Genomic DNA, 72,089 nt, shown 5'->3' on the forward strand with positions numbered 1-72,089 from the left:
ATGGGTGAAGAAGAGGATCATTATAAGGAGGTAATGCAAGTTGATAATAATGAATAAGTAAAGTCAGTTAAATGAAGAATGTGTACTTCAAGTTATGTAAGAAAAAAAGAGAATAATAATAAATATATAGTAGTTTCAAAAAAAAAAGTAGTAGCGTAAACTTCGTTTGAATGACACAATGCAACTATTACAGGTTTACCATCTTCCATCGACTGCAAAGGGAACGAGTTCAGTTGGAACAGGAATTCTAGATAATCAAACTGCATTCGTTGAGGCATATGTTGCTGGCCTAAGAGTACTGTTCTTTATTGATTCTGGGGCACAAGTCAACACTATCACTGCAGAAGTATTTGATGCCATCTTACAGAATGAAAAAGCAGTACAAAACATGCATTCCCTGAGTTATGAGACGGATAAAATGTTACGTGGTTATGCATCACAAGGGAATATTGACGTTATTGCCACCTTTGCAGCTGAGTTGTTCGTTTCGGATGAAAGACCAGCTACAGTAGAACAGTTTTACGTAGTGCGTGAATCGAGATCTCTTCTGGGTTTCAACACAGCAATCAGATACAGTTTATTGGCTGTAGGCTTAAATGTACCGATCGAAGGTTCGCAGGAACAAGATTGGCGATGTGAATTCGTCACTATACATACAGTTCAAGGATCTAGCATAGCACAATTTCCAAAATTTAATATACCTGCAGTTGTATTAAATTACGATAATTCTGTTCCACCCTCAAGAAATGTTTACACGCACATTCCGGTTGCCTTCAAAGAATTAACTTTGCAAAAGCTTACTGAATTACGTGAGGCTGGTATCATTGAGAAGGTAACGATGGACATGGATAGAAGTTTTTGCTCATCTCTACTGGTGATCCCTAAAGGAAAATCCGACATTCGACTTGTAGTTGATTTACGCGGACCAAACAAATGTATTTATAGGACACCATTCAAGATGCCAACGTTTGAATCAATATTGTTGGAACTACACGGTGCCATGTATTTTTCCACAATTGATCTGACCAGTGCATTCTTTCATATTGTACTAGACGAAAAGTCGAGGCATCTAACGAATTTTTTTGCGGGAGATGCACTCTATAGATGTTGTCGTTTGCCTTTCGGGTTAACGAATGCACCAGATATTTTCCAAGAAGTTATGCAAACTATCGTACTGTCAGGATGTGAAGGAACGGTGAACTACTTAGACGATATCTTAGTATTTGGGCGAACTCAAGAGGAACACGATCAAAATTACCAAAAAGTTATGAAAAGGCTAAAGGAACACAACGTAAAAATAAATTACGATAAATGCTCTTATCGTCAGCAAGAAACTAAGTTTCTAGGATTTAAATTGTCTTCTAAGGGATGGCAAATTGATGAAGAGAAAATCGGTGCAATCAAAAGTTTTCGCATACCTGAAAACCAAGCGGAAGTAAAAAGTTTTCTGGGCCTTATTACATTTATCGAGCGGTTCATTCCCCAACGAGCAGATAAAACGCGTCACCTGCGTGAATTGGCTAACTCACAGCAATTTTATTGGAGCCAAGACCTCGAAGACGAATTTGATTACCTAAAGAGGAGAGCGTGGAATCATATCAAAACCCTAGGATATTTCAGTCGTAACGATAAAACGGAATTGTTCGTAGATGCCTCACCTCATGGACTCGGCGCCGTTTTAGTGCAATATGATGCTGATTCAAAGCCAAGGATAATTTCATGTGCATCAAAAACGTTGACGCAGGCAGAGAAAAAATACCCGCAGACTCAAAAAGAGGCTTTTGCAATGGTATGGGGGGTCGAGCGTTTTGCAGTATATCTTATGAGCATAACCTTTACAATCCGGACCGATGCAGAATCGAATGAGTTCATTTTTGGCGGACTACACAGAATAGGCAAGAGAGCAGTATCACGGGCGGAAGCATGGGCATTACGATTACAACCATATAACTTCAAGGTTGCTCGAGTTACAGGGGAAAAGAACTTAGCTGATGCGCTTTCCAGATTGGTGGAACAGTCACAAGATTGTGGACCATTCGAAGATTCTAAAGAAAAACATATGTTATATTTTTTGGATAATGGTCTCATGGAATTAACTTGGAACGATATTGAGATTGAAGCTGAACGCGATGATGAGCTAACCTCAGTCCAAGAAGCCATCAAGACTGGTTCCTGGGACAGAAACCTTAGAAGATACGAAGCTGAAGCTCGGAATTTGCGGGTTTTAGGTGCATTGGTATTCATGGGAGATCGTGTAATTTTGCCATTTGCTTTACGAAACCAAGCGCTCACTTCGGCGCATCAAGGGCACATGGGAGCTGCATCGATGAAAAAGATTTTGAGGAATTATTTCTGGTGGCCTGGAATGGCACAACAAGTAGAAGCGTTTGTCAAGAGTTGCGAAACTTGTTTTCGAATGTCAAAGAAAAATCCACCTATTCCATTAACTAGCCGTGAGACTCCGGAAGGTCCATGGGAAATTCTGCAAGTGGATTTCTTTTCTTTTAGAGATTATGGTGAATTTCTTGTAGTGGTGGACACATACTCACGGTTTTTGAATGTGATCGAAATGAAAAACACAGATGCCGATAGCACAAATCAGGCGCTGAGCAGAATTTTTGAGATATGGGGTTATCCGCTTGCTATTCATAGCGACAACGGCCCGCCGTTCCAAAGCGAAAAGTTCATCAACACGTGGGAAAACAAGGGCGTAAAAATTAAAAAATCAATTCCCTTGAGTGCCCAGTCAAATGGGGCCGTGGAACGCCAGAATAAGGGAATTAAAGACGCGTTGACTGCTGCAAAATTAGATAACGTGAATTGGAAATTAGCTCTAGAGGAATATGTGCATATGCACAATAAAGTTCGGCCTCTGTCACGACTAGGAGTCACGCCATTTGAACTGCTAGTTGGGTGGAAATATAGAGATATAGATATCCCGTTTTTGTGGGATGCAGTTCCTTCGGATCATTTGGATCGAATAGATATTCGTGAGAAAGATGCTTCGTCTAAATTGACAAGTAAACAGTATGCCGACACAGCAAGAGGAGCGAAAGAATCGAAGATCAAAATTGGCGACAAAGTTCTGTTAGCTCAAAATACAAAGCAAAAAGGGGACCCAACGTTTTTGGAAAATCGTTTTACTGTTGTTGCACGAGACGGTGCCAAAGTTATTGTGCAAAGTGATAGAGGCGTAAAATATGCCAGAAATGTTCAGGATGTAAAGCTAATTCCAGTTTTGTTGCACCAAAGAGATAAAGATGGTTTGGCGGAGGATGAGAGTAATTTGGATGGGTTTCAGCTGCAAGAAACAGCGGGGTGCTATCCGTATCTTAACGAACGGTGTTTGACAGTCCACTTAACGAAGGGCGCTATTTCAAAAAATGCAAGAAATAGCGCCCGTCTGACAGGTAGATTTGCTGCCAACCTTTGTCGAGATGTGCTGAGATGTTGGCAACAAAAACATGGCATCCATCGCAAGCCCCTGGCAAGAAACGGAGGCAGAAAATATCATTGACAGTGAAGATGTGCTTGGTAGACCAAAACGCTCAACAAAGAGGCCTTCGCGATTCAATGAAATGGTTTTGTATCACATATTTGATTAGAGAGTAGAGGAATAAGGCATTGTAGGATAAATATGGGAATAAACAAATAAAATAAAATTTAAAATATATGCGTTTGCTTAAAATACTACTTGAGTATCCCTATCATGCGTGGCAAGCTGCTTCACGCATAACAACCGAGTTTTCGTCTCATTCATAGTCTTTTTCAGCGAAATGCGTTACTTTTCCCCTCCGGAGCATTCTCTCTTCTGTTAGGGGAAGTAAGAAGATCACCAGCTATATAAGCTGACGTACAAGCCAGCTTCGTTGATTCGGAATTCTGATGCAGTACAGTACACATCTCTGGAGCCGCCACAAGCTGAGAGCCATTTGCTCATTAAATTCAACCGCTTGCACGACGCCGGGTAGAGTAGGCATAACGCGGCAACCGCCGCTAGCTGAGGACCATCTTTAGGGATAGCACTTGTTGCTGAGGACAAGCAGTTGCTCGCGTGACGCCGGACGGTGACGACAGGAAGAGGCTTGCCCCGACAGACGCAAAATGATGCAAAATTACGACAGTGTACACATACTATCATGAATAACTCAATAATTTTCCAAGCAATTTTAAGTTTTTATACATTTTTGGAAAGCTTAGAGGATAAGCTTTCAGGATATATATACATTCACTATGATTCTACAAAAGTTGGACGAGATTTTTTAAATTAAATATGAAATTTGTCTAAAAAATTAAAAAATTTCTCACTTCAGGGGTCCTTAAAGTGACCTTAATAATGACCCACATTCTTAAGCTCAACATCACTTGTTTTATATTCAATCCTAAAGGCCCCCATACACGTACGTACATGTTGACCGAAAATGTTGGTGAATTCATGTTCGTCCAACACTCTCGCTTGTGTGTGAGTGCCACGAACCAAACTGGCAGAAGAAAATGTTCGGCTCGGCGCTCGGTCGGAATGAACCTCCAACATTTTGTTCATTTCCAACCCAACATATGCGTACGTGTATGCCTTAAGACTTTGGTCAAAATTTCAGCCAAATCGGTCTATATTTGCAAATTTGAGACCATTTTTAAGAGTTGTAGAATTTGTTGCTTCTCATATATCACCCGCCTAATCTTACATCGTGTACAAGATGCTCAGTTGTGAGTTGTGAGCGAATTTGTTTATTCAGTCCGGGCTGGAACTGGATGAATTTTGTCTGTCAGATAGGAGCAAATGAACACAAAAAATTCATCCAGTTCCAATCCGGATTGAATAAACAAATTCGCTATTAGTATGAGATGGCATTTTCAAATTGTAAGTAATACACGATAAGTTAATAACAAGCCAAAGGTATTAATTATTTTTGGTAGTACATGCCCTATATATTACCAATTCGTAAAATAATTTCTTTTAAGTCGATCAAAAATATGCAAAAAAGCTTTGGATTCATCAAACTGACGAAATATGGATCCTCTACCCTATACTAGGCAATAATACCTTTCAAACAAAAGTAATGGCGAACAAATCGGTTTAGTCATCTCCAAGGCGATAGAAATGTTGCGCCCCGCACATACATACACACACACGCACGCACGCACGCACTCACACACACACACACGCGCGCGCACGCGCACACGCACGCACACACACACGCACACACACACGCACACACACACGCACACACACACACACACGCACACACACACGCACACACACACGCACACACACACACACACACACGCACACACACACACACACGCACACACACGCACGCACACACACACGCACACACACACACACACACACACACACACACACACACACACACACACACACACACGCACACACACACACACACACACACACACACACACACACACACACACACACACACACACACACACACACACACACACACACACACACACACACACACACACACACACACACACACACATATACACAGACATTGCTCAGTTCGTTGAACACTGTCGATTGGTATATGTGGCTCGGCCTAGGATCAATTTCGTGTTTTTCGACCAATTCCTAAATCTTTGTTATAGTATTAAGCGGGGTACGCTGCTGAAAAGAAAACGGCTCAAGAAAAAATCTTGCTATTTACCGAAGAAATTTTGACAACTCGAATATAAGCTCCACCTGTCATTTTTTCTTGTGGTAATAATTGCGCCGGATATTATTCCGTTCGGAAAAGTGACGTTTTAATTCACTTGCGTGTAAAACTTCGCCATCTGGACGTGAAATAATATTACTTATGAGGTGCGTACTGCTTAAGAAATCGATTTCTTGAGCATTTCTTGTCCTATCTTTTTACCCATTACTTTTCAGCAGCGTACCCCGCTTTACGAAGGTAAAAACAGGCACGAAGAAAGTAATCGATTTTTTACAGCGAGGTGCTATCCTTATCTTAACGAACGGTGTTTGACAGTCGACTTAACGAAGGGCGCTATTTGCAGGAAATGCAGGAAATAGCGCCCGTCTGACAGGTAAATTTGCTGCCAACCTTGTTGAGATGTGCTGAGGATGTTGGCAACAAAAACATGGCACCCATCGCAAGCCCCTGATTTTTTATGTGTAAAATCTGCCGGTGGCACCCTCCAGAAATAGTTTGCAAAACGCATAAAAAAATATGCATGCACCTTACCACAGAGAACAGGTTAACAGGCTCGAAGGAAGTAACCGATTTTTTGTGTGTAAAATCTGTCGGTGGCGCCCTCCAGAAATAGTTTGCCAAACGCATCAAAAAATATCCATGTACCTTTATCAATATTGGGTGCTTTGCCCAAAGTTAAACGCGGTCTAAAGGAAACACCGTGCCTGAAGCAAACACCGCGCTAGAACTGTTGCCAGAATGTCGTCAAAAGTAACTAAAACTTTGTGATTTCTCTGTAATTTCTTCCAATAATATCAAAATCGACCCGGCAACTATGAAAGAGCATTTCATTTATGAGTTGCGCGGTGGATAATTTTCAATGAAACTCACAATATTTCTTTGTGCTGGAGTTGCATAACAGCGATGGCAGCGACATCAAGATTTAGTTTACCACTTACTGCCCGAGGGGTGCTCTATTGAAGGATTACTCGTAGATTACATAAAAACCTTTTACACACTTTTTGTCAATTACCTGGTAGTCTGTTCTCTGTGCCTTTACCACAGAGGCACGTAGGGGAGTGTCGTAGTGGTTGGGCCACGTTTTGGAATTCGCCCATAACTTTCGTTTCAAAAGGAATTTTGGAAATCTAAATACATCGTTGCAAAGGTCTAAGAATAAGGTATATTTCCGGAAAGGCTTGAACTGATTGCTTGAAAAATAAAAAAGTTATATGCATTTACGTGAAGACAAAAAATGTTGTCATTGTCGGGCCATGTTGTACAGCTTGGGCCGCCGCAGAAAATCTAAGACATACGTATTGAAATTCTATATAGAGGCATGAAAAGAATGAATTCCGTGAACAACGGCTCATATATGTACAAATACCCTATTTTTAATTGCATTTTTGCTAAATTTTGGCGATCTTGTAAAATCAGTATTGCTACAATCGCCTTTTCCGAATTGTACAACTACAATGAAAAACCAACAAAAATCTAAGTTTTTATCGTATTAATTTTGCTTTATTTCATCACATTTTACGTGACTGACATTCTCTAGCGATTATTGCGCTTCTGCGCTTAAAATTACGTTAGCCCAACCATGCCCAAGCAGCACCATTTGTTGCATGAAGGGTTACGCAACTCTAATTGAAACATTCAAATATGGTAAAAGTTCGCATCAGTTACCTTTATCGAACTGTTATGTGATTGAAAAAGCGCAAGAGGTGGAGCCTATATGCAACCAATTGTTACACAGATGTTCTATGGAACATCAATGCGCGTTATCTACCCAAGTAACCAAAAGTTCGAATATTACTTGACAAGCGAACTCAAAAGTTCACAATTAGTTCATTTTCAGTTCCGTAGACCCTCCTTGCTGATTAGTAGTGTATATCAAGTGTACGTAGAACTAAATGCTTTAAGAAGTGCTGTAAGTACTTCATAGATACTTCAAAGCTTTTAGGATGCTACATGAAGTTTTGAAGTAACCTTAGTTGCTAACAAGTTCTGCTTGTATGCTTCTGGCCACGAAATGATTGTTATTATTTTTATGTTTACATTTTTAGTGATCAAACCAGCAAACATTTTCATTTCACTCTATCACTCAAATAAATTTATTCAGAGCACATGTCTAATCAGTAAATATAATAAATTAGAATGCAATGCTTTTCATTATTTTTCAACTATGCGCATATCAAAAACATATAGCTGTAGGCTCGGGTGTAGGTAAATATTTCACTATTACTTGATTGCCTGACTCCGAACTTTAATGTTCTATAATTAACTCACGCTGCACAAAGCTGCTGAATGTTCTAAAACGTATTTATTACTCAAGAATAACTTATTGGCAAAGTTCACATCACTTATATACGGCAAATATGACGCAGTGGATCGGGATAGGATTACAACTCGGAACGCCCGGGTTCAAACCCAACAGCAGGTGAATGCAACGAATATAGAAGTTAGGTAGAAGTATAAAAATAGAACATAGCAGTGCTGCTAAATATTAGCTTTTTCCTTATTTTTGACAGTTTATTTCGAAGCTGCTTAGTGTTCTATGCAGCGAACTCAAAACAACTTGAAAGTTCGGTTAATTACTTAAAAGTGAAGCTGCTTAACAAGTTATAGATCAATACAGCCTGAATTCGTTAATTGGGCCACGACTGCACTCCAGCTGATTCGCTAATTGGGCCGACTGACAGTTGTTAGAAAATTCTAAACTCGAAAATTCCATACAATTTTGACATTCAAGTTGTCACATAGCCCAATTAGCGAACGCCCAATTGACGAACCGCCCAATTAACGAACCACCAATTAACGAAACTTTGCTGTATACATAAAGCTGCTTAGCCCTCGTTAGACACCGTTATTCGAACTTTTGGTTACTTGGGTATCCATTCGCGACTACGATACTAAAAGAGATTTTAAGCCTGTTCGCACTCCCACGAAATCCTATGCCGCGTTGTCAAAACTTGCGCGAAAACATAAACAAAAATACTTCCTTCTCTTTTTTTCTCGCACAAAAACCAACCCGCTTAGGCGCGTCCGGCAGAAATCGAACAAAAATCTGGCAGCGAAAAACTTTTTCTGCCAGGCATTCTGCCATTCTGCCATTCTGAAATTAGAAATTCATATCTGCAAACTTCAGTTTTTGTTCGTATAGCCACACTAAACAAATTAAACAATCTGCATCTATAACTAATCACAAAAATGTTTGTTTTGTTTAGTGTGATACATTAATAACCAGACCTTTTTTCAGAAAATTGTTTCCAGTACCGGTGTTCTTTTGTGCGCTATTTATGCGCTTTATGTGTGTGTGCTTATGATAATGTAAATAAAAAGCTAGAAAAATAAATATAAATTTGGTTTAACGTAATTTGTATGATGACATTCTATCTTTAATAATGAAAAATAATACAAAAAAGGAAAATCAGCCGAACCGGTTCCTGCACCGGTTCTGTTCGAAATGACTGGCAGAAATCGAACAGAACTCGGACAGAAAAATCAAAACAAAACCGTTAGGCGAAATTTCTGCCCGAAACGGTTGTTGCATTTCTGCTAGTTTTCACGGGTGACGGCGGCCAGAAATCCGGCAGAATGCCTGGCAGAAAAAGTTTTTCGCTGCCAGATTTTTGTTCGATTTCTGCCGGACGCGCCTAAGCGGGGAGCAGCGCGTGTCATCTCTTGTCACTTGTTCTGACATATAGAGAGTAGAGCGAAAAACGAAGAAGATGAACCGGTTCTGAATGTCAAATTCAGCCGGCGCCATATTGGTTCTGTTCGATTTCTGCTAGGCATCCGACTTTTTCGTAAGCGGGAATGCGCGTTATCTAAATACAAGCAGGTATTCGCGACTACGATACTAAAAGAGATTTTATGCCTGTTCGCACTCACACGAAATCCTATGTCGCGTTGTCAAAACTTGCGACTACGATACTAAAAGAGATTTTAAGCCTGTTCGCACTCCCACGAAATCCTATGCCGCGTTGTCAAAACTTGCGTGAAAACAAAAACAAAAATACTTTCTTCTCTTTTTTCCTCGCACAAAAACCAAACAATTATGAGCAACTTCATCACGAGTTATGTTTAGCGGGAACCGGGATTTCCTCTCAGGGCTCCAAGACGAAAATTATTTATATTACCCAAGTAACAACGGTAGCTGAATTGCAAGAGCAATGGCTGTTTACGGGTTGGTTTAAGGCGATCAAAGCTGCATAAAGTAAGCACTTAAATGGTGTTTAAATAAGCGATGTTTAAGCTACTTTAAGTTTTTCAAACCAGTTCTCTCCCAAAAGTTGATAAACAAGCTTAATAGCGGATTTTTCTACTAAAAAATCTGCTACTAAACAGCCATAAACATCAAACCGTTTTACGGCTGCTTAAAGGTGTTAAAGTGTAGAGTGGAAGTTTTCATTAGGCTCACAGCTTTCAAACTACTGTAAGGTTGCTTAAAGGTGTTAAAGTGGCTTTACAAACTTCTTCTAAGTTTTCTTTCGACTCACAGCACACATACTGCCAGAGCGTAGAATTTCGCAATTCGGCTGACAGCAAAAGTTTGGCAGTTATCGGCATTATCGACTGCTTCACGCTAGGCGGGCTAGGCTTCAGGTGTAAAGCTATTCTTACTGTCTGTTCTGCAGATGCAAATGGGGCGGATCATACGGTGAGTGCTTATGGATCAAAAGACGGCGGGTTCAATTCCCGGAAAAAGACATGCATTTTTATAATTAGCTAGCTCCTTAATTATACGAATTAAAGTTATTCGAAATTAAAAATATCGCGTTCGAAATATGTTTACAGCAAAAAAAAGGCTGCGTTCCATTTTTTTAAATTTAAAAATAGATTTTTTTTTGCTGCATAAAGGTTGACGAAGCGTTGATTAAGCGACTGGCAAAGCAGATTGCAAAACTATTCTCGTTCTAAAAATAGAATTGACAGCATTGCGCAAATTGGCTATTTAAAAGCGCAAAACAGTTTCTATTAAGCTTCATTGCAGCTTCGAAAGCAGCCATCAATTAGCCTGAAGCTTGATAAAATCACCAGATTTAGATGTTTAAGAGCTGAAAAAAGGTTTTTATTTCTAAACCTAAACCATAGATCAGCCACAGGTTGAATAAAATCAGCTATAAAAGCGTTTGATCAGCCTGAAATTGTTACTTGGGTAATATTCTTAATGCGACTTTAGTTTTTTGGGCCTATTATGAGCTAATCTCCATGCCATTCAAAATTTATCGTGCAAAATATAATTTTGCTTTGTATTATTTGATGCGCCTCGTGAAAGTTATTAATTTATTTATTTTCAAGTTTAAAGAATTAACCCAGCCAGATTAAGAATTCGTTTACGATGGAAAAATGCGATGTAAAATCGAACTAGATACTGCAATCAAATAATATTTTAGTAAATGCCATGGATTCCTGATGAATGTTCGTGTAATTATTGTTAAAATAAAAACATTCCTTCGTTGAAAAATATTTTTTCATAAAAATATGGCAGAATATGATATGTTACATTGGTTGTATTTGTTTGGTTACATTTTATTTAACAATATGCCGTAATCAACATGATGCAACATCATGTGACATTATTGTTTAGCAATGGCATTATAATAACACGATGTTGCGATGAAGTTTCATGTTACTAGATATAGACTAATATATTTGTGACAGCCAGTATAAGTATTGGATAACCTGAATCCAACATATTAATAACATGAAGTTGCTTATTTGTTGCGTGTTTCAATACTGTAACCGGTGAAGTTTTTTGCAATTTAAACAAGACTTAATAGCCACATGGAAGATGTTGCAAGTGCTGCTTGGGTGACTACTTAAGTGACCCGAATTGGGTCCTAAAATTTGTGATAAAAATATGATTTTTTTAGAAGGAACGATAAAGCTTCCCATTATGACTACCAGAGTATAGTTTTTTCTTTTTTAAAAAGATGCAGAGCACTAAAAAATTAAAAAACAAAAATATTGTAATTTATTCTCCCTTGACATTAGAGATCTTCCTTGACATAACGAAAATAACACGTTTCTGGCAACAATGATAACTTTTTCTCACTGGCAACTCTGGTTTGACATTAGAGCAGCTGATCGTTTTGACAATTACAGCTTCGCAGTTGTCTCTTGTGCTTGTCTGCGTTTTGCTGGTCGTGAGGAAGTGTAACATCAAATTTGTACTAGTTATCGGATAAAAGTTTTGATTCGGGCAATGTATTCCAATCCATCGATTCACGGTGCTAGACTTTGTCCAAATCTAGTTTGCGCTAAGAATGACTAAACGATGTCAAACTGATGACCAACAGTATAATCTCGGTACAATCGACCCCGCAGAACAGTATGAAAAAAAAGCGCCAACCGAAACTGGCACCGTATTATCAATCAGATTGGTATGTTCTGCTACTCCGATGTGAATCAGCAGTAGAGCGAACGGCAGACCAAAAATTTCTGTGCGTTTCTAACCAAACACGGTCGCATCTCGATGGTGGGTGTTGCATCCGAAAACTGAAGCCATCCACGCTGTGACCAAGTGCAGTCACTACGCTTATTGCTGATTTTGACAAAGGCCTTAATTAAACTGAGATGGCCGGAACCGGAAAATGAGCTGTAAACTCAGAAAATGTTTTAGGTCGCGATTGCCAAGCCATTTCTTGACTTTGCAACTTTTGACTTTTTGACACACTATCACATGAGCGTGAAGGTAAACAAAAAGTTTTCCGTGACATTTCAAGACATACTATGGTTTCTTTTTATAATTCGTGTTGTCTAGATACCGCTTGACACAACCATGCACAACTATAGTTTGTCTATATAAGGTTGCCCAAATGTTTATTTTTTGTTCAAAATTTCACAAAATTAAAAAAAAAAGGTTTTTAACGGCAATAGCCTAAAAATATAAAATTGAATATCAAAATATGTGTTCCTAACCCTAACCTCATCCATTCAAGCTAAAAACGACATAGGGCTTTAGGACCCAATTGTACAAATAGCGCTTTTCTAGTATTTCACCTTGGCCTTCCCAAACACCTTACTGGAGGGGATTTTTCTATAGTCTACGTGTGCAGCACAACATACTTCATACATTTTCAAAATTTATCTCGATAATTGCATTTCATGAATCATTTCCTGAAGAAAAGTTCATTGCTCGTGGAAAACTTTTTTTGGAAGATTTAGTCACTGAATTCAGTACGGGTGTTTTGAATATACGATTGAAACTCACATTATTGTGAAAAGTTAGCTATCACAGTAAGAAGTTTTACAACGATTGTATCATAGATATCATGAGTTACTAAAACTGTAAAATCGTGATGGCCCGACCATAACAGTGGCCCGACGATAACGACAATACCCTACCTTTATCAATATTACTTTGGGCAGGAGTTACATAGCAGCCATTCGCTATGTAAGCACAAATCGATCTCCTGTACCCTCATGGAACTGCCATATGGAAAGTTTGTGAAGATTTGGTGCAAAGTTTTGTCTATCCTTTTCACTCTTTAACAAACCTGTGCACAGACTTCACAAATAGAACAAACTTGGGAAGGTGGCAGCACCGTTTCGCGCACATAGCGAATAGCAGCGATGGCAGCGATATCAAGTTTTATAAACCTTTGCACGGTGCCTAACCTCAACTCTGGTTTGACGTTTTTGTGTGTTTTGTTTTGATTCCCTTTGTAACCTATAACTTTATTGCTAGTGGGTTTATTACTTGTAATTGGTACCACTTGTTTGCGGAAACCGGAAATACCCGACTTTTCCGAAGCAGGAAAATGATTACAGTTCTGTACAACATATATTTTTGCCCTTTTTGCAGTTTTTTGCTTCTGGGTCTTACGAATAAGTAATCAAAACAAACCCCACAACACTGTCAAACCTGGGAGGAAAAAACGCACTGACATCTGCGTGCAATGCTTTATAATATATAGCGAATTCATAAATTAACCTGGGTTCGTGCTAACTCGAACCCGAAATTTATGAACGATACGGGCAGTTTGACAGATCGACCCGTAAACCGTAATGCTGGACAGTTTTAACCTGCGCTTCAAACTGAATGCTGTCAGTTTAACCGAGATGCAATCTCGGTTAATTTATGAACGCTTTGACAGCATTTCGATTAAAACTGAGTGCTAATCGACCTGAGCCAGGTTAATTTATGAATTCGCTAATAGTTTGCCACTTACTACTCGAGGGGTGCTCCATCGAAGGATTACTCGTTGAGTACATAAAAACTTTTTACACACTTCTCATCAATTCGTCTGTACCAAGGGGTTTCCAGCAGCAATGATTACTACGCACCTTTGAAAAAAGTTACTTTTGATTACTTTAATGATTACCTCTGATTACCAGTAATCAATCTCTTGTGATTACTAAAAATTAATCATGATTACTTATGATTACTTAAGATTATCATTGATTACTATGTTGATTACCATTGATTACCTAATTAATTCGTAAATGATTACAAAAGTAATCTCTGATTACTACGCACTTATACGCTTTACTGGAAACCCCTTGGTCTCTACGCCTTACTGGAAACCCCTTGTTTTTACAGTGCGTTGTAATTAAAGGTTTCGGAAACCCCTAGGGTTTTCTCTCTGATGGCGTGAGTGGCGAGAAACATGAGAAATGATTCCAGTGATGCCAACTTAGTTGAAATTTTCTATTAAATGTTAATTTCTAAAGAAGGTAAAGAAGCCATAATAGATAAATAAAAGAAAATTATATTGCGGAGTTTCCACCTATTTAGAGTCCCACGCGAAAATCATTACCGTGGTTATTTTCTGCATTTACCACGCATGTTTGCAATTTGGCAATTCGAACCATCATTTTTTCGTTATTGCCTCCTCACTGCACCCCTCCTTGCTAGACAAGCATATTTTCAATGTATTTAGCAAGTACAGGATAATCATTATTAAAAAACGAATTTGCGTAGGGCTTGTAAAATTGCTGCAAGGTACAATAAAGTAACTCAGTAATTACTGAGTTAACCTTGTCAGTAACCCACAGGTAGGTTAACCAACCTATTTTGGGCCCCATGTGCAGTTGTACACGATTTGGACACTTACATACACTGAGTCACCATTGCACTCCAACTATTGAATCTTGATTCGCTAATTGGACATTGGACCGACTGACAGTTGATAGAAATTTCTTAACTCAAAAATTCGATAGAATTATTGACATTCTAGTGCTTTTTAGTTGGAGCATGGCCCAACCAGCGAACATCCAACTAACGAATCACCCAGTTAACGAACCCTCAATTAGAGAATCATTGCTGTAGATGGAAATGGGATTCAAAAAAGGTTCGCTACCCTACCTGTCATCATTATACTTAAGTTTGCTCCTCGATGATTGTTGTGCGTGATTTTGTTCAACGTTGCATGAACAATGTATGCTACATATAATTGCCTGCTACTTTCGTTAGGCAGCCGAATCCATTTCGTTATGATTCAATAAGATGCGTAAGTTCCGAAATTCGCATGAAAAACAAACTGCGAAACAAGTGACTTGTAAATAGGTTGGACCTAAGACAGGACATGACACGTTGTATCGGAAAAGCGCCAATTTACTGTAAAAAAAAGAGCCAGCTTCCTGATTGGCTGATTTCATGCGTGCAACTGTAGAAACAAAAATTCACAAGAGAAGTGCAAGAGTTTTGTTGGAAACCACAGCAAACATGGCATCTTTTCGATCTTTTCCTCGCGCCCATATAAATGATAAGCAACAGCAGCAACAGCGCATCCCTCCCGACAAAAGTTGAAGCTGTGTGTACATGTATAGGTGGGAAACGATGTGTGCGAGCGTGTCAATGCATTGCATACGTGTTCGTGTACATGCATATTTTGATTTACACACACTAGTATGTGCTAGTTCAACTTTAACTCGGCAGATAGCATTGCTGTTACTGTCGCTCGACTTTTGACAGAGTTGCCAGTCTTCTTGATGGAATGTTTATGCTGAAACCATCAAGTTTTTAAAGTAGGATCTTAACAGTTTGTTTATCGTGGCGTGTTAGCATAAAACAAACTAAACTCAAGTGAAAGTGTAATTCGGCCAAATTGAATCGGCCGAATTGAATTGTGTAGTTAGTGATCAACTAGGACAAGTGGCTTCTCTCATAAACTACAGCTGCATTCTTGGAAACACTTTTCGTTGCCGTAGTAAATTTTGAAAGGGAATCGCCAAAACAATAATGAAGAAGAATAAGAAGTCACATGTCATGTCCTGTCCTAGGGTTGGACCTGTAAATAGTTTGGATATAGTTAAAACTTGATTAAAATAATAAAAATATCGTTAAGATTCTGAGAAGTTTTCCAACCAAAAAATTATTAGGAAAAACCCACATGTGCGTTATTTGTCACAGTGAGCTACTTAAAATCTGAGTTTGTACACTTTAAGGGCATTTTGTGTAGTTTTACCCTAGCTTTTATTAAATTCAACCTATTTACAAGTAGACTCATTTAAGAGTGTACATTGGAAGTTCCTTACAATGTTTTATAAAAGTGCGAGCAGACTTTCAATCTCTCTTTTAACGCGAATAGGCTATGGCAGCTTTAGTGTATGCGCGTTTCTTTGGTAGTGAGCGTAAAAACTAAAACGCAATAACTCTGATGACATCAGACGAGAGAAACTGTTTTATGGCACACGGCCCAGTAGAAATAATGGTTCAGCTGTTTCAGTCATTTTATCAAAGCATTTGTTTTCCATTGCCGTATTATGTTGGATTTATTTCGATAATCATTAGCATATAGTTGGTATCGTGTAATTGATAGGTGTGGTTGGATGACATGTGTCACGATGAAATATATTTTATGGCAACCAGAAATGGCTGAGCTCGCTAGATCTTAAAGAACGTAAAGCGAAAAATTTAAAAATAACAAACATTACGTCATCTCTGTTCGTGTTCGCTGGCGGAATTTAATATGTACAGCGTGTAAAATTGGCGCTTGTCCCGGTCGCCGTCGTCGACGAGTTTGTTATGATTATTCATTGGTGCGACTAAAGTATACCTTCGGAGGTATTGGTGAGTGAGCGTAAAGTGTTCCAATGTGAACGCGAATAACGATAGTATGATGATGGGCACTGTAGCTCTGTGCTTTGGCAACATATCGCTTTGGCTCTCTTAAAGTAGAAACTATTCTATCACATCACAGGAATGATACGTTATCGGTCGTTTAACAATGTCGTGCTGAGGACTTTTTTTCTGTTGTAGTTGTTTGGATAAAGATTAATAGAAAATCGGTTCCAGCTACTTAATTCGATTAACTTGATAAGTTTGCAATTTCAATAGCCTTATAAAGCGTGAAGCGATACATGCATACCGAATCAAAGAGAATACATTGGCATTCATTTGATACCTAACTATTCGCAAAATTCTTGAACGATCTTATTTAATGGTTTACAACAAGAATTTAAACCTGTCGTTCCGGATAGAAAACGCAAATATCGTATTAGCTATTTTAATGTTTGTACATACATACTACTTATCTTTCCATTAGGTGATTTATTTTTCATATGCAAAAATGAATTGAAATACACCGAAATAACAAAATATCCGTAAAGGATTCGTGCAGCAAAAGTATCATTACTGAGATAATATTGCAAGCCTCTTCCGGTAATTTTGTAAGCGACCAATGGTCATGAAATCCTACTTTTCAAGATCAAATTCACACAATCCTGCACGCGTGCACATCGTTTTGATGACGTAAGCATCATTCGTTCGCCGTCTTAAAAATACACATTTTTCAATGTCAATTGATGCCCTTTAGTGGGGTGGAAGATGCTGCGTTTTCATATGTGATCTGCTTTCTTCAGGTACAGAGGCCGATTCATCATCCATCCGAGCGTAGTATGCTGCGAACGATATTGCGTTGGGGTGGTGGGCGAAAGCAGTTGGCAAAATTTTCCTACACCCAACGTTTGATTTTTATTGTAAATATAAAGGTTGCCCTGACAGGCAGAAGCAGCGCCGTGATGACGTCATCCCTGGTTACGTATACTCCGTGGTACATATACATCATCACATTATATAGCTGAAGGTACATTTGCAAGCACCCGTCGCCGTCACCATCGTCATGCTCACACAGCAGGGTGATTGGTGAAACTCGAGTCAGAGCATTCCAGTCGGTTCTTTTAATGCTATTCAATCGTCAAGTGGGCATATGCTCTGTGTAACAGGCATGTAGCAAAGCGATACGTAAGCATACCGCTACATTGCTTAGTGCCTTTGCAACCGAGGGGTCACACAATGGCTAATCTATATTCTTTTTCAACGTCGCTTTCCGAATCGCGTGTAGTGATATTGAAATAATAGGTTTTATAATGGTTTTAATTTTTATGCGCATTTTTTTTCACTGGTAGCTTCGATAGCTTAGTACTCCCCTCAGATGGATTCAGTGATCGCTGCCAGTTTCAGATGTGTATTGTACAGTCTTTGGTTGTATATACTCTCTAGTTTGAGAGCATTTGCGCTCTTTTTGTTTCTCTTTCTCTGGCAATCGCAGTCGCGCATTCACGCTGCGATGACGTTCACTGGTACTGTCAAAAACAAGCTCTCGCTAGTTTCGTTTCGGTGCTCGCTACGAATATGACGAATTTGTCTACAGACTCTCGCTGGTCTGTTATTGGTTTCGTTTCTACTGTTGTTGATATTGATATTGCTGCCTGAATCGTTCAGTTGCTTGAAGCTTGAAACGTGTAGTGACAGCTAGAAGAAGTAACAGCCAAGTGCGACAAGGGTAGAGTATCCACACGCGGTCTTCTGCATAGTTGGCAACCATAGTGAGAGTGAGTGAGAACAAGTCAAAGCTGATTACGTAGACCCCTCGGTGAGGGTTCAGGCACCAACACTTTCGCGTGACGAGGGGCTACCTATCTCTTTCGAGCCAGTATCGGCAAATATGCGGTAAAAGGGATAAGAAACCTGTTCATTAGTATGGATTAGTTTTCTACGTACGTGGTATTTGCTGTGTGGTAGTGAAAATTGTTGACGTGTGTACTTACTAACATTGCAGCGTTTATAGTGCTATTTTTTCCTGTAGATCGCTCTGCTCGTAGTGACGGAGCAGTATACGTAAGAGGTATGTAATTTTTGTAAACTTTTCGCTCGAAAACTTTTCTTCTAGTCAAAAATCTAATTCAATGTTATTCGGTGAATTGTTTTTGTGTATTACAATGAAAAAATGTCTATGCCTGTGGCGATAGTGGTTGCTCCAAGAAGAATCTTCAGATTAGTGATGAAAATCGGGGACTGCCCTGTGGAGAGCTCCTTCAAGTAACCAATATGCAGTCTGTTAGGTGTCGGAGAGTGGGAATATAGTAGGCAAAGATAGTTCCGAGTGATATTGATCTGTCGTTTGTCGCACGCTTCCATATTTACTAACTATAAATGAAATATTCGATTGGATTATTATTGCACTTCGTCACGATGTGAACTGATAGGGGCAAATATGTTACGCCAGGTACATATTTGAATGTCAAACGTAGATGTCAACAATCTAAATATCACACCTTTAAGGTTTGACCACTCATAAAGTCGGATAGAATTAATACACGTAACTACGTAATAAGTCTGAAAGACTGCCTGTCACTGCTGTTGTGAGTCTTACTGGTGTGACACATTTTGATAGCGAATTATTAGCATCGGGCTGATCTAATAGGAAAGATAAATATGGCGCTATCACGAGCGCCCAGCAGAAACACGCGTGACCGTTTTGCCAGCGATGTTCGAAAAGATTTAGTTAACATTCATCTAAGGTGTTTTGCATCCTTTGCACAAAGAAAGATTCGATCCTAAATTCGAAGGAATATCAGCACAGTGTAATCGATGCGACTATGGCAGCCACAAAACCGCAAAACCGGTCGTTGTTTTGGATGAATCATACTGTTATATCGTCGGTGCTTAGAATGATGGTATGAAAACAAGCTCTCGCCTAATGTTGATAGGTCGGTATTGTGCTGTGCAAAGTGCTAACGTAGGCCTTTTCGCTTCATTCGATCGTCGGTGTGTGCATTCGTTTCGTTCCCCGGTTACAGCGCAACGGAGCGTTGCCAACACCTTAATTCCTGGATTATTTCAAGGTTATTTGCCCATCCCGCCCCAATCTCCCCGGTTTGCTCGAACACGCGCGCCTCATTCTCAGTTTCTCTCTATTCTCGCTGGCCATTTCCAGGAGCCAGTGGAAAATTACAAGGAAAACGAGAGTCCTTGTATGCCTTCTAGCTTCGTTTACACTCTGGGTGGGTGCCGACGTGACGACGAGACTGGAGATGCACGCGTGTACAAGTGTAATGTTTTGATTTTCTCGTACCACTGTCACACCCCCAGAAACGCGCTGCTATTGCGAGCCGCAGCGACGTCGACTATGATGATGATGCGACGGTGATGATGCAAGCAGGTCTGCCCCTACCACATCGGCCATTGTCCACCCATCAGAGCAGCCAAGGTCGATGTTCCGGAGAGTGCGTTACTTTGATTGCCAACTCCCAATCACCTTCCTCCTGTGATGTTGAGCGGCCGGTCAGAACAGTGCCTTCGGAAAATTTGGTTTTCCCCAGAGTGTATGTTCAAGGGGCTATGTGATTTCTAGTGCTGACTTTGAAGTGCAGACTGGTCAATGGATAATGCTCTTCACCGACTTTCTTTTTCGGTTATCCAAGCTTTTTAGTCATAGCAGATGTTCTGCTATAATGCTTCTTTTCTAAATAAAGTGAATGATAGTTAATCGGTGATTGACGATTAGGTGTTTTAAGGGTTTTATGCGCTACACATTGCAATTATTGATGCTTGTGATTTGCATCAAACCAATTTTGTGCTTGTGTTGTATCCTTTAGGGAAAATAGCAGTGTAAAACAACTGGACTAATGAACAATTTTATTTATCTACTATCATAGTGGAGAACAATTTTTGCTCACTCAATTCTTCCTCTTGCTGAAGTTAAGATTATAGAAATGATGATTGAGTATTCGATTGTAATAAAGTTACTAATGAATGTTTGTAGGGAACGCTGCTTTTTTTTAAATATTATTTTAGAAAGTAGTAGTGCAATCAAACATGCTTAGTTGTTGGTGATATAGCATTTCAAAACGTTTAGCGTAGTTTTTTACGTATGTACAGCCAGATTCAATAATTGGCACACAACTGCATTCAAGTTATTAGTACAGTCAACTTTCGCTAATTGAACTGTCCTTAGCCCATTTAGTGAAAATCGTTCGTTAAGATGAAATGAGTCGTCATTGATTTTGTACATTTCAAAATCAGAAAAATAAAAATCGGACCGGAATAAAGTCAGACTAAGGAAGTTCATTTCGATTTTTAACTGGACCAAGCCGGAACCCGGGCTTCAATTTTCGTTCCGATGTTGAACACAGTGAATATACTAATTTTTTTTGAAACGATGGTTCTACAATTGATGGAGGGATGGTAGGGGAAAGTAATGAAATTTTTTTTGGGTAAGGAGGGGAAAGAGTGGAAAGGAAGGAGGGAGGGGGGGAGGGTAATAGGTAACTACGCTTAACAAGTTGTCGTTGTGACTCCTACCTCTTGTCCAATACTGGAAGGTGCATGGGTCGAACCAAGCTATAATCAGAGATTATAACCGGATTTGAACCCACTACACCCGCCAGGGCACATGGTTCGCTGGTACTCATGTACCTTTAAACCAGTGATGGCCAAACTGCGGCCCTTCAAGATGTTTTGTGCGGTCCGCGGACTGATTTGAGAGATAATGGACTTATGAGTCACTTTTTTTATGACACAGGAGTCACTCAAATTAGTTTCGTTTGATTCATTATGCAATTTCACTGATTCGGATCAATCACTGAGTGCAACCATTGATATATGCAATCAGTCTAAACTAAGCTAAGCTAAGACACAGGGGTCACTCAAATCAGTCGTAATGTCTCGTGCATTTTGTAATTTAGAATGGACATCATCATGGTGATCTCGTTTGGCCCGCACCATGCCTATGCCTGGGCACCACTGTTTTAAACCATAGAGGCCCTGGAGGAGCCACATCGACTACTTGTTAAGCGTAGCTACAAATAAACCCCCCTCCTCCCCTACCTCACCTCTCCGCTCTTTCTTCTCCATTCAAAAAAAAAAAAAAAAAATCATTGCTTTTCCCTACCGTCCCTTCATCAATATTGTAGAACCACCGTTTCAAAAACTATTAGGCTGAGCTGTCAAAACACATTAATCGTTTTTGTCGAAATCGTCGCAGAAACCAGAAAGGTTTATAAAAATATAAACTATATTAAATACAGAATCAAAGTGTACCTTAATCTTTTTGTTGTTGAAAATCATTTTTAGATTCTTTACCTAGTAAACAGCAGTATTTTATACAACAATGTTAACAAATATTGGCATTTTACCCTGTTTCACCGTGGAGCCTATACATTTCAAGAGCCCAGCGAAAAATGTACTGTCATAAATGATGTTTGACTTCGTTTTGGATGGGCTATATCCCAATTAACTGGAACACCATTAAAACGTAGCCCACTTTAAGACAGCCCAACGAGCAAAGGGTGACTGTACAAACTTAGATTCTATCCCCGAGCATGGTAAAATAAATTACCGAGATTGCAACAGATGAGATCTCGGCGATAATGATTTACCGAGATCGCGTAAATCGGTAACAACTGTCAAAATTTACCGAGAATCTCGGGTTTTTCTTGGGATTTCTTTTACCGAGAAAGTCGGGAATCAATTTTAAAAATACCGAATCTCCGAAAAGTAAATTGTCAAATTTTAATGTGAATTTCGGAAAACCGTTAAAAGAATATGCCATATTTCGGTAAACTATTTCGTGAAAAATTTACTTCGTAAATCAGAAACATTTTAAATAAAAAAAAATTTAAAGATTTCTTAAACCTGCATCGGGTATCCACTTTAACACGCTCGTAGAGCTTTTCAGTTACACAGTCAGACCCATGGTCAGAAATATCTTGGAAAATACGACAATCAGTAAAGTAGCAGGTATATAGGGGGTCATTCCAAAAATCAAAAATCGTGCGAGCGGTAGGAAAAAATTAAAGATTTTGCGCGCTAATAGCACCTAATAGCTTAGCGGTTTGCGGATCAATTTTAAAATTTTTTGCGTCCGGAAAATCTACGCATTAACCTCAATAAAGAAACCTATTGACTTCGAAATACGCTCTATTGAAAAATTGAAAATAATGAAGCATTGTCCAACTGGACATTCTCGCTTCGTGATTGGTTGGAAAAGACGCTATCATGGTTTTACGTGTTTTGACGTAGGACTACGTATTTGTTTACTGTACTGGAACTGGGTAGCACTTTGTAAAAATGAAAAGAGAAGTGTAACGTTTGAATGAAAGATTTCAAATGCTAATAACTACTGAACGAAACTGAACAATTTATATGTCGTTGGACGGATAAAATGATCAGCAATTTTATGACGGGGTAAGAAAGCAATTTTACGGAGGGAGTAAGAGGGGGGGCTCCTATACAAATGAAACACAAATATCCTACGAGAACTAATCAAGCAAAAGGAACCAAATATGGCATGTGGGGGTTGTGAAGGTAGGATTTTTTTCAATGGTGCACTGAGACCCCTTCCCCTTCGAAGAGGGGGGGGGGTCCTATTCAAATATTATACAAATTTCCTCATAACTCGAGAACTAATTAAGCAAATGAACCAAATTTCGCATGTGGGGGTTTTTGGAGGCATGAATTTAGTTTATGATGTTTTGAGACCCCTCACCCCTGTGGTAGGAAGATAAGGACTCTCATCAAATGAAACAGAAATTTTTGCGTATGAGACATATTTTCTGCTAGTAACCAGCGGTAAGCTGTGAAAGTAGACTAGTAAAACCTTCTCGGAGCAAAAGAAGTGAATCGACGCCACTAACTTACGTGCCTGTTGCCATTCATGTCAAAAGAGAAGGACATTCGAATGGCACGTCATATTTGCGATGAACGTGCTTTGGCTTTAATGTTATCTATAACCAAAGACCCTTTTAAAGGCCACACGCGAGTTAAAGCAAGATTATTGAAAGCTACGTCATCATGTCAAGCTACGCATAATCATAAATAATACAATAAACACAAGTTATTTGAAAAGAATCTCTATGTCTCAATGGTTACTTATGAACCCTCGGCCACGTATTTTCAAAGCCATCATTGAATTTGTAATACCCTTCAACATAAGGGAACGATTGGTAATATAAACAATCTTTAATTTCTGTGACGTAACAGGAAAGCAACAGTTTGTGCTTTTGATTTTGTTAAATTGTTTCCAAATGCACATAGAGATAACTCTGAAATCTATTGAGTATTGGACGTATACTTTGATACATGTTACATATGACGGATGTACATGTATACAGTCAGCTAAGAAAGTATTCGGACAGCAGCGTATAAATTTGTCTTTTATTAATATTGCCAAGTATTCTTACAAAGAATGGTCACACATATTTTTGAAAACAATGATCAACGAAAGCGTATTTAGATGCATGGTAATAATTAGGGAAAACGCTTTCCATTTAGAATATAGACTCCATATAATTCAAATTGCCTAAAAATGCAGCCAAAGAAGCATTCGGACAGTTGACAATTAGTTGAAATAAATGTCATTTCTCGCTTAACAGCTATCTTGCATAAGAACATCTACATTCTTGATCATTCTTGGGTTAAAATTAATTTCTCTAATATTCCTCTATGAATTGCTATGTGCTGCTGTCCGAAAACTTTTTTGGTTGACTACACGAAGAATCGAATTATTACGTGCATAGATAAATGTTATTAAAGAGACTTACTTAGTCCTACGTCACGTAACCGGTCGTGTCTTGTATACAACTCTTCTGATGTTTTAGAAATTGAAAAGAATTAATCCTGTCTGTCCCATGGTAGCACAGGTGCTCCATGACTTCCGATACTAAAATTAGCCCATAAAATTTTTGGGGCATTCTAATATGGATATTTTGATTTTATAACGTAGTAAAAACATTGTTTTACAAGCTGTATGGTTGCGTTTGACGAATTGCTAATTAACAGCTTTTTTACATGATCAAAAACTGTAAAACACCAAAACACCACTGGGACAGAGAGGGTTAAGTCGCAGGCGTAAATGGTTTTCATGCCGGGACTGGGAACCAAACTGTGCTCATGTGCGATTAATTGATTCAAAAATTATGAAAATTGAAGTTTTCTGGTAAAATAGAGTACCTGGAATATTAAATACATATTCATTTTCATTCAAAAGTCCATTGAATATGCCCAAAATGTCATGAAGTTCTGAGACCTTTCGACCCATTTTGTATGATAATTTTGAAAAATTCGCATGTATGTTTCGACATAACTCCGGAACGCTTCGATAGTTCTCCACAAAATTTGGCGTACGTGTTTCTTGATAGGGGAGGTTAAAGGTATTGGGAGGAGTATGGAGGCATTGCACAGTGGGTCCATACAAATGCTAACTAAGCCAAGAAAAACCTCAGGAATATTTTTAGGATCAAACTTTTCCGTTAATAATCGGATCCGTATACAAATAAGAAGGCGGTTTTTTCTTGTGTTTTTCCTGTCATTCTTTTTATCGGCAAAAATAGTTATGTGGATTTTTTCATGACCATGAATTAATATTCTTTTAAGATTTGTTGTCAAAGACGGACCATGCTGTACCATGTTGTACGTAAAAAAATATTTCATCGAGAAAAAAAATCAGAGGGGTTGTGTACAAGACACGACCGCATATATAGGTGACGCAGGACTACGTAAGTCTTTTTGTAGTATAGTAGCATGTATTCATGCTTGTAATCCTTCGATTCTTCGTGTATACATGCTATATGCAACATATATACATGCTACATGGGTTGTATGTAACATTTATCAAAGTAGTAACATTGCATACGCTCAATTCTCAAAAGATTGTGCATTTGAAAACAACGTACTTGTTTCATTTTTTCTGGCACACTTCCCTAACACAGACATCAAATTGGACTAGGTTTAATCGCGTTCGGAAGAAATCTGTTGGCACGAGGGAACTTTGTCACTCTTTCTGGCGTACTTCCCAAGCAAGGACATCAAAATGGTCTAGGTTTAACCGCGGTGGTAAGAAATCTTGTTGAAATGAGGAAACTTTGTAATTTGTTTTGGCTTACTTCCCAAGCACATATATCAAATTGGTATAGGTTTAAATCATCGTAAAGGATCTTACAACCAATCACGAAGCGAGAATTCTGGTAAAACATAGGTTCATTATTTTCAATTTTTCAATAGGTCAACATCAAGAATCCATACTTTTCTTCATTTGGGTCAATTCTTAGAAGATTCTCCGATCGATTGGTGTAAGAATATTGAAAATCGATCGGAAAACCGCTAAACTATTAGCGCACCTTTCATTTTTCGTGACGCTCGCATTTTTCGATTTTTTGGAATGACACCCTATCTCAAAACTTGCCGTAAGACGTAGTCCTACGTCAAACAATTTTTTACTAAATTTCTCGTGGATTGAGCCATTTGCATACACATACGGCAACCTTATAATATTTATTATTTATTATATTTCATATTCTATATTAACTATTATGAGTATGCTAACTAGACAAAATGATAATTAATACTGATAATTCCTTTCCATTACTGAGTTTTGCTATTTATTAGACTTGCACAATTCATATTTTTTACGGAATTAATTGTTGACCACCTCGTCTAATTTTCTAATAGAATTCCTTTTCACTCTTTAAACCGGCTTCAGTTAGCAGGTATTTTCAAGGGGTTCAACGTTATCAAAAAGCATTCTTATCAGGGCCATATGCAGAAAAAATATAGCCAGATAACATTATTTACATCGGAGGCATCTCCGACGTGACTTTGCAAAGATGAAAAAAGTAGAATTTAAAAAAACCAATTATTTAATTTTCCTCCTTGTTTTGCTCTTTCTCTCGCCCATGCTAACGCATCAGAAACAAGACGTTTAGTGGATCCGATTTCAAGGTCACTCATCGGTTGGACAGAGGGGTGCCCAAGCGGAGTGAATTTCCCCAGTTTCCGAATAAATATTTTCCCCGCGCACCAGCGCGTGGAGAAATTCTGTGTATTACCCAAACCGGTACCAACGCCGCCCTTACTGGCTAGAAGAAGGCAGGAAACTGCCACCACGGAATTTCAAACTGGCTGGGAACTCCCGAGGGTTGTGGCATCTGAAGCAGGAAGCTATGGACAATATGGTCGAGGAGAATGGATCATCCTCGCTAGATCCGTTGGCCAGCTCGGAACAGCACAACAACAGCAGTTCAAGCTCGGTAGGTGGAGCCGGATCGGCTAGCAACAATAACAACAGTTCCAACAATACCGAAAACCTAAACTCGTCGCCAAACGTCGTACAAATCATACCGGCATCGCAAAGCACCGGTGGTGGTGTACAGGTGAGTGGCGATTTTTTTCTATGTTTCCATATTTTAGTTGATTCAAGTGACAGCGAACAGTTGACGCATAAATCCGCTTGCAATTCATGCAATGCAAATTATAAATTTATGACCTACAACACTTCTTTATCCTAAAATGTTATCTGGTACCCGAACAGTGTTTAGTTAAACAATGTTACATATATGAAATAAGCAATCTAATTATTTAAAAGCAAATTTGCAATACTATCAGAAGATATTGCATTTTTTTTTAAATAAAACTAGTCAGCCTATTGACACACCGTCGGATGCACAACGCATTACAGGGGATAGCCTCGAGTGTTGGTCCGTGACTCAATCGATGTTTGTTGTTGCTAACCACCAACAGCAACAACAACAGATCTAACAGCAAACGATACGACGAGGGCTTGACTTGGCTTTGCGTAAATAATAAAAAAAAATTTTGCTTTCTGATAAACTTCAATCATTATATGTATTTACTTTCCTTCGACAATATACGCCATCTGATACCGGGCCGCGGGATGTCGTCATCTTTGGGAATTTACTTTGTTTCTTGCATCATTATGAGCGCATATGAAATCGAATGGAACCATCCACTGAGCACTTCTCGGGGGGCTGAGAGGTTGCGTGATTGGGCGAGAAGACAATTAAATAGTTGCCGACGCATTGGCGGTGACACATGCCGCTCTAAAATGACGTCATTCCGCGACCGAACGACAGACAGACGATGGACAAAGCAAGGGGAATCGTTTTGCATATTTTATTATTTATTGTTGTTGGTGATTTATTTATATTTTTATATATAGGGGGACCCGGGGCAAGATGAGCACCCGGGGCAAGATGGGTACCCCTTCATTCCACAGCTACAAAACAGCTATTTGTTATAAAACTCCCACAAACTATTAAATTGTGTTGAAACGAAGTAATGTTTTAGCGTTGAACATAAAATATCACGCGCTTGTTGGAAAAATTCCATGAAATAAAATATCGTTCTGACAGCCTTGATTTCTTATAACATTTTGCCATCAGAAAATAAGCATTTTAAATAAATAAAAGATGCTTATTTATAACTTACAGCCCTTTTACGATTGAACAACATGTACTTTCCCAATTGAATCGGTAAAAAATATTTTCTAGTGATTCTTTTATATTTTGTAACAGTTTAAAAATATGTCGTTTTGCTGGGGTAAAATGAGCACCATTTCCCGGGGCAAGATGGGCACCCTTAAACTTTACAACATAGCTTGCAAAAACAAAAATTGGGGCCAAATTCAATTATTTTCATTGTTATAAATGTTTTTGGGACGAAAACGGTTAACGAACAACGTTCTTCGAGCTGTCGTTGACACGTTGAATGTGAAAGGTTATTTCATTAGAAGATACGGAAGAAACGCAAAAAAAACTATGGCATGCCGATGTAAACTCTTGAATGATATCCCAAAATGCTTGAGCAGGTAACGAATACCAATGAAATGAGGCCATTTAAAATCATATTCAGCAAGAAACGAGAGAAAGCGATAATCCATCACATCCTTGAAATTAAAAATGCTAGTATGGAGTGATCCCTTGGAGCTTTGGCACTCAAACTAGCAAAACAAAACAAAAATTCTCATTCATTCGATAAAAATGCAATGGTTTTTCTTAAACAGCCATACAAATTTATAAATTTCAAAAACAGTTATGCAACTTTAGCCTCGAATCCCTTAACAATCTTCAGTCCCTAAAGCTCGAAACTTAAAAGTGACTATTGGTAAACTAATCGAGTTGCTTAAAAATGTTACCCCACCACCGGCTTTTTCATCTAATACGACGCTTTTGGAACTAATGTTTAGTAATAAAATCTTTACTAAAAACTAGGAACGTAACTTTAAGCAAAAAATTCATTTATTAAACAGGTGCCCATCTTGCCCCGTGGGGGTGCTCGTCTTGCCCCGATATGCTTCAGGCGGGTGAAAAAACAACTATTTTCTTATTACATTTTTTTCAATATAGTTTCAAATATTTTAAATCAAAATTGTATAGGAAAGTTAGATGGATAATAGAACAACTGTTTAGCAACGGTTAGCTGAAGAAAAATCGTGCTTTTTATAACCAAAACTGAAGCTGAGCTTAGGGTGCTCATCTTGCCCCGGGTCCCCCTACAGAGTAGTTTGGATTGGAGTCTTATTTCTTCCGCTGATTCGGAGTGCTGCGCTCATGGCAATAATAATTAGACCATCTTCGAATTGCAGAATACATTAGCGTTTGGTGTCTAATTGATTCTAATCTTTCGAGCAGTTCTCGATATGCGGCCGAAAGTGTGTAAACGCTGAACGCCGTGTATGCACTGCTCGTTGAGTTTATTGCTCCTGGGGCGATTTGCGGAGCGTGTATTATTGTTCATCATCCGTTGGGTTATGAATTTTTCGCGCGCTGCAGGAAAGCTAAACTGTAATTAATGATTGTGGAGTTTCCAATCGCCTCTTCGCTTTGCTCTTTGCCAGCTCGTTTTGCGATTGCCAAAATTAGTTTGCGGGATTTTCCTCGTCTTTGATTGATCAGTTATCGGGGGTCTGTATACTTGAGGCTTAAAGTGAATTGTTTGTGAAGGGTTGTCTGTTGAGTTCTCCTTCGATTTAGAAATCTCATATCACGTGGTTGAGACGCAAAACTACGCCTAGCGATATTCTCGCAGTGAAACTGTCATATTGCGAACGTTCCTGCTCGAATGACGTAAACCGTGCAAATTAAGCACGTAAATATAGCAACGTCAGTCAGCTTCGGTTCCGAAGTTATCTGCCTTATTGGTGTGGCTAAACATAGCGTATTCATTTCGAAACCAAAATAAGGTGCACATGATAAACCATTTTCAGTCAGAAATCCAATTTCGATTGTTTTTCTCTTCAATGTTTTTATTACGCTCTGGAACAATGTTATAATTGTTAGAATTCTTTTTACAGATTTGTAACATTCTATTTACGGCCTGTTGCGATGGATTTTGCGGATTTATCCAGGAAATTGGCATGAATATTTGAGAAAATGTTGCCCCAATATTTTTTGTGCTTAATGAATAGTGGCAAACATACCATGGCAAACCAACGGGCGGTGGCAAAAGTATTAATGAGTTTTCCCGTATGCGAACATTATGTTTTATTGAAGTTTGTGTTTATTCTACTACGCCTATTCGTCACGGCCTTATAAAGGGTAAAAATATAAATATAGAAGACTTTTATTAGTCCATCGCGCTGCAGTATTTTGTACAATGCCTGTGGAACGTTAACTTTATCTCGGTATAATTTCGAGATTGTGGCAATAACGAAAGTTATTGTTTTCAGCAAGGTTGATCAGCAGACTAGGGTCTTTATCGGTGGACAAAGTTTCATAAGTTTTTCATCACGTAGCGTTAGTATTCGGATGAATTCTGTTCTGTTTTAGTATGCCTATGAATCGAAGATGGTGCGAATAACAGAAGGTTAATTGCATAACATATGTCCTATAGTATAACTAAACATGATCTCCAGTCAAGTATCTCATACAAATATTATAGAAATAAATAAACATATCTCATATTTTGTACATCATACATTTAATGTCATCGGGGCCAGTCCCGGTCTATTGGTTAGCATTCACGCCTATCACGCCGAATCCCAACCCCGTAGAAGTCAATGACCTAAAAGTGTAAAAGTGACTATAATCTAACAAAAACAAAAAAAATTTAGTGTCATCGACAAAGCCGTCCTACTCGGCAAAACAGTCAGAAATTGGGCAATCCACTAGCTGCCGGGAACTAAGCGCGCTTACTACAGATGAATTTTATGTTTCTCTGTGCAGCCACGTGCTTCAATTCTCGAAGATGGATGAGGCAAGATACGCTCAACCGCCAGAGGCCGTCACCGCGGTGCTAGGTGAAGCGCCGTCATCGCGGTGAAGAAACCCCGAGTCCACGAAATTACTGGTCTGACTGGCTGGGCCGGCAAGCGATGTAGAGGTGGAAAACAGAGCTTGGGAAAACTGACTGGCATTACCACGGGAAATATCGTCATGCGCTGAGTGAGTTGACTACGATCCTGGGGAGAAAAAATAGGAGGAATGGAGTTCGGGAAACACTAGAACAACTATTCCAGGTTAATGCCACGTGCAAGTTCTTTGAGAAGGTGAACCAGTTTCTACATACCGGAACCTGATTTGTGAAGATACATAGGGAAAAGCTTGGTCACAAACAAGCGCAAAGTGCTGTACACTGGCATACGAGGTGAAAATGTCACTCGAGAAAGAGGAGTTGAATTCTTACCGAGTCCAGGGGCACATGTGGCCCTGATGAAGTGGGAACCGATAAACGAAAGAATAATCATTGCCAGATTCGGAATACGGGTTAGAAACCTTACAGCAATCAAGTGCTATGCGCCAACCGATGCTGCCGCCTAGCAGAAGAAATAGAGTTTCTACAGCCAGCTGAACTGCGTGGTTGAGAAAATCACGAAGGGGGACATCCAAATCCACTTGGGCAACTTCAACGCGAAGATTGGCTGAAACAACGTAAACCTTGAACGTGTCATGGGACGCCATGGCCAGATGAGCGAAAGCGGAGAGCTGTTTACAGAATTTTGTGGTAATAACAACATGGTCATTGGTGGATAGCTCTTTCCCCATAGACCAGTACATAAAGTCGCGTGGGTTTCCCGCAACGGCCGACAATGAGTGGAGGAGTGGATTTCGAATGAAACTTGGAGGAAGATCGACGAGCGGAGAGAGATGAAAGCCGGCATTGAGTGAGCGCGTACCAGATCGGCTAAGACAGTTGCCCGTCAACGATACGCCGAATTAGAGAAGGCTGTTAAACAAGCTTGTAGGCGGAACAAGAGAGCCTGGACTAACTCCCTAACCGAACAAGGGGAAACCGCCACCGTCAATGGTGATATCCGTTTGTTGTACGATATTTCTCGCTGCCTTAGTAGTGCCAGGATGAATACAAAGATGCCGCTAAAGGACAGATCAGCTACTGACAGCTACTAACTATTCACAGCTCCTGACTGACCGTACAGAACATCTTAAGCGATGGACTGAACATTTTGAACAACTCTTCCGAGTTTCAAATGTCAGAGACCAACAAAACCAGCAGCGAGTGCCGCCAACAGTTCGACGGATTAATCGCGTCAATTCGAAGGCGCCATCGCTGGATGAAATTGAAGCAGCCATTAAGAGTATGGAATCCAATAGAGCGCCAGGGATAGACAGCATTTCAGCCGAAATGCTCAAAGCTTACAAAGCTTAGCTTAGCTTAATCTTTGTCAGCCCAGATGATGCATCAGCTTTTCAGCAATATATAGGAAACTGCAACTTTGCCGGTGGACTGGATGCTGGGCATATTGGTGAAAGTCCTTAAAAAGCAGACCTAATGCGGTAACTGGCGTGGCATCACATTGCTCTGTTTTACTCTCAAAGTATTCTGTAAGGTCATCCTCAATCGGATCCAACAGAAGGTCGACGCTACTCTCCAGCAGCAGCAAGCTGGATTCCGTGCTGGCCGATTACGTGTAGACCATATCACAACGCTCTGCATTATATTGGAGCAGATCAACGAATTCTAGGACTCTCTTCTGCTGATGTTCGTTGACTTCGAAAAGGCGTTCGACCGACTCAACCATGAAAACATATGGGGCGCACTTAGATCTAGAGGAGTTCCAGATAAGCTAGTCCATCTTATCGAGGCTCAGTACGAGGCGTTCTCGTGCAAGGTTTTGCACGACGGCGTCTTGTCCGACCCAATAAGGGTTACTGTCGGCGTGAGACAGGGCTGCATTTTATCACAGCTGCTGCTTCTCATCATTATGGATGAATGTTCGTTAAAGCAATTGACAGTAGACCAAATCGACGATTGCCTTGGAATCCTCTAACGATGAAGATAAATGACCTCGACTTAGCCGACGATATTGTCTTGCTCGCACTACGCCGAAACGATTTGCAGAGCTAGTTAAGTGACCTCTACGAGAGCTCCCAGGCAGCAGGTCTCACAGTTAATGTATCAAAAACTTAGTCTATGGTAGTGAACTGACACTAGCCAAACCTGTAGTCTTCTACAGATTTGAGACTGTAAACTTGTCTACGGAAGACATACGTACACTTGCTGTTTTCGAAAAAAGGTGTTGCGGACTATTGTTGACGGAATACAGATGGAAAGCGAAGAGTGGCACAGGCATATGAACCATGAGCTACAGGCACTCTTTGGAGAAATATTCATCGTAGAACTGGCGAATGTCGAGAGTTTACACCGGGCGTGCCACGTCGTGGGGATGCCGAACAACAATGTAGTGAAATCTGTTCCCTTCAGCAATGAATATGGTTAGATGCTAGATGACTCGACCAGATCAAAGCTGACGCGAGTGTCGAGGGGCTCATGTAACGAGTATCTCAGGACCGAATACAGTGAAGATGAGCCGATACAGCACAAGCCATCGCCGTTCTGAGCTGCCAAGAAGACCATCTTTACAGGGTAGTTATCCGGCAATCTTGCTACATGCCCTGTCCATCGTATCTGTCCAACATTAGCCACTTTTTGAATACTGGGTTTACCATAAAGCTATGTGAGTTCATGGTAAATCCTCCGCGTCCATACTCCGTTCTCCTGTACGCCGCCGAAGATCGTTCCACAGACTAACAGACGTAACATTAAAGCCTCATTCCATCGTCCATAAAAACGATCATTTCAAATTTTCGCTTAGGCCAAGACTCAAACAACAGTCGCTGCGCGAGAACGCCGCTCGCCTGCGCTGGCGCTGTTGTCAGATAATATGCAAGTAACTTTATAGCATTGCTAAATTTATAGCAACCTACTCTGCGTAGCGCGAGGACTGCACCAGGTGATGCTAGTGTTTTTTCCAAGTTTTAGGGGTCTCATTGAAACGATGTTTTGTTAAAAAATTTGTTCGAAGTGTTATGTCTGTTAGTCTGTGACCGTTCTTAGCAATCATCTTTCAAAAACTCCGAGCACTCTCAGGTCCTCCTCGAGCATTGTCCACGTTTCACGTCCGGTGAGAACTAACGGGCTAATAAGTACCTTGTTACAAAATAACTAAGGTAACAAACCCTACAGTACAATCTTAGGCTGTTTGACCGCAATTTTTTTAAAGCACGACATTCGCTGATGATACGCCTCTGAATCTCACGGCTGATGTCATTGTCTGTCGCTAATGTTATTACGTCTTGCGTAGTGTACGCAACAAGTGCAGTGCCGATATTACATTCGACCATCACCTTATTATTGCTGAGTTATACTTACGCGTCGCACATGTCAAGCGATGGGAGGAGAAAGTTAGGAGTTGTTACGACGTTTGACGATTGGAGAAACCTGAGGCGCAAAGGGCTTTGTCGAACAACTTGAATCCCGAGCCTTGGAGTTGCCTTTATCACAACCAGTGACGAAGCCCTTGGCAAAGTGCGCAGTGGGCGGAGGAAGTGAATTTCGCATGAAGCATGGAGGACGATAGACGAGCGTAGAGAGGCATTGAGCAAGCGTGAACCAGAGCGGTTAAGCTACCCATCAACGATACGTTGAACTGAAAAGGGCTTTTAAACCAGTTTGTAGGCAGGACTAGAGAGCCTGTATTAACTCCCATGCCGAAGAAGGAGAAACCACCGACGCAAATGGTGATATCCGTTTGCTGTACGATATTTTTCGCCACCTTAGTGGTGCAATGATAAATACTAAGATGCCTTTAAAAAACAGAACTGGTCAGTTACTGACTGACCGTACAGAACAGAGGTGCAATGATAAATACTAAGATGCCTTTAAAAAACAGAACTGGTCAGTTACTGACTGACCGTACCAGAGCGGTTAAGCTACCCATCAACGATACGTTGAACTGAAAAGGGCTTTTAAACCAGTTTGTAGGCAGGACTAGAGAGCCTGTATTAACTCCCATGCCGAAGAAGGAGAAACCACCGACGCAAATGGTGATATCCGTTTGCTGTACGATATTTTTCGCCACCTTAGTGGTGCAATGATAAATACTAAGATGCCTTTAAAAAACAGAACTGGTCAGTTACTGACTGACCGTACAGAACAGCTTATGAGAATGACTGAACATTTTAAACAACTTTTTCGAGCTTCAAATATCAGAGACCAATAAAACCAGCAGAGCGTGATGGCAATAGTTTGTCGTATTAATCGCGTCAACTCTAAGGCCCCGTACAGAGTAAACGCGACAGCGATGCGACACGACTTCGCTTTCATGTTGCTAAATGTTGCTAAAAAACAACAGTCGCTGCGCGAGAACGCCGCTCGCCTGCGCTGGCGCTGTTGTCAGATAATATGCAAGTAACTTTATAGCATTGCTAAATTTATAGCAACCTACTCTGCGTAGCGCGAGGACTGCACCAGGTGATGCTAGTGTTTTTTCCAAGTTTTAGGGGTCTCATTGAAACGATGTTTTGTTAAAAAATTTGTTCGAAGTGTTATGTCTGTTAGTCTGTGACCGTTCTTAGCAATCATCTTTCAAAAACTCCGAGCACTCTCAGGTCCTCCTCGAGCATTGTCCACGTTTCACGTCCGGTGAGAACTAACGGGCTAATAAGTACCTTGTTACAAAATAACTAAGGTAACAAACCCTACAGTACAATCTTAGGCTGTTTGACCGCAATTTTTTTAAAGCACGACATTCGCTGATGATACGCCTCTGAATCTCACGGCTGATGTCATTGTCTGTCGCTAATGTTATTACGTCTTGCGTAGTGTACGCAACAAGTGCAGTGCCGATATTACATTCGACCATCACCTTATTATTGCTGAGTTATACTTACGCGTCGCACATGTCAAGCGATGGGAGGAGAAAGTTAGGAGTTGTTACGACGTTTGACGATTGGAGAAACCTGAGGCGCAAAGGGCTTTGTCGAACAACTTGAATCCCGAGCCTTGGAGTTGCCTTTATCACAACCAGTGACGAAGCCCTTGGCAAAGTGCGCAGTGGGCGGAGGAAGTGAATTTCGCATGAAGCATGGAGGACGATAGACGAGCGTAGAGAGGCATTGAGCAAGCGTGAACCAGAGCGGTTAAGCTACCCATCAACGATACGTTGAACTGAAAAGGGCTTTTAAACCAGTTTGTAGGCAGGACTAGAGAGCCTGTATTAACTCCCATGCCGAAGAAGGAGAAACCACCGACGCAAATGGTGATATCCGTTTGCTGTACGATATTTTTCGCCACCTTAGTGGTGCAATGATAAATACTAAGATGCCTTTAAAAAACAGAACTGGTCAGTTACTGACTGACCGTACAGAACAGCTTATGAGAATGACTGAACATTTTAAACAACTTTTTCGAGCTTCAAATATCAGAGACCAATAAAACCAGCAGAGCGTGATGGCAATAGTTTGTCGTATTAATCGCGTCAACTCTAAGGCCCCGTACAGAGTAAACGCGACAGCGATGCGACACGACTTCGCTTTCATGTTGCTAAATGCACAGTCCTGCTTCGGGCGAAAAAGGGCTGCGCGTGTAACTACAGCATTCTTGCTGTCGCGTCGCATGTCGCGTGCACTCTGGCGGTACCCTAAAGCACCGTTGCTGGCTGAGATTTGAGCAGCAATCACGCGTCTGAGACGAGGCTACGCAAGAATCGCCACCTGCAATATATCCTTTGTGCCAAGTGGCCTGACAACTGGATATCCAACGAGGAACTCCATCGTCGATGTCATTAACGACTGATAGCAACAGAAATTCGAGAAAGTAGGTGGAAGGAGACCTTGAGGAACGAGATTTGTAGAGAAGCACGCGACTGAAATCCGCAAGGACAGCGAAGAGACAGACCTTTTGTTGATGCAGCTTAGCCAACCACATCCGGGGCTCTATTCTCACAGTCACCTCACCTCACTTTACTTCTCTCACGCGCCCTATTCTCACAGTCACCTCACCTCACCTAACGGCTCCCCGTTTGATTTGTACAGTCACCCAGGTGAGCGGGGTCACCTAGGTGACTGAGAATCGCAAATTGTCACCGGACCCCGGGCGGTTCACGAGAACCTAGTGATAGGTGAAAGCCATGACGGGTACCGTTGAAGTGGAGAAATATGTACGTTTACAATGCTTACACTCAATCCTCAACCCGCAAATTGGATTCCGAAAAATTTCTACCGTGAAACTTTTCCAGCACTCCTGTTACGACGCTGCGATGTCGAAATATTAGGAACAAATTTACCTAAAAGTGAAGTTTGTAAATTTGTAGACCTTGGACAATGATAAAAGCCCCTTTCATTACAGTTTGTCAACGAAAAGCCGAATTTTCTGGAAACTTCCTGGACTATGAATTAATTAGCGATTTTTTAAAATGTTGATCTTGTGCGAAAAGGAACAACTATCCAAAATTGAACAAAATCGGAGCACTTTTGAATTTCAACAGTACTTTTTTTATGCAATTGCTGCATATCAACGCATATCGTATGTGCTGGTCGAATTGACGGTTTCCTATTCACTGGGAGTGATAAAATTCTGCTTTCAAACTCAATAATTGAGTCTCAATTTGCTACTTCAGACGCTACCCGATTAGTTGAGTATGCCTGCTCAAATTTCTTAAACAATTTTGTAATATTACGACAGCGACGATCGCTATCGTCATAATATTCAACAAAACGCTCTCGTCCGATCCTGGGAACAGAACACTTCATTCGTTCCATTGAATTCCTTTGGTATACCTAATCATTTGCCAGGTTTTGTGAAAATAGGACGCTAAATTGAAGGCAAGTGTGGTACTGGATTTTCTAAGGAAAATACATTTCCATACTCAGCAGCATGTTCAGTTCATGTTATGTCACTTATGTGCGAATTGTCCTCGTGATATATCGACCGACTTTTTAAGGTACCTATAACATTTAAGAAAAATATCTACCAAATAGCTGTCTAGGCTGATTTATATATTTTGGACAAGCGTTACGCGTACTCTATTTTGAACTTTTACGGCAAAATCAAATGGAAATGTCCAAAATAGAGTAGGCGTAATGCTTGTCCAAAATAGATAAATCACCCTAGTCCCAAAGAGCACAGAATGAACAAAATATTTTGAACCACGAAAATTTGATTTCGACAACCGACTCGTATCACTGTTTCGGTATTTTGGTTTTTATACACCATGTGTTGACATTAATTTTATTAAACTCGTCATCCATTACGTCATCGGACAGTTGTAACGAGTTGGCAACTACGAATTGATAGGCTATTATACATTAGGATTAGATTTTTTTTCCTTAACTGGAGGAGAACAACAGTTCATTCCAGAGTGATAACGGCTCCCGATAAACACGTTTGTCATTGTCAATTGATCTAATGCAGTATCCTCGCTTTTAGGCACATTCAGTGATACAACAGAACCAGCAGTCGGTGATACAGACGGCGGCCGGTCAGATACCCACGTTACCCAGAGGCGTATTATTAGTGTGTAACAAACCCAGCTCAGTAATTCACACCACACAAGGTAGTTTGCAGGCTATACAGGTGAGTGATAACCTTCAGTATTCTCAGTTTTTTACCTCAACCAAAGGGATGACGAAAAAATTTGGTACGTTCGCAGATTAAACCAGAGCCGAACGTTGGCAGCGGCGGAAGTATAATGACAGACACCAACAGTGACGACACGCTGTCGGACGATGAGACGCCCAAGAAGCGAAGGGATTTACTAACTCGACGACCATCCTATCGTAAGATTCTGAGCGACCTCGGCGGAGCGGAAATTGGTATGTTTTGGTTGTTCCGTTTCCTCCCTGGCCTATACCACAGTCCGATCCGTGTCAACCACATACACACTCGTACCTTTTTCCCTTCCCTCCATCCATTCAACAAAACCATTTAATCACTTATTCCACACATCATCGTACCGTTCATCAATACCACCCAAAACATCCTCGTTTTTTAGTTTAATCCCGAGTTTAGTTTCCGTTTTCATTTATTTTCTTATTTCTTCTGTGACTTGGTGCATGCTCCGCTGTTATGCTCTAGTGTTTATTGCAGTTCTTGCCTCTAATGGTTATGGCTTCTGGGTCGTAGACTTCTTCTTCCCATTTTTGTCCTCAGTTCCCCTCTCCTCTTATCTTTTTAGTTCGTACAAAACAGGAAAAACCGTACCGTTATCACGGAATCTGCCGGGGTCCCAATTTTTTATTATCATTCATATAATACGATTCAATTTATATATTCATATATACAAAATGCCTACTTACTCACCTTAGTAATCGTTTATCTCGGCGAGGACTCTCGAATGGTTCAGAGCCAAACCAGCAGTCACTATCGCAGAGAGCCGTCGCCAAGATAAAGCCGCAGTGCACGTAGATTTGAGTTTTGCATGGATTAAACTAACACTCTAGAAGCTTATTAGCACTATTTAGCATATATGCTATGACTGTTTGTTTCCGGCGAAGAGAATAAAAAACTGGCAAAAGGAACGTGTCGTTTCTACCCATTTTTTGATGCTATTTGTTTTTTTTTTGAAATGATTGCACAGTAATCTGTGCGTAATTTCGTAACAAAGAATAGAATTATTACTTTTGGACCTGTCGTCTTTATCAACATAATTTTCTTTCCGACAGTCATAATTTTTAAGACTGATTTTTCAATTATTGCAATGTGACTGATGCACAATTTGTTCAGCTTCCTGAAATTTGGCTTGAAATTTCGCGATTAAAAATTTGTTTTTTTATTGTAGTCTTATCTTATCGTTGTTTCTCCGTTACCACAAAATTTTCCGAACTTCAGTGAGTTTTCATTTAAAAGCTCTGACCAAAAAGAGTGAGACCGATGTTTTTTTGTGGCTGGTGACTACGTGTAAACGGGTTGAAGAGTAAACCACGTGCTTTTCAATTCATTTTGTCTAAATTTTCACATTTAATTGTTTTCGTGTCAAACTCGTCAAGTTATTTTTTTTAACTAAATTAGCATTCGGTATTCAAAAATGGCGGAGACAAGCTCAATTGATACGTTCCATCATTGGCGAATTGATCAAAAATCTAGAATATTTAGCAAGTAAAAAGTAGAATTTCATACGACAATGTTAACAATCATACGACAATGTTAATAATATTTTGGCATTTTTAATTGTTTCACCGTGATGGCAAAAATGGGAGGATCAAGTTCGAATATGATCAGAAAACGACATGATGCAATTGCATTCCGTTTAATTAATTTTAACATTTTCTACATAAATTATTCTCTACATTTGAAATAGTTCTTCCAAGAGCCCTTTGGAAAAACATACATTATCAGAAATGAAGTTAGATGGGGAATAACCTGAGCCCGAATAAAACGTAGCCCATTTACTGATAGCCGAAAGAGCAAAATTTGGCAGTACTGCAAAGAACGAAATGTGGAATACAGAAAAAACATCTGGACGATATCACAATAGACTAAAATGCTGATAGCAGTGATTATGTCCATACAAGAAAAAATAAAATAAAAAAGAATTGCCATATTATCATCAATACTTTCAATGTTTGGAAATTGTCCAAACATTTCATCAAAATTCAAGAAGTATTGTCGCTGCTGAAAGAGTATGATCTCCTCGCGCGTCGAGTAATTGACAGGATGGAAAGTAAATTTTCTTTACACGATATTAGATCGTTTGAGGTCTTTTATCGACTTGTAAATTGGTCTATCGTCTTGGTAGAACAACGGTTTTGTTTTTCTTTGCCGTATAGGTTTTTTTCTGTTCGGCTGGATCATCCAATCGAACCAATAACTGATCTGGTCCTACAGTAAAAAATCGCTGAGCATAAAATATCAAGCATATCCCAAAATAAAGAGGGCATGATCTTGCCTGCTTGCTAGTGTACCTTCGGATGCTTTTGGACAGCATTCACATCGTCACTTGACTATTGGATATTGCATACATTGTTATGTTACTTAATTGGTCTGACTTCTCTTGACATTCTGGATAATGATTGGTGGATTATCCAGTGAAGGGCCGTTGCTAGTGGTTCTGGCGTTGTGTTGTGGTAATTAATCGAATTTCAGACCATCTTTTCGCTTCACGACACGTGTTTTATTGACTAAAATATATCTTTTCTCCTCTTTGGTGTACAGTGGAGGTAAGAATGATTTTACTGTTGTCTTGATTCTATTGCAAACACCAACGGAAACGCACGAACACACCGTCAAACTATGACAGCCCCACGGGCTTAGTAATTTAGGAACAGGCGAGTATGCGGCTTTAGAATCGCTTAAACTGCTACAGTGCCGATTCCACCGGTGTGACAGAACAAAGGGACTGCCGACCGTTACCTGCTATGGCTTTAAATGTCGCTAGGCTAGGTTCTCGTCTACAGCCCGGATGTCGCTGGATAAGCTGCACCCCAATGAGCCGCTAGGTCTGCTTCTTCACTGTACTTGCGGATTCCAGTCGACAGCTTCTTTACTGGTCCTTTCTGGCGACGCTATTATTCTTCAGCTGACGGATTTCTTGCCGGATTTCCTCGAAATTAGGACCCGGCACGCTGTTATCATTTGTAGGCACTCTTCAGTTAACTTCCGTTCCGCCTGCCTCTGTTATATCGCCACTGAGGTGCACATCGAAGAACTCGGTCCTCCTTATGGCGCCTTTTCCTCTTCAGGATCGTGGTGGACTCATTCCGAATCCCGTCAATACTTGGCCAAATTCTCTCTCATAGTAATGCTTATATAATTTTCCCAAGCACTTTTTTCCCTCTTCATTGCTGTCAATTCTCGTCAAACCAGTCATTTCGAGTGCACACGGGGTCTCTTCACCTAGCACCGCTGCTGCGTCCAGCTTGATAGTAAAGCGTATCCTATTCTATCCATCTTCGAGGGTCGGAGCACCTAGTTCCGCAAAAAGTAGGCCTTCATCCAGTAAGCGCGCGTAGTTCTCGACAACCTGGAGGTTGTTTAACTGTCGAATGATTAACCGAGGAGGGCGGCGCTTGGTCGCGAAGTGTATACCGTCGATAGTTTTGAGCGCTACTAGCTGATGACCTGAATCCACGCCCCATAGAGTGCGCATGTTGGCGATTTTCGAGAAAAACTGGCTCTCGGTGAGAATACCGTCGATTTGGTTCAAAGTTGGTTGGTCAGCTGGTCTCCAGAGAGTAGAGACAGTTTAAGAGACGACCTTTTATTTTCAATATACACGTTCTCTCGCTAATAGCTTCCCAAATCGAATCGCGTGATTCTGCATTCTGCCCATGAATATGAATATGAATATAGGGTACTACCACTTGCTTTAGCAGAACGTCCGTTCATAGCAAAAAAGAATGGTACATATTGAACGATCGGTCATATTAACTAGATCCTGTATGAAGGGCCAAAAGGGAATTGGCGGGTAAGCAACATCATTTTCACGTGCCAGGGGTATTGAGAATCGCCTTCCAGGGACTAGATCCATTAACCAATCGTTGAATAAGCCCTCTTAATGCAGAATGACCCCGGCAAGTGGGGAGAAAGGCCCGCTCGTTATCCATGATATGTTGTTAACCGGACCAAGGTTAACCTTAGAAAGTTGGCTGCTCCACTCTCCCTAAGCACACCACTTCAAACGAGTGCCCTGATGGTTATTATATATGTACATTCATATATACAATACAATATAGAATATATTATAAAAATAGTTTAATTTTTCTCTGGTAATAATACACAAATGAAAGCAGAGTACTTATTTCGAGTTTTGCATAGTTCTTGTGGTTCCTTGTTATGGTTACAGGAAAATCATTAGTATATTATTTAATACAATAATGGATCATGTGATTCAGCTTGCCTAAACTACATTTGTAAGATTAGACAGCCGGTGCCACACGACAGCGCAGCTCCTAGCTCGGTTACTTCATTTCAAAGATGGAGCATTACCGGGTATGGTCGCGTGGAGGCGCTAGGTAGGAACTTGGGACGGCCAGAGCTATGTTGAAAGCTTTGTTATGTTGCCTTCCCCATTTCATACCCCGTGATCCTGCATTCTGCCCATCACTAAAAAGTCCCCACCTGTTGTTGGTCGCCCCACCACTCTGATGAATTGGTCCTTGTCATTACGGATCCTCGGATACAGTTCCAGGTACCAAGCGTCTATTCCATTTCGTTCATGCCGAATGTTCCGAATAGAATTTTCTTGATTGTTCGTAGTAAGGTAGGTTCAGATATCTTGCCTTACTAGTGAAGTCTCGTGATGGGTCTACCTTCTTAGCTTTAGTACCAAGATTTTCTTAATTCAGCCGCCTGCTCCGGATTAATTGAACGCTATCGTGAACCGCACTTAACCCGGAGTAGAGCCGCGCATTTAGTTCAGGAATCGTCAAGCCATCAAGAGCTGCCATTGACATGCGACCAGACACGCAAGGTAGTCAAAGCTACTGCTCGTAGCTACTTGACTACACTCAGCATTCGCACAAATTTCTTACCCGGTTAACCTCAGTTGCACCTTAGGGTGATATCGCGAACAGGTAGGGATAGGAGTTTTACTGGAAAGACGCTAAGGGGTTCATTTTATACCTACATGCGCGCCAGGAACCGATATATACATTATCCAGCCCTTAATCAACCAATGTCAAGTCCGAATGTCAAGTCTGTGACTTGGGCCAGACACAAATAGAAGGTGGGCCACAGATCTTTCAAAAGCATGATTTCAAATTATACTTGATTTTACATGGCAGATTTCAAATTATACTTGAAGTTGGATATAAAATTCTACTTAAAATTGGACTTGAAATCGTTTATACCCGATTTTACTTGAAATCAGACATGAAATTACAAATTAAATTGGACTTAAAGGGTTTCTCACATTAGTTTGCACCACGTAAGAAACGCGGTAGAAAATCACCTAATTGACCGATCCTTTTTAAACTTTCGGACAATAAAATATAACCCATTAGTAAGCTTTTGGCATATTTATTTCATTCAACTACAATACCATAACCGTATACGAGCACCTTACGCTCAACTCCACTCATAAGGTTCTGTACAGCAACTGGCTGCAGCTTCTTCTGTACGGAAACCCACTTTTTCTTCCTGTCTTTCTCAGATTTGACCTCCTTGGGAGGCTTCCGCAGTGCCTGCTTTATAATAGTCCAGTATTTTTCGATGGGCCTTAGTTCCGGTGCGTTGGGGGGGTTCATGTCCATGGGTACGAAACTAAACCTGTTGGCTTCATACCACTCCAGGACATTCTTTGAATAGTGGCACGAAGCTAGATCCGGCCAGAAGATCCCTCGTAGGGCCCTCGCGTTGCTTCAACAGAGCAAGCAGACGCTTCTGTAGACACTCCTTGAGTTAGATCTGCCCGTTTACAGTCCCGGTAGTAACGAACGATGTACTCCATTTGCCACATGAGCAGGTCGCTTGCCAAATGATATATTTCTTCGCAAACTTTGAAAGTTTCTGCTTCCTTATTTCCTCCGAAACATCAAACTTGTGCTGGCAGGTAAAGAACAGTAGCCCCGGAAGCTAGAGGAAGTCCGCCTTGACGTAAGTCTCATCATCCATGATGAGACAATGAGGCTTCGTCAGCATCTGGGTGTAGTTTCCGAACCAGTGACTTTCTCACCATACTTTGCCATTCGTCACGATTTGGACTAACTTAGGTTTGAAGTTATACCTCATGATGACATTGACGATGTAGTTCCTCATTGGATATTCAGTTGGCAGGCCGCTAGACACGAATGATATATCGCAGGCATCGATAAATAAATAGCTGCAGTTTTTGCGTTGTCCGCTGAGACGCAGGCAGTGCGGATTTAACGTTTGAATTGACAATTCGGGTTTTCGTAGGTATGTAGAGTGACCTGGTTTAAGCGTCAAATGTTTCGCAGACCTGCAAAGGCACCCCTGGCCTTCCTGATCCGTGTGGCTATATAATTCTTGGTATCACCATCGGGCCTTGCCTGGCTACCAAGATATTCAAAAGCGTCTACCTGCTCAACTTGTCCCGCTACTGTGAAGCTGGTGTGAGTTGTCAGTGTTCACTACTAGACATAGTTTTTGCTACACTAACTGTGAGACCTGCTGCCTGGGATCTCTCGGAGAGCTCATCCAGCTTGCTCTGTATATCGTTTCGGCGTTGTGCGAGCAAAATTATTTCGTCGGCTAGGTCGAGGTCCTTTAGCTGCTCCATCGTCAGAGGATTTGAAGGCAATCTTCGATTTGGTCTACTGTCAATTGCTTCGACTAATATCTCATTCATAACGATGAAACAGAAACAGAAGCGGTGATAAAATGCAGCCCTGTCTCACGCCAGCAGTAACCCTTGTAGGGTCGGACAAGAAGTCTTGATGTGATGGACTAGCTTATCTGGACCCAGTGCTGACTGGGTCATATTTCATTTCATATGTATAATTAGTTTGCAAATAAGAGTTGCGTACTGATATGTATGCAACTAAATCGTATTCGACGTGCAAAAGCCGCTTATCCGTACCATTTTGGAGGTGATATACGCACTGAGGAATAATTTTGAGCGATATACTTTCATAGGTATTTCAATACGATAAGATCCGATTAAGCGCTACCAGCTTCATACAACTATACAACTTTGTGCTGAAAATCGTTTGTTTGTCAGCTACCAGCATTATAAACGATAGAATATCAACTTGTGCGCGATTTATTGAGCTTTATTAACGAATTCGAATTTGTTAAGAGATATTTACGATAATTTTCATACATTGATATACGAGTTAGTGCTGGCTGGGGAACTCCTCTACGCTTAGATGCGCCCCAGATGTTTTCGTGGTTGAGTCGGTCGAGCGCCTTTACGAAGTCAACGAACACCAGCAGAAGAGAGTCCTGGAATTCGTTAATCTGCTCCAGTGTAATGCAGAGCGTTGTGATGGTCTACACATGATCGGCCAGCATGGAATCCAGCTTGCTTCCGCCGGAGAGAAGCGTCGATTTTCTCCTGGATCCGGTTGAGGATTATCTTGCAGCGTACTATGAGAGTAATACAGAGCAGCGTGATGCCCCGCCAGTTACAGAATTCAGTAAGGTTTTAGGGACTTTGACCAATATGCTCTGCATCCAGTCCAGTCCAGCCAGAAAAGTTGCGTTTTCCCATATATGGCTGAAAATCTGATGCATCATCTGGGCTGACAGACGGGTCAGCATTGAGCATCTCGGCTGAAATGCAGTCTCTCTGGCTCTCTATTAGATTTCATACTCTTGATGGCTGCTTCAATTTCATTCAGCGATGGCGCCTTCGAATGGACGCGATTAATTCGACGAACTGTTGGCGTTGTTGTCATACGCTGCTGGTTTTGTTGGTCTCTGACATTTGAAACTCGGAAGAGTTGTTGAGTCCATCGCTTAAGCTGTTCTGTACGGTCAGTCAGTAGCTGACCAGCTCTTAGCGGCATCTTTGTATTCAACCTGGCAACACTAAGGTGACGAGAAATATCATACAACAAACGGATATCACCATTGGCGGCGGCGGTGTACCCTTGTTCAGCTAGGGCTCTCTGGTCCCGCCTACAAGATCGTTTTCACAGCCCTTTCCAGTTCCGCCTCTGGTTGACGGCTCTCTTAGCGGATCTAATCCGCGCTCGCTCAATGCCGGGTGTCGCATTTCTCCGCTCGTCGATCTTCCTCCAAGTTTCATCCGAAATCCGCCCCCTCTGCTCGCTGCGCGCTTTGTCGAGGGATTCGTCACTGGGCGTGATGAAGGTTTTCTTGATGCCGGTCCATTGCTCCTTGACGGTTCCACCAAGTGGCAACTCTGAGGCTCGGTATTCAAGTTGTTCGACAAAGGCCCTTTGCACCCCTCCAATCGGCGGACGTCGTAAAGGCCCCCACCTTTTTCCACTCGTTGTTGGACACGTACGACGCTCAAACGTATCTCAGCGATAACAAGATGATGGTCGGATACAATATCAACGCTGGGTTTGTTGCGTACATCAAGAAGACTTCTTCGCTATTTTCGGCTGATGCAGATGTGGTCGATTTGGTTTTCTGTTCGGCCGTCGCGGGAAACTTACGTGACATTATGTACTGGTCTATGGGGAAAAAGCGATCCACCAACGACCATGTTGTTATTACCACAGAATTCTGTAAACAGCTCCCCGTTTTCGCTCATCTCTCCTAGGCCATGGCGTCCGATGACGCGTTCAAGGTCCGCGTTATTTCAGCCAATCTTCACGTGGAAGTCACCCAAGTGGATTTGGATGTTCCCCTTCGTGATTTTCTCAACCTCGGCTGGCTGTAGAAACTCTCTTTCTCCTGCAGGCCGGCAGCATCTGTTGGCGCATAGCACTGGTTTGCTGTGAGGTTTCTAACCCGTATTCTGAATCTGACAACGATTATTCTTTCGTTTATCGGGCTTCATTAGACTTTATCAAGGCCGCATGTGCCCCTGGGCTCAAAAAGAATCCAACTCCTCTCTTTCGAGAAGCATTTTTACTTCGTAAAAATGACTTGCACGCATGATATCTTATGTTCGTCAGTACCCGGCGAGCGGACCTCGCTCAGTACTAAGATTTCAAGTTTCAGGCGGCCAGCTTCTCTTGAATCAGCTTGTCCTGTTGGACAAGGGTTAGTTTTTTCATGCTAAAGGTCGTTGCCAATAATCCAGAATTTCTTCTTACATTTTAAATAACTTTTTATTTTCCGGTACAGAAGGTTGTTAACCTAAGGTCTTATCTCGCTGACAGGGATGCCATGTTAAGGTGAGCCGGAGCCACTGTGTAGCCTTTCCTCTTAGTGTACGACAACCGAGGTTGCGTACCCCAGACGGGACCACGTGGAGGTAGACATAGGAGTTGATGAACAGAGGTTATGAAATGCACATGTTCATCCTTTGCCAGATATTTCCATTGTCGTGTACATCTTCCGGGATCGTGTTTGGTTTGTTTATTGTCGTGATTTGGAGTCACTACTTTTCTCTAGGTCAGCTCGTTTTTTAGCCTGATGCACAGATAAAGACCAGATTCTCAGCTTCCGCCCAAAAGCGTTGGTCGCTGTTTTTGTCATCGCTGCGGCTTCCGGCTCTTGGTTTAGCCCCAATTCAGGTTTTTAGGTTGTCCAGTTGACAAACGTTTTTAAATTTACTTTTTAATATTTGTTATAGCAATACCAGTTTAAATGGCTTCATAAATATGAATCTAAAAATCTCTATTTTTGTTTGACCTAAAAGAATATTTTACTAAATAAACATGCACGCAATTGAGTATTGCGTGTTTCTTTATGGTATTAGTTTTACCACCATTTCTTGCTCTAATCATAAATCATTATTTGATCATGTGCTTTTTGCTGTGGAAAACCTGCCGCTGATTTAAAAGCCTTCCACCAACCATTTTATCCTATTCCATGTCGAAAATTTGACCATTCACAAGCAAATCGAACACTGTATCACAGGCACCAGTGCATCATTTAGTTCTAACTCCATCGCCATCACGCAATTGCTGCGCAAAGTCAAACCACCCATCAGAAACAAAATAAAACTCAAAAATCACTCCTCAAGCCCTCTAATCTATATCCTAGCCAGAATCTGACGTATACAATTCACAAAATTGTTTTCCAAAAAATCTAAAAGTAAATCAACCCCTTACCAACAAACGCAAATCCGATACCACCCCTTACACAGCAAATGCCCAAAGTCCAGACGGCCCAGGACTGCATGCGATAGCAGCAACCGGCGGTGGCGTAGTGCAATATACCCAGGCCCAGGATGGTCAAATTTACGTACCTCGTAAGTATTGCCAAGCTTATGGCGACAGACCCGTACCCTATTCTCATGGTTTCGAGCCAAACCCCCACAACAGCAATCAAACAAAAGTCAAAGGCGTAATGCTTTTCCTTTGCCATAATGTCGTTTTTGGTTTTTGTACGTTCTTTGCGCTTCTCTTAGAATAAGTAGTTTTTTAGATCGTAGTAGGCTCTTGAGTGATTTGTTTTATACTTGAGAAATGGTAGATTTTGATTAGTATTCTTTTCTTCTTTTTGTTCTTTTTTCTTTTAAAATATCCTTTTACTTCGTTTACGACACAAATAAACAAACAAACAAAATAAACCAATGTGTTGCGTTTGTTATTTGCACGTTCGGTTTGTTTCTGCCTCCTGTTTCGTCATGGTGTTTAAATGCACGTGCACAATAATAACAAAAATAAAAAAAAACATCAAACACGCACACATCAAACAAAACCCGGAATGTTCAACAACGCAACAAAAGATCTCTTTCCCAATGCAGTCATGGGCGGCAACGTGCAGCTGGAAGACCAGTCACGCAAACGGGAGATGCGCCTGCAGAAGAATCGAGAAGCGGCACGTGAGTGTCGACGCAAGAAGAAGGAATACATCAAGTGCCTGGAGAATCGAGTGGCCGTATTGGAGAACCAGAATAAGGCCTTGATCGAGGAACTCAAATCCCTGAAGGAGCTCTACTGCCAGCAGAAGAACGACTGAGAAGGACCGGACGAAACTACTACCGTTGTTACTGTTGTTACTTCTGCCGGCCGGCGAAGGGACTTCAGCAGTCCCGTCTCGAGGTAGAAACTACCATCGAATAGGTTTATTATTTTGTACCATGCAAGTGTCTCTTGGTAGACACGGAAATTTAAAGAGATAGAGCGACCGAGGGAATAATAGGAAAAGTAAAACGAAGCAAACCTGTAAAAGGCACGAGGTAAAAAATATTCTCCCTTGGTGTCGATTAGAGTGCAGGACACAAACACACATTTTAAGATCCATCCAAGAAACATTTACACAAACAGGAAAACTGAAAATTTAACTTTTAGAGCACCCCACTGGATAATGCCATATGAGGAAAAGAAATATGTTCTTAGTCTATTGAAAGGCAGGATATGCATTAAAAATGCATAAAAACGCATACAAAATAATAGACGTTTTACTTGGTGTTCAGGGGGTAGCGCTTAACGAGTGTCCATGTTTCTATTCTTTTTTCTGTTAGTAGCATTAGGAAAACATATTGTACAGTGGATGAAACAAAACAAAAAATTACACAAAAAACAATGTTTGTTGTATTTCTTTATAGTTGTACAGAAAGATAGCGCTGTAATTTGTAGCTCTTTGAACGGTACCTATTCAGCGCTGTTTCAAATTTTTTGGATTACTAAATTAATCAAATATGTGGAGAAGGATGACTACCGCCGTCAGAAAGCTAAGCGCGGAGATCGTAGATTATTCAGTGTGATGAATCCTTTTCCTTTCCTCAAAGAGGTCAACGAACTACTCGACGATTGTTGTGTCTGTTTAACAATCATCGCTAGGGACAGAATTAAATGCTTTGTCTGTTTTCTGTTTTTTTGAAACTGATTACTTATGTGTGCGAGAAAAGCACACTTTGTGACACTGTAAAATAACTTTAGCGAAAAAAGAAACGAAAATACTGAAGCAAGATTAGCAGGATGCAAAGGTGGAAACAAAAACTTAGGGCAAAGGTAAGGAACCCCTACTGGTAAAGAATGTTGCTAAAGGCAAATGTGTACATTTAGAGAGATAAAAAGAGGAAAACTAATTTAAGAGAAAACCATTTTTACTTATACACAAGAAATACCTATATATTGTATGTAATGACGTAAGAAAGATATAAAATAATAAAGAAAACTCTAGGAGGCGAATTTTTACTAAGAAACTAAACTGAATTGAGTGAGGTGAATTTTCTGAACTGTGGGTTAAGAAATTTACGACGATATCAAAAAGGTAAACAATGAAAAATGCTATTTTTCTGCATACAAAAAAAAAAAACAAAACAAAACAAACATACAAAACTAGTGTAGCAGCATTTGTGCTGCGTTTGATTTACACAATACTAAGTCCGGCACCGAAATTTCTGTGTCTCAAAGTTAGTAACAAGATAGCAGATCTTGTGAGTGTCAAAATGGAACATTTTTGGACCACAGTGGCACCAGAATCAATCACGTGTAGTGCGTGAGACGAATGCCGGGAGACAGAAAAAATACAATTATTTGACGTCAAGTAGCTAAATTCCAACCAACAATGGAAGATACTGTTAATTGAGAAAGAAAACAAATATAAATAAATTGATGAAAGCAAAAGCAAAATCAGCAGTTTCGAAAATCGGAAAGAAAACTGTGACCTAACCCGAAACTCTTCCCAACAAAGAGTACAATTGGAGATAAATATTTTTTAATGATAAAGATGGCAGTACCAAGTAAAGCAAAGCAAAGCCTAGGTGCTACATTCCGTTATCGAGACTTGACCTTCTGTTTTTATACGACAGACTTCGCAGCCAGCTGTTAGAGTGCAGGTCAATTGCTACGATCCTATTGACTCTAACAGCCTCTCGCAGCCTAGAGCCCAGAGATTCGAACATACGACGACTGGCTTATTAGGCCAGCGTCATACCTCGAAGCCAACTGGGAGGCAGTACCATGTACCATGAGCAAACTCCCGAACATAGAGGTCTAATAATGATAAAACAAGCAGAGCAGGAGTATTTATAAGGTGATGTCGTTAGAATCGGACTACAACGATTTTACGGCTTGGCTCAACTGCAGCCAGTGTTCGTCGGTCGTCCCGGTTGTTCTTGTGGGAGTAAGAAGGGTGAAGGTGAAGGGATTCTCCAAGTTGCCATGAATGGTAAGTATGTTCATACTTTAAATCATCAAAGCGTCACCTTTTAACTATTTTCCCAACATATCTGGTGATCCAGATTTCGGCTCATTAAGACCTTCTCAAGCACTCTCGTATCCGATTGCCCAGGCTGTTCTTTCCCTAACAATATTCTACCAGAATATCCCGGGATTAAGAACGATACCGCCTGGACCGTAATCCCTCTACTTCTCAATTACTACGGCGTGCTACTAAGTGTTAAAAAACATCTACGATGTAAGTCGGTCCCCTTGGTTACCGCTGGCAGTTTAGAGTAAGTCGTGGTACGCGTATCGCTGCTAGTCTACATATGTTGTGTGTTGTGTCCACGACTAAAATATGTATATTTAAGTCGTGTGTTGTGTCTACATTAGGCCAAATTCAGACAACCTTGTTTACTCTGACCATGCTTCCTGTGTGTAGTAACTATGTGACATAGCTGAAACAATTGGTACAGTCATCGCATTGGGTGACGACAATTTGCCTAGGCTCCTGTGGGAATCTGACGCATTTTTATTTTACGATTAACGCTTCGTCTGCACAAGAAATTGCTCTGACACAGTCCATTCTCGCATGTGAGCTACAGCAGATACTTACGTAATGCAAAAGACCAACTATTTGAACTGGCTCTCGTTAGCGACACTAAAAAGATCGATCTTTTCGAATCGCCCTGTGGAACTTTAAAATTTGACGGTCGTCATAGACCTTTTATTAATAAATACGACTACATCCGAACTATTGAAGACATCATTACAATTATGACAATTCCTGCGATGAATCTGTAATTCATACACGCCCAAAAGGCGTAGATTGGATAACGCTTTTGGCCGATTGTGAAGTTGACTATGCCGTTCTCCGGTTTAATTATGTAATCTTCGATATCATCCATGATTGCATCCCAATTAGACAGCGACTTATAACCCCGAGCGCAATATAACCAACCTTGGTGGACCCCTGAACTGCGCAATCTTCGAAACACATAACGAAAATCTAGAAATCGCTTTATTTGACTACGGTCTGAGGATAACACACGGTTAACCCGCAAGATGAAAGAGCTTTACTTCAGTCGACTGAAGCGAACGAAGCGAACGCAAAGCGGAATCCGTCGGCTCTCTAGACCTTGGTGAAAAGCTTAGACGTAACGACGGCATTCCGCATGACGTTTTCTATAAAAAAAACCTGTGCGGATTCCGCGGGAACGTCGTGATTGGCTGACCGACAAAGCGTATCACAACATGTATCTGCCACACTTGATTGTTTTCGTCGAGGATGTGTAAGAAGCCTTTTCTTCGGTATCCCTGGATGCATCACTGTGAATGAGTGCTAATATTCATACCGTCATGCTAACATAATCGAACAAACACTAATACAGAATTATTGAAAGCTTACTAACACTCATACAAAATTTACCACCTCCGCTAAAAGAAGCACCGCTGATGATGACGCATGGCGGTTATATAGAAAACTTACAGAGAGGGCACACTTGTTAATAATGGGGTCTTCGGTTGAATGGAGACGAAAGCTGGAAACAGCACGAGCCACACCGGCTCTATGCTGCTGACGATAACGACGACGATGGCGCTTATATAAGTTTTATGCAAAGTGAATTTTTTTGGAAGCCACCCCTTAGGCCCCTTCCAGAGAAATTTCCTAGCTACGCTAATGATCCTCCACTATAGTCGGTCCTGGGTTGCCGTTCTCCAATACACTTGAACACCAACTGAACATGCATCGAAGTTGATCAGACTGATTAAATCCATAATTGATGATACAGTGCTGTTGGGAATTTCTAGTGGATTGTCGACTTCATTCGAAACTCACAAGATGATATGGTCTCTCATGCCTGATCTTTAACACAGGTGTTTTGAACATAGTGGAAATCAATATGCTGGACACGACCTTCAATTAATCGAGTCAATTCATTTGCTTTGCCGAGAACACATACATTGCCGGTAGAATATCTGTAAAAGCAAAGCCCGGATGCTAATTCCTTTATCGAAATTTGACCTTCTGTTTTTATACGACAGACTTCGCAATAGGGATGGGAAACCATCATCAGAACTGTTGTCGTGGCTCTGCCGTCCGGCATCCTTACGACGTGCCCGGCCAACCGTAGCCTACCGACTTTCGTCAGATGTAGATGAGAGTCTCTGGGATTCTCAAGCAGTAGAAGTATGTCGTGATTCATATACTTCTACTTCACTTTCGTGCCATCTTGCACGTTGAGCCCCCTGCTCCTGGTGCCAGTGAGGTTGTTGAAGACAACTGTTTCCGTCGCACTATCGTCCGGCATTCTTACGACGTGTATGGCCCACCGTAGCCTACTGACTTTCGCCAAATGTACGATGGGATTAACTCCAAACAATGCCTGTAGCTCGTGATTCATACGTCTCCACCACTCTTCGCTTTCAGTACTTCGCCAAACATCCGCAGTACCCTTTCGTTCGGATACGGCAAGGGCGCATATATCCTCCGTGAGCGACCTAACGAATCCATAAGAAACTACTGACCTAATAAAAGATTTGTGCATTATCAGATTCGTACGGTAACGTGTGCTTCTTGATCGTGGCGTATAGCGAAGGGCAAAGTAGGCTCGATTTTCCGCTTGAATTCCTTACTAATTACGCTGGATTTCCTTACTAATGTTGTCCGCGGTCACCAGCAATCCAAAATACACGAATTCATCTACCACTTCTAGTTCGTCACCGTCAAGGGCTACCATCCGTGAGAGGCACGCGTTTGGTTCCTTGGAGTCTCTTCCTTTCATGTATGTGATCTTTGACGTATTTATTATTAATCTGATCTTCCTAAACTACTGTTTTCAACCTGGCATAGGTTGCCTCCACCATCGCAAGGTTCCTAGCTATGATATCAGTCATCTTTTAACCTTGTCTCAGCCCTCGCCGCGTATCGAAGGGTGTCCAATCCAATAGCTCTGATCAGTAGCGTCAGTTTATCTGGGAAGCCTTGTTCAACCAATAAGTGCAATTGCTGGTCTTGATCGACTGGTTCTTGTCATCCGTAGGCACGATGTGCTCCCAACATATCTGCTGGGTGGTAAAAATCTGGACGGTTATTGCGCGAGCCTCCATAAAGCCGCTTGGTAAATTACAAAGTAAACTTACAATGAAGAACGCAGTTATAATATCACAATTTCCTATTTTTTGCTACAATGTTCTGATGAGTAAAATTACTGTTATTTACTGATAGTTATCAGTAACGTACTGAAATTACTGATAGTTATCAGTAACGATTTTTAGTGATAGTTCCCATTCCAACAACAGAATGGTTGGTTTCGCACTTTTGCGTTGTATACGATATTCGTATATTCAGCGATGCTATGAAGCGTGAATGTACCTATGCGGCTCATTCGATGTGGCGAATGGTTCAGCCATTCATTTTAGTCAATACTCGTGATAAAGTTGCTTGCCGATGCTTGGTGTATATATTCAATTTGCGAATTCTCCAACCTCTGCAGAGAACTGTTAGAGTAAAGGACAATTGCGGGGCTACATACAACTGACTTGTTAGACCAGTGTTGTACCTCGAGGTCAACTGGGAGACTGGCTTACAATAGGTTTCACAAATAATCGCGATCGAACAGGCTAAGCCTCCGTACAAAGTGTAGCCTGTACAAGATACTCATTAGACCGGTTGTCTACGAATATGAAACGTAGCAATGCTTCAGGAGGATCTGCGAGTGCTTCGAGTTTTCGAAAGACGATCTTCGTCGGCGTACACGAGATTAGAGGCGAGGGATGAAGACGGATTAACTATGGGTGTAGAGTGACTTTATACAAAGTGGCGACATGTCATCCTTAATGTATGCAATGAAGATTCTCTTTTCTGCATTCTCTTTCGACTGCTCGATTGGAATGACACTAACAGATAATTGTCATTCCAATTTTGACAGTGTCGTCACTCTGTATATAGTCACTCTGCTGTTACGTAATTCACGTCGAGTGATACTGCTCGTCTGATCTACTTTTGGTTTAATGTAAGTCACATGCGACACGATTTTGTCGGATAACTCGACTGAGTCGACCGCTGTATGAAAATATACGTCAATGGAGACGTATGGTACATGGTAGTAGACTCGAAGCACCTGAATAGTACAGGAAATAGATTGGGATGCCGATTTCGATACGGCTCAGCCGTTGGCAAAAACGCCTCTATCTAGTGCACGATTGAAGATTGACACGGGCGAAAAGAGAGGACGTGGTAAATTGTTTAATAAACGTGGGTGACAAACTATCAGGACCAAGATCTTTTGCGAAATCTACCGACCAATGACGTAGCCAGGATTTTCGTTTGGGGGGGCCAAGCCATTTTTTTATTAGAGAAGTTGTAAACCTAGAAGGTTTACTCGCCTCTGGATGGAGGACTAGTTATTATGCAGAAAACCATTTGTTTAAGTAATATATTTAACGCTTATGTTACAGAATTTTCTTTCGAATTAATTTATTTATTTATCTAACTATGTAACACAAGTAACTTTGTAATGGTTTTCAAAAGTTTGCGTACAATATGATTTCTGCTAATTAGTTTGCTGTTGAGAAGAATAGATTTTTAAAGACTGCATAGCTTCTGGCACTCTCGCATCGAGCCTACTTTTTCCTCCGCAAGACGCTTCGATCAAGCAGCATACGAAGTAAAAAGCGTTTTGTACGCTAATCAGACTGGTAGTCCTATTATTCAGCTGGCGGGTCTCTTCGATATCGGGAGCCGGCACGTAGTTGTCGTTTGTAGGCACTCCGAGGTTAACTTCCGTTGCATCTCCTATTGCTATATCGCTATATATTGAGGTGCTCATCGAAATACTGCTTCCACCTGTCGACCACCTCACGCTCGATTGAGATTAGATCCCCTCCCTCGTACATACACATTTCAGGTTTAGGTGTGTAGCCATTATGAGTTGGGTTCACCTTCTCGTAAATCTAGCGCGTGTCATTAGCCCGGAATAGTTGTTCCGACTACTGACGATCTGTCCGCCTTCTGGCGCTTTTTCCTCCTCGGGATCATGGTCAACTCGTTCCGCGCTCGTCGGTACTTGGCCAAATATTCTCTTTCGTGGATATGCTTAGACAGTTTTTCTATGCTCTTTTTTCCTCTCTATTGCATGTTGGCATTCCCCGTCAAACTAGGTTTCCACTCGTAGCACCGCGGTCGCGGCCTCGTTGACGGCCGAGTGTATCATACTCTGTTCGTTTTCGAGGGTCGAAGCAGGCAGAGCTTCATCCAACACGCGCGCGTAGTTTTCGGCAGCTGGCGGGATGTTTAGCTGCCAAATGTTTAACCGAGGAGGGCGGCTTTGTCGCGAGGTATAAACCGTCGATAGTTTTAAGCGCACGAATACTGCTACTAGGTAATGGTCCGAGTTGATATCCGCACCCGGTAGGGAGCGTACGTTGGTGATATTCGAGAAAAACCGGCCCGATGAGAATATGGTCTATTTGGTTCGAAGTTCGTTGGTCAGGTGATATCCAGGTGGCTTTGTGGATATCTTTGTGGGAAAAGAAAGTGCTTCTGATCACTAAGTCTCGGGAAGCTGCAAAGTTGATGCATTGCTCGCCGTTGTCGTTCGTATCGGTGCGCAGGCTATAGGGCCCGATCACCGGTCTATGCATTGCTTCTCTGCCGACCTGGGCGTTCATATCCCCGATGACGATCTTGATGACCTGTCGTGAGCAGCTGTCGTACGTTGCCTCCAGCTGCGCATAGAACGCTTCCTTCTCGTCGCGAGTGTACCTTCGTGTGGACATAATACGTTTATGATGGTGTAGTTGATAAAACGGCCTTTTGTCCTCAAAACGCACATCCTCTCGTTGATCGCTTTCCAGTCCGTTACGCGATCCTGCATTTTGCCCAACACTACGGAGCCCGTGCCCAGCTCATTGGTCGCTCCACCACTCTGGAAAAATTGAGCTTTGCCGCCACGGATCCTCCACCTCTCGCCTTTGCGACCGATCTCCTGCAGTGCCACGATGCCAAACTTTCGGGGTTCTAACTGATCGAACAGCTTCCTCTCGCCACCAACGAAATTTAGCGATTTGCAGTTAGAGATATCAAGTCTCCATTCCATATCCTAGTTTCGTCGCCTATGTCAATGCCGAATGTTCCGAGTAACGGATAGTTGAGAGTTTTCAAAGACTATGAGAGATACAAAACTCATCAAAAATATACTTGTGCTACAGTTTTAGCTTGGTGTATTGCTCTTCTGCATATTTTTTTTAAATTGTAAGCCAAAAAATTTCGGGCCAAGGCCTCCTTGTAAACAATGTTCCTTCTCGGAAGCGACGGTGCGTTGTCATTAGGGCTGTCTAACCGGTAGTACCGGTAGTACCGAAACCGGTAATACCGGCCAATTTTTGGATACCGAAATACCGGTTTTGGAAAGGCAAAAAACCGGTATTTCCGGTATTTTCTAATCTGCTTGTTTTTTCCAACCCCTTACGCGAATAAGAACTAAATTTGATAAAAGATTATAAAACTCTTAGAAAAACAACTTGGTGTTAATGCCGACGAGATTCTACGACTACTAACAATGAAGAGAGTGAAATTGTGGGTCACATAATTATAGCTCTTGAACCCGCTTAAAGCACAGTAGAGTAACTTTGCTGTAAAAATGTTTCATTGTATAAGCCAAACGTCGGGTTTCAATTTATTTTTGAACAACTTGGTATTCAAATGCCAACAAATTATTCGAAGCTCTCAAATAACGAATTTAGGAAACAAGATCAGGGCCCAGAAACGTCACTTACAATAGTAAATTGCAGTGTTGGGCACCGTTAATTCGCTAATTCGCTAACCAATTCAATTTGCTCGATAATCGAGGAAGTTTCGCGAATTACTAATCGCAAACTGCAAATTACAGGCACAGTTTTTTTTAACATATCACAACAACTTGCATTGTAATCTATCACTGTACAAATTATTACTTTCTTAATAAAACTAAGATCAAAACCTATAATAATGGATTAAATGCTCAACAGTTTATTAATTTCAAAATTAATAGCGGCACTTCATTTGGAATTACGGATCAGCAACAATTCGGCTAGTCTGAGTATAAATTATGAAGCCTAATTAGCGTTTCGCGATTGCTCGGTTAGCGAATTAGCGGTACCCAACACTAATAAATTGTTATTCAACAATGAAGTAATGAAGCTCCAGTTTTAACTGAAGCAGCGCCGCTTCATTTCAAAAATCAGCGTCATTGAAACGATTTTCACTTCATCATGATGACCGGTTTTAAAGTTTCATTTGTATTTCTCTATCAAATGTTCAGAAAAAGGTCAGCCTAGACTTTGAATGCAATTGAATTGATGTTGAGTAACATTTCCTACATTAATCTACTCAACATCGACAAATCGTGCATGACTGTCAATCGTCATCATTTGACACAGTCAGTAGCTTCAGCTGAAGCTTGCGCGAAACGTTCTGCTCAACAAATGAAACAAGTCGCTTCATATATGAAGCGAATGTAAGGAAAAGTTAGCTTCATTTATTTGTTTCGACGATGCCGGGCTCTGATCAGAATACGGGGATCTTTGCGCGTTTTGAGCATTCTTGCCAACAAAGGATCTGCCAGGAAAGAATTTGGAATATTTTTCAAGTCTTTCGAGTGATACATTGATTACACAAGGAGATGAAATCTGCATCCCACTATATTGGAATAGTGGGATTGATAACAGAGAAGAGAAGGTATTTGTGAACGATGATGAAGAGGAAGACGTTATGCTGGAGTTCCGGTTTGGGGATGGTGAAAAAACTGTTGAGAGGCTGTAGGAGACCGGGGCATTAATTATGCTGGAAGCAACAATACAAGATATTTTGTAAATAATTAAAGGCGAGTCTCTCTACTATAAATTTGAAGAAATGAAAGGAAAGTTCGTGATGTGCTTAAAATCGTTCGCTAGACATCAATGAAAGCGGAAGTGTTTTTATTGTTGGAAGTGTTGGCAATAAAATTCGTTCTACAGTAAGGAAATTAAATCGTTAAGTGTATTATATCTGCTTCAATTCTATTTTGCTAAGTAACAATACTGAAGCTAATGTTTCAAAATAAAAAAATTACTGAAAAACATCAACATTTCTATTGATTTCGAATAATCTGCTAATACCGGTATTTTACCGGTATTACCGGTATTTTCTACGCCAATACCGAAATACCGGTTTTCACCAAAAGTGCCCAATACCGACAGCCCTAGTTGTCATACTGAATTAAAATCATTGTGCAACAACAACGAACACTTCTGGGTTTGCGTTCACTTACTTGCATTAGGTAGCCGACGATGAGAAAATCCACAACTACACTACTGCTGGGCTGTCGTTGTTACATAATTAGCGAAGCCATAACAAAGGTGAATGTCCGCGAGTGCTTCCGGAGTATACATTTTAACGCTGCAATAGTTTTCAGAAACGTCCCAGAGAGACCCGAGAAGTCAGTTTCGAAACTGTTTTCCATATGCGTCTAACTGTGTCCGTCGCACGCGTTGATCTAGTGTGCTATGCGTGATGTATGAGTTCGTGCAGTTTTCAGATACTAATTCAACACAATTTTCGCTTCTAAAAAGTTACCAAATTTCATGAAGTAGCAGGTTTAAAAGCAATTTTCATACAATTTTTTTCAGATTTCTAATGAAAGTAACAGAATCGAAAACTAAAAATGTTCCATAAGTTTGTAACGCTTGAGATTTGGCCATATGCGTAGAAGGATTTTTTTCGTCAAATATGGTCCTCTATCACTTCCTGAAATATCTGCACTAAGCTACCTAACACCCTGTATAGCCTATATTATGCTTTAAAATCTGGTGAAGTGTTATCGATACAGACACTCCTTCGAATTTAAAACAAAATCTTTAAAATTGACAAATTTTTCGAAAACACTCAAATTTTACTTTCTTTCAATAAAACTCAAACAAAATCAAATTCTACGTATAATTTTGAACAAAATATGCCATGTAAACTTTTTTCTTAGGCCCAGCCGTTCTCAAGTTATTTTTAATTCAAGATAATGTTGCTGTGGCTTGTCGGTTGAATTCACTAATCTCGCCAATTCAACCCTCTGATGCAGTGGAACAGTTATGGGTTAAAATTATCGGCTTTCGCAGGTCAATTTGCCTTGGTGTTGTCTACATTAGCCCTGACCTTGCAAGTAACGTGATCTCAATAGAAGCGCATATTGATTCTGCACTACAACAAACAAATTCTCTGCACACTGACGATATGCACGTTATTTTTGGAGATTTTAATCAACCAAACCTGTCGTGGGTCAGATGTTCGAATGGATTTGCCTTTCCCGATCCCGCTTTGTCGACTTTTTCTCCTGCCAGTGCCGCCCTGGTCGATGGTTTTGCCATAATGGGCATGAGACAAATGAATACTGTTATCAACAGCAGAAACCGTACATTGGACCTGGTGTTCATGAATGACGTGGCTAAAGATGCTAGTAATTTATCCGAGGCGCATGAAGCGATAATCGAAGCTGATCAATTCCACCCCCCGCTTCTTCTTTCGTTGCGCATTACACTTCCGCCTTCATTTGAGTCAGTTGCGGTAGTAAGCGAATTCAACTTTCGAAAGGCGATTTTAACGCACTAAATCAATCACTGATGAATGTGAATTGGTCAGAATTTGACATTATCGGGAATGTAGACCACGCTGTTGAATATTTTAACGAAAAGCTGAAAAGTTGTTTTTGTTCGCATGTACCTGCTCCCCGGCCGTGCAGGAGACCACCATGGTCCAATCCGAGGCTACGATTTTTAAAGCGCCAGAGGGCTGCTGCCTTGAGAAGGTACACTAATAGGCGTAATCCTGTGACAAAGCGTGCTTTCAACCAGATAAGCAATGAGTATAGGGGTTATAACCGACACCTATATTCATGCTTCGTAAAGCGTACACAGGACGACTTGAGAAGAAACCCAAAACGATTTTGGTCCTTCGTTAATGATAAACGTAAACAAAACGGCCTTCCTTCCGGTATGTTTTTCGGAGACTTAGTGTCTGATAATATTCAAACCACCTGCAACATGTTTGCTAGACACTTGTCTAGTGTATTTAGTTCAACAGCGGCTTCATCTTCACAAATTGACGAAGCGATACGTGTTGTTCCTGAAGATATTTTAGACTTTGGGCTTCCTCATTTCTCGACAGTGGACATTGAAGCGGGACTTCTGAAGTTGAAAACCAGCTTTAGCGTGGGTCCTGATGGAATCCCATCTGTTGTACTCAAAAAATGTGCTGAAGCATTATGTAAGCCATTGCAAAAGCTATGCAACATGTCGCTCGAGCAGCGCAAGTTTCCAGAGCCTTGGAAAAGGTCCTACATCTTTCCTATTTACAAAAAGGGAGATAAGCGCGACGTAACAAACTACCGTGGTATTACTTCGCTTTGTGCCGGCTCGAAGCTTTTGGAGATCCTCGTGGGGAAACTGCTGTTCTGTAAAGTGAAGTCTTACATTTCCATAGAGCAACATGGTTTTTTTCCCAAACGCTCAATTAACACGAATCTACTGCCGTTCTGTTCATTTTGCCTACGTCAGATGGAAGATGCAGCTCAGGTAGACACAGTATATACAGACCTTAAAGCTGCTTTTGACCGCATTGACCACCAAATACTGCTTCGCAAACTAAGACGTTTAGGCGCATCTGAAGGCTTCGTGTGCTGGCTTCAAACGTATCTTACAAATCGTCAGCTTTCAGTGAAGTTAGGCTCCGTTGAATCGTACAGTTTCTGTAATCAATCTGGAGTTCCACAGGGAAGTAACTTAGGACCGTTACTATTCCTTATATTTTTTAACGACGTCTGTTTTGTTATACTGCCTGGCCGCAAGTTATTATACGCTGACGATCTTAAAATATTCATCGCTGTGCGGTCAGTGGAAGACTGCAAACAACTGCAAGATCTTATCGACAAGTTTACAGATTGGTGCCGTTTAAACAACCTCATCATCAGTGTTTCTAAATGTGCAATTATCAGCTTCATTCGCAGCAAAACCCCGATCGTGTATACCTACCAAATCGAAGGGGCTAGTCTGGAACGCGTTAGTGTTGTTAAAGACCTAGGAGTTGAACTAGATGCTAAACTGACCTTCCACAACCATTACTCGAACATCATTGCTAAAGCAAATCGCAACTTGGGTTTTATCATGCGTGTGGCCAATGATTTCCGTGACCCATATTGTCTGCGCGCTCTTTACTTCTCGCTTGTACGTTCCATTTTGGACACAGCTTCTGTGGTGTGGAGCCCGAATACAAATAATTGGTCAGCCAGAATTGAAGCAGTGCAACGAAGGTTCATTAGACATGCGCTGAGATTTTTGCCCTGGAATGATTTTCGTAACCTTCCTCGTTATGAGGACCGCTGTAAGTTGCTGGACATCGAAACCTTAGCCAAAAGAAGAGATGTATCCAGAGCCGTCTTTGTTGCTCAACTTTTGAAATTCGAAATTGATGCTCCTGATCTTCTGGCAATAGTAAACATTAACGTTATACCTCGACCGCTAAGATCCCGCGGATTTCTTCGACTTGATTTCCACCGCACACAATATGGACAACACGAACCAATCCAGGCGATGTGTTCTATTTTTAACGACGTATATAACCACTTTGACTTCTCTGTATCGACAAACACATTCAAAGCTAGGATTAGAACTTAACTTAACAACAATTTTATGTTTTTGTTTATGAATCTTATGTTTATTTAAGTTTATATTTTGATGTTATATTACAAAGGAAAAGATAATGGGTTTTTATGCCGATTTGAGAATGAGATAATAAATTTCAACTCAAATCGGCTTTTCCCATTCATAGCACTTAATCTTTATTTAGACTTTGTGTCAGATGAAGTAAATCAATAAAATAAAATAAAATAAAAATAAAATCTAAAAATTATGTCCTGGGGTAATTCTACGCGAGGTATCTGAGAACCCTGTAATCGACCATTACGGATTTAATGCAAATTTTGTCGGACTATTCGTTTTAGATCAAAAAACAAAAACCCAAAATTGGCACCGGTTGGTCCTCCCCACGGTTAATGGGAGCACCTCCGTTTTACAGAGGAGAAATTTTTGTTAAACCCTCTTATTTTCTTTTGCTTATATCTCTTCACATTTCCAAAGAAAATTGACCAAGAAATCCTAAAAAATAGTTTTTTAATGGCAGTGCTACCAAATACTTTTAATTCGATTTGAAAACAAGATTTCTTTTCAAAAGCTCTTCACCAAATTTTAGAGTATAATTTAGGCTATCTTTAAAGAAATATGAGACAAATCTGAGGGAACATGTGTTGAGATAATTCTCATTTTATGATTTTTATCATGGTTTTTCATGAAAGTTTTTTCTTTCAGTGTAATTTTTTTTTGAAAATACACTAAATTTTCGTCAACATTTTCTTTGACGTCATTTTGCACAAATAAGTACACTCAAAATATTCTGCCCCATAACTAATAGTAAGTTCCCATAGGAAATTTCATATGATTATCATGTGCCGCATAAAAACACAATCCTCCCAGAAATACACATAAAAATTATACCCATATGAATAGTATGTGCAATTATACACATAAAAATTATACGCATATGAGTAGTATGTGCAAATTTCGCGTGCACATAAATGATAACTGTTTGGCATATATAAAGATCATTTACAGGGCACATTGCGAAAATCAATATGTGGGACACATAGAAATTATACGAAAAATTTTCTCAGTGTAGATTTTGAGAAATGAATTTTTAAAAATATAACCTTATTTCTAAATACGCCCGTTTGAAAAATTACGCTTGACGAAAAAAAAAGTTTCATGGAAAACGAATCCTTGCGTGGTATCCAACATATCGGCAAAATTTCATTTCAATCAAAAATAGTCGAATGAAACCGTTTTGTTAGTTGAGCTGGAATTGCTCTTCATCACTTTTCCTGTATTTCAATGCAAATTTCAAAACTGCAAATTGTACACACATACATATATACATACATACATGCATACATGTCCAATGTCTATTCGGCTGCGGAAGGCATACGGCAGTACGCAGACGGCGTCGATTCGTCTATCTATCGAGGCGGCAAACCGGCTTCTGAAGGTGGACAGAGTCAAAATTGGATGGGCGGTGGTTAACTTTAGAGCCATCCCACGTGAACCCAAAGAAATGGCGAGATGCTTTAAATGCATGGACTTTGGTCACCAGGCGAGGAATTGTCCGGGACCTGACAGATCGAAGCTGTGTCGGAAATGCGGCAATGAGGGGCACGTTGCGAAGGACTGCAATAAGCAACCGAGGTGTATGTTGTGCAAGGAAGACAACGACCACGTGACGGGAGGCTTTCAATGTCCGGTGTACCAGAAGGCAAAGGCTATAATACTATAATGGAGGTGATTCAAATCAACCTCAATCACTGTGACACTGCACAGCAACTGTTGTGGCAGTCGACAACAGAAACGAAGTGCGACGTTGCAATCATAGCGGAGCCGTATCGAATTTCCTCCGATAACGGTAACTGGATAGCAGACAGAGCAGGAATAGCCGCGATATTGGTGACGGGCAGATATCCCATCCAGGAGGTGGTTACAAACCGATACGAGGGTTCGTGGTCGCCAAAATTAACGGAGTCTTCGTATGCAGCTGCTATGTTCCCCCAAGGTGGACGCTGGAACAGTTCTGCCGCATGCTGGACGAACTAACTGGTGAGCTCATTGGACGGAGACCGATCGTCATAGGAGGTGACTTCAACGCTTGGGCAACCGAATGGGGAAGTAGATGTACGAACGCCAGAGGAGCCTGCCTACTTAAAGCACTGACAACGCTCGAAGTAGAACTGAGCAACGTTGGAACCACCAGCACTTTCCGCAGAGATGGCCGAGAATCTATCATCGACGTCAAATTCTGCAGCCCGTCGCTGAGAACCGACATTAACTAGAGAGTGTGCGAAGAGTTCACGTACAGTGATCACCAAGCTATACGGTACACTATTGGCCAACGGAACCCCGTGGCAGCACAAACAGGAAGAATTCGAGAGCGGCAGTGGAAAATGGAGGCATTCGACAAGGACCTCTTTGTTGAGACACTACGACCACACAGCGAAGCCCAGAATTGTGATGCTGACGAGCTGACCGAGGCGCTAACCAGAGCATGCGACACAACCATGCCAAGGAAGGTGGAGCCTAGAAACCGACGGCGTCCGGTCTACTGGTGGAACGAGTCACTCAATGCATTACGAGCTAACTGCAACAGAGCTAGAAGGTGCTTCCAGAGAGCAAGAAGTACCGAGACTAGAGAGGAAAGAAGAAGTGACCTCCGCGTTGCCAAGGCCGCACTGAAATACGCGATTAAGCAAAGCAAAACAAACGCCTTTAAGGAGCTTTGTAGAGCAGTCGATTCCAACCCCTGGGGCGATGCATACCGAATAGTGATGGCAAGGATCAGGGGCCCAGCAATGCCAGCCGAAGGATGCCCAGATAAGCTAAAAATAATAGTTAAAGGACTCTTCCCGGAACACGAGCCAACGTCCTGGCCCCCTACCCCTTACCGGGTGCTAGAGGATGTGAACGCTGACAAGAGAAGAGTCTCCAATGACGAACTTGTTTCAATCGCGAAAGACCTGAAGATGAACAAGGCGCCGGGCCCGGATGGGATCCCCAATGCAGCTCTTAAGGAGGCAATCCATGCATTTCCAGACATGTTCCGCACGGTGATGCAAAACTGCCTAAACGAGGGACACTTTCCAGACAAGTGGAAAATCCAGAAGTTGGTACTGTTGCCAAAACCAGGAAAACCGCCGGGGGATCCAGCATCATATCGACCAATTTGCCTGCTGGACACACTGGGAAAGCTGTTAGAAAGGATTATCCTGAACAGGCTATCCATATATACGGAGGGCGATTACGGACTGACACAAAGGCAGTTTGGGTTCCGGAAGGGAAGGTCCACACTAGATGCGACCCGGACTGTAGTCGAGACAGCACAGAAGGCGTCCAAGCAGAAACGTAGAGGAAACCGCTATTGCGCAGTGGTCACTATCGACGTTAAGAATGCATTCAACAGCGCCAGCTGGGAAGCCATCGCAGCAGCGCTCCATAGAATGAGAGTCCCCGACTATCTGTGTCGCGTTTTGAAGAGCTACTTCACGAATCGGGTGCTAGTATACCGGACGAACCTCGGAAAGGAAACGACCGTGATCACGGCGGGCGTTCCACAAGGGTCAATACTCGGCCCATCTCTCTGGAACAGTATGTACGACGGGGTGCTAACCCTAGAGCTACCAACGGGAGTGGAAATCGTCGGCTTCGCGGACGACATCGTGATGACGGTTACATGCGAATCACTAGAGGAAGTGGAGGCGTTGGCGGCTGAGTCAATCTGCAGGGTGGAGAGTTGGATGCAGAACGCGAAACTGCAAATAGCGCACCATAAAACGGAGATACTACTGGTGAGTAATCGGAGAGCAGTTCAACACGTGGGGATTACCGTAGGCGAACATACCATAACCTCAAAACGCGAGGTGAAGCACCTGGGCGTGATGATCGACAATCGGTTAAAATTCAACAGTCATGTTGACTACGCATGCGAAAAGGCAGCGAAAGCCATCAGTGCACTGTCTAGGATTATGCCGAATAACTTTGGACCAAGCAGTAGCAAGAGGCGCCTCTTAGCCAGTGTATCATCGTCGATACTGCGGTATAGCGGACCAGCCTGGATTACAGCGCTCCAAACCCAGCGCAACAGAGCGGAGCTGAGAAGTACGGCCCGACTAATGGCCATTCGAGTTGTGAGCGCGTACAGGACTATCTCATCAGAAGCTGTGTGCGTAATCGCTGGGATGATTCCTATCGACATCACCCTGATGGAGAACTACGAGTGCTATAGGCAAAAGGAGGTCAGAGGAATCAGAAAGCTGATGAGAGCAGAATCATTGGCTAAGTGGCAACAGGAGTGGAATACGACACAGAAAGGTAGATGGACCCACAGGCTCATATCGACTCTCTCGGTTTAGGTGAATAGGAAGCACGGGGAGGTAAACTTTTACCTAACGCAATTCCTGTCTGGTCATGGTTGCTTCAGGCAATACCTTTACCGGTTCGGGCACGCCAGGTCGCCCTTATGCCCGGAATGTGGGAACGTGGAAGAAACAGCAGAGCACGTGGTTTTTGACTGCCTCAGATTTGCAGCATGGAGGGATGATCTGCCTTCCGGTCTTAACGTCGAAAATATGGTGGAGGAAATGTGTCGCAACGAGAGCATTTGGAATGCTGTCAATAGCGCAATCGCATGCATCATGTCTGATCTGCAGCGTAAGTGGAGAGCGGAACAGCGAGCTAGCATCGTCAGTTAAGTTATTTTGGATGAAAGGTGGCCTAGGGAACAAACCTCTCTGAGCCGCATATGACGCCCCAAAGTAACGCGATTCGGGGCGCGGTAAAACCCTAGACTGGATTCATATGTGTGGGGATGGGATTTATCCCGAAATAGTCCCAATACTCAGATCGGTGCTTGTTGAAATAGGCATAGCAAAGAAACCCTGCGAGGGTGGCTGTGACGGAGTGCGCGTCATGTTGGAGGGCACTTTCTAATCGGTACACGTCTCGTCAGGTCAAGAAATCCCGCGAGGGTGGCTGTGACGGGGTGCACGTTATGACTGTCGGCACCTTCTAATCGGTACACGTCTCGATGGGAACTGCGACCTAGCTGCGCAAATGACCAGCAACGTTAGCCTGCGTTGATAACTGCAAAGTGCATGAGCACGGCATCCCCTTGATATGCCTGTAGGAGAATCGCTAGAAAGCGTGATAATTGGAAAAGTGCAGGAGCACAGCCTCCCCCTGATGTAATACTTCATTGTGGTACCGGGGGGATGTAGGCAGAGGGCAAGGATGAGGTTTTGGTGGGTGAGAGTCCCACACAACGTCCGGGTTGGTTCCGGATAAGAACATTAGTTTTCCGAAACCTTGTAAAAAAAACATGCATACATACGTACATACATACATACACACACGCATGCACACATACATACATTATATACAATCAACCCTTGATTGATATATTTTGGCTTTGCACGTTTTGAAAGTTTTAATATACAGTGCTTAGGTGTTAAAGTTTGAATAACTTTTGAAGGAATCATCCGATTTTCAACTCGGTTTCGTTTGATAGATCCCAACAGTAATTTTCAAATAACAATAAATTGTATTTCTTACTGAATTAATGCTTATATATAACATAAATATGTTTTAAATGCTTTTGTATCACATTTCTTTATGTAACTTTCAAACCACAAGCCCATTCATCATGTAATTAGGAAGTTAAGGTTTTGAAAGGCTCCCTTTTCAAATGCAATCAATTTTGTTCAAATCAGTTAAGGAAGCTAAGGATGCGTGTAAGTGAAGGCCGTTAGCATAAAGACGGTTATCGGTAACAACCCGATAGCCCACTGGTTAAAAGTTAGTTTGGTTGCTACAGTATCGTTTGATAAAAATATTACCATTACCGTGTACCCCCGCTAGCATGACCTTTTTTAATCAACTCTGAACCCCGGTGATATGAATACGTTCACATTATGTTAATATGTTCAAGCGTCATACACAATTGACGGGCAAATTAAAAAAAAACCTTAGTTATATATAGTATAACAAAGGTAAAAACTTAATACGTTTCCTCTTCCTAAGGAGCTTCTAAGCAAGCTCATATGCACTTACCTCTTTCCAGAATCCTAAACAAAGACCGTTTTAGTCGGAACTGCCGAGTTAATTTCCTTTTCTACAATCCGCACATTCAGAATTTGCGTATATTTGATGTTTTCAAAACGTTTATTTTCAAGTCAGAACACACACAGGGTGCACGCCTTGTGAAAATGAATAGAGTTACCACATATTCTGATTTAAAATGAGCTCGCCTAATCTGAACGGGGTGTTCTCCATATTAGCGCGGGTTCACGGTGTTCGAATAAAGGAAATGAAATGCAAACTTAAAATGAGTTTAACGAAAACAACAACAACATTGTGAAAAACAAAATTGTGATACTTTCGAATGAATAAGGGAATTACCCTAGAGGGAAATCGACCTATTTTGGATCCCATCTGCAGCTACATATCATTTGGAGAAAATCAAGTGTGGTTCTTCAACAGGAATTTCACAGATATACAAAAAACTTTTAAAATTAATTTAAATATTGTTCATGCTATTCTCTTTGAAACTATTTTCCTGCTATATGAAGTATTGCTCGTATGTTAATACAATAATAGTGTAACTGTTTACTCACGACGATTGCTAACTCGGGTAGGGGTCATAAACCATTTGTATGTGAATTGGTGGAGACGTGATGCCGTTTTTACTTTATTCAGAGGCTTGCAAAATACTTATACAAAAACGCAAAATAGATAAAGATTCACAATCGAATAAGAAAGGAAACATCAACGCACTAACCTACCTATATTTATTTCTCGGCAAAAACGATGAATCCTTCTCTGTCATGTGACTTGTCTCGTATCCGACGGGTAGCTTTTTACTCCTCGTTAAACCGTAAGTCATTTCATTCTCATTTTCATATTCTAAAACTAGAAAAAAAAACCCTACCTTCCGTAGCAACTGGTGTTTGTAACATTCAGATAGTTTTAAGCACATTTTAGGATGTTGAATAGAAGAGCTAGAGCTCCCTTAATGTCGAACAGAGTTGGCTTAGCAGATCGTACAATCCATATCGCCATGCTTGGGTAGGTCTTCCAGCACCGAAGCAACAGCCCGTGCGATGTAAGTCATGGTTCCGAAGCTTCCACTAGGCGCACTATCGTACAGATGCTGGCAGATGTAAGCGGCCCCTCCGCAGAGCAACAGTCCAGCCGTTGTAGTCTCACGGATATCTTTATTTTTTGCACAGCAAAGCATGGCATCGCCTTGGATTTTTCGCTGGTCTTCAAGAAACAGTTGGTTCGCTTTGTGAACCAAATGTTCCACGTATATTATGTCGCCCAACGATGCAATAATGTTGTGCTCGGTTACAAGAGTTAGTACCATCAACGCTTCCACTACCAGCTGACGATATTCGGGCTGCGGGATAGTATTGAGAGCGGTTTCAACTTCCAGTGCAAACTTTAGTTCATTGGGAGTCATTTCTTGTGTTAAGCTTTGTGGTAGAACGCGCCCTTCAATAGCTAGTCCCTGACAGCGCTCCAGCACTGTCCAAACCCTGGGATAAAAATCCCTAGGAACACGGTTCAAAGCACCATCTAGCCGGCGACGTCTCAACCATTGACCCTGACGATCATCGATCACGGTGGCTTCAGCTTCATCGCCTTCCTTGCCGAGTCCAATCTGACTCTTCTTACTGACGCGGCTGGACTTGCAGCTTACAATAGAAATATTTCCTCTGGCAACACTGTTAACCGCGAATTCCTTTCCGCTGAGAATATGATGTAGTAGATTCTTCATCTCGAATGGAGACAAATTCAGCAAATGTTCGGACGCCTGTTCTCCATCGCAATTGAGAGTACGCGATAGTTCCTTTGCCATAACCTGTATGATGAGACCAACACGAAGTCTAAGCATCTCATGGAAGAGTTGCGGTTCTGTGCGTATGAACATAGCCAAATAGACGAGCAGCTCCTGTGTTAACATGGCCGTACTTTCATCGTCTCCGTACGCTTCGTGAATCAAAGTTCGCAATTCAGCCTCCGGCAGTGGAGCAGTAATAGTGTATTCGCTGTTCGGAGGCATACCAACAGTGACCTAAAAAGAGATAATCTCAAAAGTGGATCTTTGGTGTCAAATGAGACCAATACGAACCTGTTTCTGACGGACCAGCAAATCGGTGACGGCCTTGGCTAGATCTTCGACTCTCTTGCCCAACATTCCGGCTGTGTGACGCACAAGACCCCACATCTTCTGTTGACAAGCCTTCTCGTAGAGACCCTTAAGAAGCCCACGAACGGTAACGACGCGACCTTCCTCCAGCATGCCTTGAGATTGGGAATCATCATTAGCACTGTTGCCTACGACTTCTACGTGCACAAACCGGAGTGAACAATCCATGCGAGGCCACCACAGCCAACAGCCAGCAAGCAAGTTGGCCACACGACGTATAGCGCACAAAAGCATATGTTGGAGAAAATGTGTGTGGGTGTGTTCGTGTTTGTAGAATGATCGAGCAGAGCACAAAATCAAAACATTCACAAGAGCAACGTGCGTGTTGGTGTTGTTTTATGTTGTTTTGTGGAGATGTGAGTGTATGGTTGGAAACGAAAAATTGTCAATGAAAATGTATTAGATTATTGGTATCCTTAAATCGTCTGATAACCATTGACATGTGCGTTGTGATTAAATTTCTAAACGGTAATTTCAACAGGACGATTAACATATAAACACAAATCAAATTCTCCAATTGTTATGCCAAAAATCGTTTGAACGAATCACAAAACACAATGCAAAATTTTTCCTACGGACTATGGCGGCAAAATCGTTTTATCCGTAATTCTACTAAAAGCAAAAGTTCTTCAGCTTTGTGATATTGTTGTAACGAAATATCATTTTATTCAGCATTTAATCTAGCTAGCAGTAGGTAC

General features: G+C 41.3%; 3 protein-coding genes across 9 annotated transcripts in view; 2 read left to right on the forward strand and 1 right to left on the reverse strand.

Annotated features, from left to right (window-relative positions):
* Positions 1 to 73, forward strand: part of LOC128732562 (uncharacterized) — a 2,058-nt gene extending 1,985 nt beyond the window's left edge. Inside the window, exon 2 of the mRNA XM_053825835.1 lies at positions 1 to 73. This exon is cut by the window's left edge and continues 1,129 nt beyond it. Coding sequence (XP_053681810.1) covers positions 1 to 57 — 57 coding nt within the window. The 3' untranslated portion in view covers positions 58 to 73.
* Positions 74 to 18,177: 18,104 nt separating this feature from the next.
* Positions 18,178 to 50,982, forward strand: LOC128732403 (cyclic AMP response element-binding protein B). 4 transcript variants are annotated; one of them, XM_053825653.1, is made up of 7 exons: positions 18,178 to 18,608; positions 18,671 to 18,736; positions 26,580 to 27,041; positions 38,353 to 38,499; positions 38,576 to 38,738; positions 48,557 to 48,661; positions 49,142 to 50,982. In XM_053825653.1, the coding sequence occupies exons 3-7, from the start codon at positions 26,832 to 26,834 to the stop codon at positions 49,372 to 49,374; spliced, it is 858 nt and encodes a 285-aa protein (XP_053681628.1). In that variant the 5' UTR covers positions 18,178 to 18,608; positions 18,671 to 18,736; positions 26,580 to 26,831; the 3' UTR covers positions 49,375 to 50,982. The 4 variants fall into 4 exon arrangements, with proteins under 4 accessions (XP_053681628.1, XP_053681648.1, XP_053681636.1 ...); XM_053825673.1 differs by lacking the exons at positions 18,178 to 18,608; positions 18,671 to 18,736 and adding an exon at positions 18,753 to 18,930; XM_053825661.1 differs by lacking the exons at positions 18,178 to 18,608; positions 18,671 to 18,736 and adding an exon at positions 18,983 to 19,117.
* Positions 50,983 to 69,709: 18,727 nt separating this feature from the next.
* The window catches only part of LOC128733064 (probable phosphorylase b kinase regulatory subunit alpha), a 10,159-nt gene continuing 7,779 nt past the window's right edge, over positions 69,710 to 72,089 (reverse strand). For 2 of the 4 annotated variants that reach the window (XM_053826649.1, XM_053826646.1), the window contains 2 exons: positions 71,314 to 71,486; positions 69,710 to 71,256 (listed from right to left, as the gene is read on the reverse strand). In XM_053826649.1, the coding sequence (XP_053682624.1) occupies positions 70,210 to 71,256; positions 71,314 to 71,486 (1,220 nt within the window). In that variant the 3' untranslated portion in view covers positions 69,710 to 70,209. Of the gene's footprint in view, positions 71,257 to 71,313; positions 71,529 to 72,089 lie in introns of all 4 variants that reach the window. The other 2 variants (XM_053826648.1, XM_053826647.1) reach the window with 1 other exon arrangement.

This window comes from Sabethes cyaneus, chromosome 1 (assembly GCF_943734655.1).
Source record: "Sabethes cyaneus chromosome 1, idSabCyanKW18_F2, whole genome shotgun sequence".
NCBI classification, from domain to species: Eukaryota; Metazoa; Arthropoda; class Insecta; order Diptera; family Culicidae; genus Sabethes; species Sabethes cyaneus.

Bases quoted from the DNA above. Each gene is read 5' to 3' on its own strand.
- LOC128732403 (XM_053825653.1), top strand. From the start codon at position 26,832: ATGGACAATATGGTCGAGGAGAATGGATCATCCTCGCTAGATCCGTTG. The intron at 38,500-38,575 runs GTGAGTGATAAC...GTACGTTCGCAG, and splicing joins GTAGTTTGCAGGCTATACAG to ATTAAACCAGAGCCGAACGT. The intron at 38,739-48,556 runs GTATGTTTTGGT...CCCCTTACACAG, and splicing joins CCTCGGCGGAGCGGAAATTG to CAAATGCCCAAAGTCCAGAC.